The 72,089-nt window shown below is 36.3% G+C and overlaps 1 protein-coding gene and 1 pseudogene across 1 annotated transcript; one reads left to right on the top strand and one right to left on the bottom strand.

Moving 5' to 3' along the window:
- Positions 1–27,918: 27,918 nt before the first annotated feature.
- On the top strand, positions 27,919–31,053 carry LOC142525979 (membrane protein of ER body-like protein). The gene is made up of 8 exons (XM_075630259.1): positions 27,919–28,074; positions 28,324–28,800; positions 28,906–29,040; positions 29,106–29,231; positions 29,365–29,805; positions 30,115–30,366; positions 30,446–30,507; positions 30,595–31,053. The coding sequence occupies exons 1-8, from the start codon at positions 27,942–27,944 to the stop codon at positions 31,036–31,038; spliced, it is 2,070 nt and encodes a 689-aa protein (XP_075486374.1). The 5' UTR covers positions 27,919–27,941; the 3' UTR covers positions 31,039–31,053.
- Positions 31,054–31,275: 222 nt separating this feature from the next.
- Positions 31,276–34,342, bottom strand: LOC142527496 (aluminum-activated malate transporter 4-like; annotated as a pseudogene).
- Between the last annotated feature and the right edge of the window lie 37,747 nt (positions 34,343–72,089).

Below are 72,089 nucleotides of genomic sequence, written 5' to 3'. Positions count from 1 at the left end.
CAATTTACCCAATTTTATTCTTCTTACAGTCTAAGTCCAACTCATATCTTATATTTTTCATCATCAATCTTTCAAAATAGAGATCAATGATCTCTATTTCAAAAACCTTCTACAACTCATATCCTCTAGATATTACAAAATACTTTATTTCTCTATTATTTTTTCATTTTCAAACACACACATATATAATTAAATAATTTCATAATGTATTATCTAACTGAACTTAATTAATTCGATAAATATAAAATACTTAAACGTGTATTCAACTTGATTTATTTAAAATAATACATTTATTTTGTCATCAAATTGTAAACAAGAGACAACTTTAGATAAATAATCATTCAACATTAAAATTAATTAAATATTCGAAATATAAAATATAAAATGGATCAAAAAATTAAATAAAAATACAAAAAGACCATTTTGCAATGTTTCTGGATGACATTTTGATAATTATTTCTCTCCTCTATTTCATCATCTAGATGAACAGTGATCTTTTATTTATGGAGGATGACTGTAGTATCCTACAAAATGAAGGATGCAATTAAAAGAGAGTTGGAGATGTTTACCTCGTCTATAAAGAAAGAATCCTCCATTATGAGTGAATTTGCTTATATTTAAGAAGGAGAGACTTGGAAAAGAAACAGAAAACTAGTTTCTTCATCCGAGAGGTTGCGTGAATTGTGAGGTATCTATCTTTTATCAGGTAAAAACTTGTGTGAGACGGTATTTTGTGAGACAGATATCTTATTTGGGTCATCCATGAAAAATATTACTTTATACTAAAAATATTACTTTTTATTGTGAATATCGGTAAAATTGATCTGTCTCATAGATAAAGATTCGTGAGACGGTCTCACAAAAGATCTACTCATTATATTATACTTGTCCTTTCTATTTTCATATAATTTTTATATAAATAAATAATATAATATAAAATATGAAAAATGTCATATCAAATTGTAATAGTGTTTTTAATGTTGCGTTTGGTAGGTTGGATGATGTTGGGAAAAAGTAATCATATCTTATAACACGTATCAAATACTGTTATTTATTTACATTGATCAAATCATTAATTATGCATTTCACATCAATCAAATCATTAATTATTTGTCTTACATAAATCACATCATTAATATAAAATCGCAATATAATCCTCGATATAATTTTTTTATTATACTCTTTATCTATTTTATTATTATTTTTTAAAAAAGTTAAAAAAGTCATTTTACTGTTTTATCTCAAATTTAATAAATCAAATCAAACACATTGTTATTATCAAATACTATTCCACATCCCACTCAAACTTTTTATTAATCACATCTTTTATCAATCATATCATATGATCATGTGTACCAAACTGACCACTATGTTTTTATAAGTTATACAAAGATGGTAAAAGTAATAATTTGGATAATGCAACTGTCGAAAAAATAAAAATATATAATATTTAAAATAATAAAAGAGAGACGAGTGTGAAATAAATAAAATTGGGGAAAAGGTTGAAGGAAAAAAAAAATTATTTTGTGGAAATAACAAATGGATACATCTGATAAATAAACACATGCACTTTTATGGTTTTGGACTGTTTTTATTTAAGAGAAATTAAGTTTTTTGTTCAGTAATCTTTTATATTCTAAGTTTTGGTCTTTTAAATTTTTAAAGTTTTATTTTTGGTCCACTAATTTTGATAATTTTTTTGGATTTTAAGTCATATTTAAGAAGAATGTTGATTTAAAAAACAAAACAAAACAAAACAGTGACACCGGAAAGAATATAACTGTGTAAGTTGTGCCATTTAAGGAAAAGGAATTAGATTTTGCCTTCATAAACAAGTTGCATGCCTTGCTAATATATATCTTGTAAGATGAGGCAATCATGAGATAAGGCCATCGTGAAAGCAGACCTATCCAAACAGTTGAATATACGTATAAATACAAAAAGACAAAACACTTGTAGTATTTCGTGGAAAATATACTGATCTGGAAATCAATATTATATATATTTAGAATATGAAATAAATCTCCTTACTCGTAGAATATGATTTTACAAACTGGCTTTGTTCATAGAATCTGCTAATAAAGAAAATGCTTTTCTGAAACTTATTCATTGTTATCTCGAAAACACATATTAATCCTGCTCAAATTGATTTTTGTTTTTACACTTCGATCAAACTTGAAGAGCTGCATACATGAACAGTTCAAAAAAATCAACCAGTATGTATGAAACAATATTAAATATTGTCCCTGTCGCTTAGAAAATGTAATGTAATGAACAAGTTGAAAATCGTAAAGTTTGATGGAGAAGTGTACACCTCCCACTTGGGCTCGATCCGGTCCAAATATTTCTGTCTCATGCATGCAAAATCTAATAAATAAACATTCAAAAAATGCGTGCGTCTAGCTAGCTACCACATGCTGTCCATCCATTCGAAACAAAATCAAAGTTTATCCAATATTAATGTTTCTCTCAGAAAAATCGGAGTGAGGTTCAGAAAGATTATGCTCTCTTAAAAATATGATACGAATCGAGGCTGGCGAAACAAGGAAGTCACCATACACAGACGAAGCTACTTACTTTCTTTCTAGCTATTGCTGTGTGTGAATTCTCAAGAGTGCATCTCACATTTTTGTAATCGGTGAAGGATGCATGCAGTATGGTTTATTTCTTCAGAGTAGTAATAAATTTTTAAAAAGCTTATATCCCTGTAGTTAAATATTATATCAAGCAAGTGAAGAGAAGCTTAATTATAATTTGTCCTTTATTATTACACTCGAAATTAAATTATTGTGTCATTTTCAATTGGTGTTTGCGCCTGCTAAATCAATTAAAATTATTGTTGAAGTGTAGACATGGAATTAAGTTTCTCACGATAAATTGAATTAATTTGTAATCTTGGGAAATCAAAGGATGTCAATAACCTTCTAGAATTGCATATGAAAGGATGGTCAAAGCTAGAAGAATGAAGAGTTAATCTTGGGAATGGTCGTCATTCTAATAGTGTTGTTTAAGTCTAAGTGTCTTTGTTTAATTATAAATTGGCTCTCATGTACGTGAAATGTAGAAGAAGAGAAGTAAGAAAAACAACAACAAAATATAGGAGTGTGCTGTAGCTACTCTCAAAATTCAGTCAATAAAATTCTTTTTACGCTTCCGAACCCAACAAATTTGGCATCAGAGCCAGGTTCACCTCTGAGTCCAGCACTTGGGCACGTTACTCTTGGAACCTTTCTGAAAACTTCAGCCTTCTTTGTCTTCTTCTCATCCTTGGTTTTATTGATTTCTTCCTTAATTTCACGTAAAGCAGCTTCACGTGCAACCAACCATATTTTTTGGTGGAGACCTTGCTTACGAGAAGCATCTGAATCTCTCAAAAAGGCATAATGACATCCAGTTTATTTGCTTACTCTCCAAGTCAGGTTCCTATTTTTGAAGGAGTACATTATGCTTTTTGGAGCAGCCAAATGGAGACTTTCTTCATCTCCTTGGATCTTTGGGATGTGATTGATGATGAAGAACTCGAAGAAGAACCAAGCAAAGACGATGAAGGATACTCAAAATTTCAAAAAGAATATAAAAAGAGAGATGCATTGGCGCTGCGTTATATTCAACAAGGAGTAGGGAAAACTATTTTTTCTCGTCTTTTTAATATAAAAAAAGCTAAAGAAGCTTGGGAGATATTGAAGCAAGAATTTCAAGGCACGGAGAAGACAATTGCATTACAGCTCCAATCCTTGTGGAAGGATTTTGATAATTTAAAAATGGAGGAAAGAGAGACGGTACAAGATTTTTCTTCACGGGTTTCGAATATTGTCAACCAAATAAAAAGTAATGGAGACAAGATTGAAGATAAAAGGGTAGTTGAAAAAATTCTTCGAAGTCTTCCTCCTAAGTTCGATCATGCCGCTGCCGCGATCGAAGAATCAAAGGACTTGTCAAAAATGACTATGTATGAATTGACAGGTTCACTTTTTGCACATGAGCAAAGAATTAACCGTTTAAGTACTCCATCACTGGATCAAGCCTTCCAATCTAAGCAAGCAGCAGTAGCAGATTCAAGAAATCATGGAGATTCTAAAATTGGAGGCTCAAAATATAAGAAAGAAAAATTTGGGAAGTGGAAGAAAAATGAGAAGCAAAACAATTGGAAAGTCAAGGCACCACAACAATACGGTAACTCTCAATCTTGCATTATTTGCAAAAAACCAAATCATGAGTCAAAGGATTGCTATTTTAAATGCAAGATATGCAAAATTCCTAACCATTCACAGAGGGATTGTTGGTTTCAAAATAAGGAGAAAAAAGAAGATGCAGTGAATTTTTCAAAGGAAATTCATGAGATTCTGTTTTATTCTCAAAATAGTGACAATGAGTCAAAACATCAGTGGTATTTGGATAGCGGTGCAAGTAATCACATGACAGGAAATAAAGATATGTTTGTAGAGCTCAACTTAAACCTCAGCTCAAGCATCATTCTTGGTGATGGAACCTATAGGAATGCTGAAGGAAAAGGAACTGTTGTTGTCCAGACTTCCGTAGGTAACAAAAAACTCATTACCGATGTTTTATTTGTTCCGAGTCTTTCATACAATCTCTTAAGCATTGGACAACTTATACAAAAGGATTTTTCAGTCCATTTTGACGATGGAAGGTGCAGAATTTTTGATAAAAAGAAAAATATTATTGTCGCGAATGTTGAGATGAAGAACAAAACTTTTCCTGTCATGCTGCCACTAAACAATGATTTTGCACTTAAGGTCGAGAATGCAGATTTGTCTAATCTGTGGCATTTGCGATATGGTCATCTAAATCGACGGGGTCTTCAATTGCTCAAAGAGAAGAATATGGTGATCGGACTTCCTAATATTCAAATGATGGATAACGTCTGTGAAGGTTGTGTTTATGGTAAGATGCATAAGCTTCCATTTCCACAAGCTTCATGGGGAGCAAAATCACCACTTGAACTTGTACATTCAGATATTTGTGGGCCAATGCAGACTCCTACTCCAGGAAACAAGAGATATTTTATTATCTTTGTGGATGATTTCACGAGAATGATGTGGATTTATTTCCTCAGTCAAAAATCGGAAGCATTCTCTGTTTTTCTGCAATTTAAAGCTCTTGTTGAAAGACAAAGTGGGTATCTTATGAAGAGTTTGAGGACTGATCGGGGAGGAGAATTTCTCTACAATCCTTTCATGGAATATTGTAAAGTTAATGGCATTAAAAGGCAGTTGACAGTTAGCAGATGTCCTCAACAAAATGGGGTAGCCGAGAGAAAGAATCGCACGATTGTGGAGATGGCAAGAAGCATGCTAAAAGGCAAAGGAGTTCCAAATCTATATTGGGCTGAAGCTGTACACACAGCTATTTATATTCTCAATCGATCTCCAACCAAAGCTGTCAGAAATAAAACACCGTTTGAAGCTTGGTACAAGAAAAAGCCTGGAGTTGATCATTTCAGAATATTTGGCAGCATCTCTTATGCACTTATACCATCCCAAGATCGCGAGAAATTTGATGAGAAAGGCCAGAAACTTGTGTTCATTGGCTACAGCGATGAATCCAAGGGATATCGTTTGCTAAATCCATCAACAAACAAAATTTTTGTATCTCGAGATATTGTTTTTGATGAGAAAGCTACTTGGGATTGGAAAGAGAAAGAAACTGTAGACATGGCATCACATCAATTTGATAATCCAGTAACTTCTCAAATTGGTACATCTCAAGCTCCTACACTAGAATTTTCCACAAATCAAGAATCTGATTCAGAAAGCCCTCCAAGAAAGACCAGACTACTAAGTGACATCTACGATTCATTTGAGCTTGGATTGTTCTCGTGTGAACCCCAATCTTTTGAAGAAGCATCAAAAGATAAGTGTTGGACAAAATCAATGGAAGAAGAATTGTCCACAATTGAGAAAAACCAAACGTGGGAGCTTGTTGACTTGCCTAGAGGAAAAAAGATCATTGGTTTAAAATGGGTCTACAAAATAAAATACAATGAGGATGGATCGATTCAAAAATACAAGTCTCAGCTGGTTGCAAAAGGATATTCTCAACAACCAGGAGTTGATTTCACAGAAACATTTGCTCCAGTTGCAAGAATGGAGACAATTCGTACTGTTTTATCCATAGCAGCACAGTTGGAAGTAAATGTTTTCCAACTTGATGTAAAATCAGCATTCTTAAATGGAGAGATTCAAGAAGAAGTGTATGTTGAGCAACCTGAGGGTTTTGAGATCAAAGGTAAAGAAAACAAGGTATTTCGACTCAAGAAAGCATTATATGGGTTGAGGCAAGCACCCCGAGCATGGAATAGCAAAATCAATAGCTATTTCATCAAAAACGGCTTCAACCGAAGCACAAGTGAATCATCTCTATATGTGAAGAGTGTTGAAAAGGATTTCTTGGTTGTATGTCTCTATGTTGATGATGTCATCTACTTTGGAACCAATAAAGTCATGGTGGAAGAATTCAAAAATAAAATGATGAAAGATTTTGAGATGACTGACTTGGGACTCATGAAATACTTTCTTGGAATTCAAGTCAAGCAGAGTCCAGGAAGAATTTTTCTATCTCAAGAAAGATACATTGAGGATCTTCTAAAAAAATTCAACATGAGCAAATGCAAGCCTGTCTCCACTCCTATGGCATTGAATGATAAATTTCAGGTTAATGATGATGGTGAAAAGGTTGATTCCACTCTCTATAGGAAATTGATTGGCTCTTTGATCTATCTCAACACAAGGCCGGATATCACGCATTCGGTAAGCTTGCTTTCCAGATTTTTGAATGAACCTAGTAAGATTCATTGGGCAGCAGCAAAAAGAATCTTAAGGTACCTCATGGGTACAAAGAATCATGGAATTGAGTTTAAGAAGGAAAATAGTTGTAAGCTCATCGGGTTCACAGACAGTGATTGGGCAGGATCGGTGGATGACCGAAGAAGCACATCTGGATATATTTTTTGTCTAGGATCAAATGTGATATCATGGAGTTCAAGAAAACAAAAATCTGTAGCATTATCTTCGGCAGAAGCAGAATATATAGCTGCCACAGATGCAGCATGTGAAGCAGTTTGGCTCAGGAGAATTTTGAAAGATTTGAAATTTGAGCAAGACGAGGCAACAATAATTCATTGTGACAATATGTCAGCAATTGCAATGACGAAGAATCCAGTCTTTCATGCACGATCCAAGCATATCGAACTACGACATCACTATATAAGAGATTTGGTTAATCAAGGAGAAATATGCATGGAGTTTGTCAAGACAGATGATCAGCCAGCAGACATTATGACAAAAGCTATCACTATCGACAAGTTCGACAAATTCAAGAAGCAACTCAAGATTACAAATTAAGAGGGGGTGATAAATTGAATTAATTTGTAATCTTGGGAAATCAAAGGATGTCAATAACCTTCTAGAATTGCATATGAAAGGATGGTCAAAGCTTGAAGAATGAAGAGTTAATCTTGGGAATGATCGTCATTCTAATAGTGTTGTTTAAGTCTAAGTGTCTTTGTTTAATTATAAATTGGCTCTCATGTACGTGAAATGTAGAAGAAGAGAAGTAAGAAAAACAACAACAAAATATAGGAGTGTGCTGTAGCTACTCTCAAAATTCAGTCAATAAAATTCTTTTTACGCTTCCGAACCCAACATCTCATGCCAACTGTGAATACCCCACTTTCCGTCCATTATCATGAGTTCATAATCTGGTGCAACTTGCAAGTTTCCAGTTTTAAATGTCAAATTTCCAAATTTATTTATTTTCATAACGAAAGAGTTAACTCGATCTGTAGTTTATATAACATGCCTATACCACATGAATTCTCGTGTTGCATTTAATAAACAGCGTAAACTAATATTTCTCTTGTTTTCTGGAACATTTGCACGCAACGTTTCTTTTCCATTATCATTACAGGCAGTCTCTTCATATTAATTGTGTGTGGAGTGGAGATGGAAAACGAAGCGCAGAGACGGGAGCTAGAGAAGTTGGAGCAAGTTGAAGAAGAGGAGGATGTTAGAGATTTTCACAAAAATCATGTTTTCACGATATATAAACATGATATATTATATGCGGAAGCGAATCGAGAATTACCTCCGGCCATTGAAAATTTTGATTTCTTTGATTTTCTTCTCGGTTGATGCCTACAAAGCACTCCACCCTCTCAATAGATGATGTATTATTCTTATGAGGTGTGTATGCATAGGGACCTCAATCGCTCTATTTATAGGCGTTTCTCATACCATCGATGAGTGTATCGGGAGCCGAGATTCAGAAAGAGAATCGTGTATGCATCTAAATTTTCTTGGCCGTCGCCAATATCAATTTGTACATGCTACTTCTTTTAATATGTGTCACGTTTTTCTTACATTCTCCCACTTGACACATATATCTCATTTATCATAGGAGAAAATAAAATACATGAATCATGGCGATAGGTTATCTTAAAACGAATATTATCTTCCATGTATTACAATGCATTATGTCTCTCAAATTTGTATAACTTAATTTGTAAAGCCCCAGATTCGACGACTGTCTTTACTGTATCAAGACGAGTCTTTCCAGCGTGCTTATGTCCTCACTCACACGCACCCTGGGAAACTTCCCAGGAGGTCACCCATCCCAAAATTTTCCCAAGTCAAGCACGCTTAACTTTGGAGTTCTTATGTGATGAGCTACCGAAAAAAGGATGCACCTTCGTGATATGAGTAGTACAAATCAAATCTTTTAAGCCCTCTTCAACTATACAGTCTATTACATTGAACACTCTCGGAATCTCTCTCATTCCGGTATGAGATCGGTTCATTCATGTTTCCTCCACCTAGAAGCCTGCCAGGAGCCGCTCATTGTCCATGCAACTGATGGCACCGGCGATCACCCCCGCCCTCTTCGGCCCCGGGCCTCACATGCCCACCAGCTTCCGCTTGGTTCGTCCCCGAACCACACCGTACTAAGAGAGGTCGGCTCTGATACCAACTGTAAAGCCCCAAATTCGACGACTGTCCTCACTGTATCAAGACGAGTCTTTCCAGCGTACTTATGTCCTCACTCACTCGCACCCTGGGAAACTTCCCAGGAGGTCACCCATCCCAAAATTTTCCCAAGTCAAGCACGCTTAACTTTGGAGTTCTTATGTGATGAGCTACCGAAAAGAAGATGCGCCTTCGTGATATGAGTAGTACAAATAAAATCTTTTAAGCCCTCTTCAACTGTACAGTCCATTACATTGAACAGTCTCGGAATACCTCTCATTCCGGTATGGGATCGGTTCATTCATGTTCCCTCCACCTAGAAGGCTGCCAGGAGCCGCTCATTGTCCGTGCAACTGATGGCACCGGCAATCACCCCCGCCCTCTTCGGCCCCGGGCCTCACATGAGAAACAACATATACATGCCTGGAATTTGTTTTGAAGAAAAACAAAGCAATACGACAATACGACGCGACGGAGCCGAGTTGGATTTCTTCTTCTCGTTTCTGCTGTTGTTCACGATTTCAGCTGCTATTTTCTGATGTATTTTCGAGCATATGAGTGTAGGAAAGGTAAGGGATGAAGGTGAATGATATAGGAGATGTTAAGTGAGTCTTGAATTGCATTTAGTTAGGAGTTACAAGTGGGAACTTGAAATGTTTCTTCACCCTTGCCATAGTTGTTCTTATTTATTCATTCTTGCTGCTATTCACGATCTCATTAGCTTATTTTTGATATTTTCCAAAGGAGAGAGTGTGGATTTGCTAGATAATGAATATGAGTGTTATTAGGGGTGTTAAAGGTGCATTAAGGTGGGAGGTTACAAGTGAAGAAATTTTGAATGGGTTTTGAAATGATCTTTCTTCCCTACTGTCGAAGCTTCTTTCCTTTCTATTCCTACTGCCCGTTGGTTTGTTAGGTAATGGTTTGATTAGAAATAAGGTGTATTATAGTATTTAAATTTACTAATAGCTTTTTGAATTAAAGGTGAGTAATGGTATTCATTTTAAAGGCCATTGAGGTGACTAGAATGAATTTACTACTCTTTTGAATTGTCTTAACCAATTTTATTACTCATTTGCATGGTATATTATTATTTAAACTTTGTATTTTAAATTCTTAAGATTTTAACTACTCATTATATATTTTAGTGAATTAACACATTAAGTTAAATTAAACTCTTGCATGACTTTGCATGGATTCAACTTTAAGTATTTAAGTACTATGTTTAATTTCTTGAATATATTATACCTAGATTAATTCATCCTCAATTGTTTACACATTTTACTTAAACTTTAATTAAATATTGAACCTAATAGAATTTATTTACTAATTTGACTCCCATTAATTTAATAAATCCTAAAACATTCTTTTTCTTCAAATTAAATTATTAAATTTAGGAATATTTTTCTTATTATTAATCTTATTTCTAATTTCCAACTCCGGTCCGACTTCGCGTATTTATCCTGAAAAGATAAACTAACATCTACTTTTAAAATAAATAATCATGACTTAAAATTATAAAAATGAATTAACACTTCATATTTTCATAAAATTCATTTTTTTAGCGTATTCCGTAGCATTGCCTTCTGGAGAGGAGATGACAGCTACTAATGTGATCCGAGATATAGACCTTGAACTATATGGTAATCTTGTGTATGCGGATCTTATCGTTCTGCCGATGCCAGAATTTGATATCATTCTAGGGATGGACTGGCTACTGAGGAACCGAGTTTTGATTGATTTCCAGCAAAGATCTGTTCTCGTCCGACCGCCTGGGATGGAACAATTCTTATTCGAGCCAGACAGGTATTTTAATTTACCGCGTATGATATCTTGTGTCCAGGCTAGGAAGCTCATTCATAGAAGGTGCCGAGCATTTTTAGCTACTCTTGTATCTGTTCCCGAGACGCCCAAACAGTCAGCATCCGATGTTCCTATTCTCCGGGATTTTCTAGAAGTTTTTCCAGACGACGTCTTTGGCTTACCACCTGTGAGAGAAGTGGAATTTTCTATTGAGCTTATGCCCGGTACTACGCCGATCTCCAAAGCACCATACCGATTAGCACCGACAGAGATGGCAGAACTCAAGAAACAGATTCAGGAACTTCTTGACAAGGAGTTCATTCGCCTGAGCTTTTCTCCATGGGGCGCACCGGTCTTGTTTGTTAAGAAAAAGGATGGTTCGATGAGGCTCTGCATTGATTACCGGGATTTGAACAGAGTTACAGTGAAGAACAAATACCCACTACCGAGGATTGAAGATTTATTTGATCAGTTGCAGGGAGCTTCCGTATTCTCTAAGATTGATCTGCGTTCTGTGTATCATCAGTTACGGGTGAAAGACGCCGATGTTCTCAAGACTGCTTTCAGGACTCGTTATGGACACTTCGAGTTCCTTGTGATGCCGTTCGGTTTGACGAATGCGCCAACGATCTTCATGGATCTCATGAATCGCGTATTTCAGCCGTATCTTGATCAGTTTGTAATAGTATTCATAGACGACATTCTCGTCTACTCAAAGAATCGAGAGGATCACAGCAGACATCTGACCACAGTATTGCAGACCCTACAAAAGCACAAGTTATTTGCAAAGTTCATCAAGTGCGAGTTCTGGTTAGAGAAGGTGGCGTTCTTAGGCCACGTCGTTTCTAGCAGCGGTATTGAGGTAGACCCGGCGAAAGTTGCAGCAGTCAGAGATTGGGTTGTGCCGCAAAATGCATCAGAGATCCGTAGTTTCCTTGGGCTAGCAGGATACTATCGGAAGTTTATTCGGGGATTCTCTTCCATTGCAGTTCCACTCACATCATTGACGAAGAAGAATGTTAAGTATGTGTGGAGCGAGGAATGTCAGAAGAGCTTCGATACATTGAAGCAAGCTCCTATTTCAGCGCCAGTATTGGCCATGACTTCAGGACCCGGAGATTTTGTTCTGTATACTGATGCTTCGAAACTCGGGTTAGGCACAGTATTGATGCAGCATGGGAAGGTGATAGCATATGCTTCTCGTCAGTTGAAGACTCGTGAGAAGAATTATCCTACCCATGATCTAGAGTTGGCAGCCGTAGTATTTGCATTGAAGATTTGGAGGCATTATTTGTACGGAGAGAAGTGTCAGATCTTCACCGACCACAAAAGTCTCAAATACTTCTTTACACAGAAAGAGTTGAATATGCGGCAGAGGCGTTGGTTGGAGCTAGTAAAGGACTACGACTGTGACATTAGCTATCATCCTGGCAAAGCTAATGTAGTTGCAGACGCGTTGAGCAGGAAAGTCGCAGGGATGGCTCATTTGGTGGTTTCGAGATCTCTTCAGTTTGAGATGCAGAGGTTTGATTTAGAGACATATCCTCGAGGTAGAGTTCCTCATCTATCTACTTTGATGATTCAGTCTTCTCTCTTAGACCGTATTCGCAGTGGGCAGTTAGCAGATGAGCAATTGGCTAAGTGGAGACAGAGAGATGAAGCCAAGGGCAGTATCTTGTACACAGTTAGAGACGGTATTGTCAGATATCGGGACAGAATGTGGGTTCCGAGCAGCGATTCTATTCGAGAGGATATCTTATCTGAGGCCCATATGTCGTCGTACTCTATTCAGCCTGGGAGTACGAAGATGTACAAAGACCTGCAGTTATTATATTGGTGGCCAGGGATGAAGAGGGATATCAGACGATTTGTATCCGAGTGTCTGACGTGTCAGCTAGTGAAAGCGGAACATCAGAGACCAGCGGGTATGCTCAAGCCTATTCCTATTCCCGAGTGAAAGTGGGAGAATGTCACCATGGACTTCGTTGTCGGTCTGCCAAAGTCAGTCAGAGGGTCGAATGCTATATGGGTGATTGTTGATCGTCTTATGAAGTCAGCTCATTTCTTGCCTATTAAGACGACTTTCTCCATGATCCAGTATGCAGAGTTATATATCCGGGAGATCGTCAGACTTCATGGTATTCCCGTTTCTATAGTGTCTGAGATCCTAGATTCACTTCATCATTTTGGAAGAGTCTACATTCAGCTATGAGTACAAAGTTGTTGTTTAGCACAGCTTTTCATCCACAGACAGATGGTCAGTCCGAGAGAGTTATCCAGATTTTGGAGGATCTTCTCCGTGCATGTGTTCTTGATTTCTCCGGGAGTTGGGAATCAAAGTTGCCATTGGTGGAGTTTACCTATAACAACAGTTTTCAGTCGTCTATAGGGATGGCTCCATACGAAGCACTGTACGGTCGTAAGTGTAGATCTCCTATTCATTGGGATGAAGTAGGGGAGAGATCAGAGTTGGGTCCGGAGATTGTGCAGCAGGCCGCCAATGTAGTAGTCATGATCCGTGACAGGATGAGGACTGTTCAGAGTAGACAGAAGAGTTATGCGGATCAAAGGAGGAGAGATCTAGAATTTGCTGTTGGTGACCATGTTTTCGTGAAGATAGCACCGATGAAAGGTGTCATGTGGTTCGGGAAGAAAGGAAAGCTCAGTCCGAGATTCATTGGACCATTTGAGATTCTCGACAGAGTTGGGACATTAGCATATCGTGTTGCTCTTCCGCCGAATCTGGCCGGAGTACACAACGTGTTCCACGTCTCTATGTTGAGAAAGTATATGGCGAATCCATCGCATGTCTTGAATTTTGAGCCGTTGCAGCTCACTCCGAACTTTTCTTATGAGGAAAGATCAGTGCAAATTTTAGACAGGCAGGAGAAAAAGCTTCGGAACAAAATGGTCAAACTAGTGAAAGTCAAATGGCTCAATCATTCGGAAGAGGAAGCTACGTGTAACGCCCCAGATTTGACGACTGTCCTCACTGTACCAAGACGAGTCTTTCCAGCGTGCTTATGTCCTCACTCACACGCACCCTGGGAAACTTCCCAGGAGGTCAACCATCTCAAAATTGCCCCAAGTCAAGCACGATTAACTTTGGAGTTCTTATTTGATGAGCTACCGAAAAGAAGATGCACCTTCGTGATTTGAGCAGTACCAATCAAATCTTTTAAGCCCTCTTCAACTGTACAGTCCATTACATTGAACAGTCTCGGAATCTCTCTCATTCCCGTGTGGGTCGGTTCATTCATGTTCCCTCTACCTAGAAGCCTGCCAGGAGCCGCTCATTGTCCATGCAACTGATGGCACCGGCGATCACCCCACGCCCTCGTCGGCCCCGGGCCTCACATGCCCACCAGCTTCCGCTTGGTTCGTCCCCGAACCACACCGTACTAAGAGAGGTCGGCTCTGATACCAACTGTAAAGGCCCTAAAACTCCTCGCTTGAAATTTGCGGAAAATTAAAAATTTTCTTTTTAAAAGAACTTAAATGGCCTCATTCATAAAATCAACTGATAAATCCAGTTCAAAGTTTAAAATATCGCAGCGGAAGAAAATAAAGTTTGCCAAAAATCACAATTTAAAAATATCCAACGACTGATAAAATGTTTGCGGAATAAAATAACAACTGCTGCACTGAGGTCCTCGGGTGCCACTACTGCCGACCCAAGCTAGCTCACTGGTCCCCGCCCTCGGCCCTAGCCTCATCAGTACCTACAACAATTAAGTCTAGTGAGCCTAAAGACTCAGCATGCATATATCGCAGGTAACGAGTAAAATCTGAAGTAAAATATGCATGGGATAAAATATCATGTCATGAGGCATGCTGAAAATAATCTGTACTGAGCAATTATAATACGTGCATAACTGAACTGATAATCACAGTAAAAATGTTTGCTCCTTGGAGCCCTGTACTGAAATAACTGGTAAATTTTTTCTGTTGAGATTATGGTCTACGCCTGTGGCCCCTGCACTAAGCTGAACTGATCGGTAACTGGCTACCGGGGAGTCTGAAACTGAACTGAGCTGGCCGGTCACTGGCGACCGGGTGGTACCAAACTGAACTGAGCGGTCACTGGCGACCGTATAAAATAATACTCCCACATAGTGAATGAACCACAAACCATATCGCATAAATCTCAAAAATAATCATTTTCTATTTAATGCACGTAAAATAATTAACTGGCATAATGAAAATTCCTGTATATTTTACCAACTGGATTGGATTGGATCGTCCCTAGGCTCGCTGCAACCTAACTGTGCAATGAAAGATATGCAATAGCTTAAACTTGACCAACTATGCAATTTAGTTCAAAAGATGCGACTATGACGCCTAATGCCTTCGTATTTAATCATGACTCCGAGCCAACTTGAACCGACACTGAACCGACGTATAGTCATGATTAAAATACGCTGAAAATCATAAAATAATGCTCCTAAAACGATAGGGTCGAAATCTAGGTGAAATGGAGGCCAAAACATGAAACGCTCTTTCGAGAGTCAATTTGGCACATCGCACCGTAAATTCTCGTACGACCTCAAACATGATCCGAATCACAAACGGTCAAAAACATGACCTTCCCAACTCAAAGGGGCACTGTCCAGTCCAAGGCCATAGGCTAAAAGCCGACCGAGGACTCGAACGAGCCTCTGAACCGACACAGCAACTTGCTGTAATTTCCAGCAGCTGCGCAACTACAAGACTTGCGTTGGTTTCGAGACTATCGGCCATTAGGGGCGTGAACCACCAACCAGAGACTCTTACCAACATCCCAAGGAATGATTTGAACCATGGCTAAGGGCAAAAGACCAGCCACAATTCGCACCACACCAGAAACGAGACCACACACCTAGCCGAGAAGGAAATCCTGCGCGCGTAGGGAGTTTGGCTTCGCTTGTTGTCTCGTGTCGTTCCAGTGGCCATTTCATTGACCATGGCACGATCTAGACATCTAGGGGCAAGGTGTAAACCGTGGCTAAGGGCCCTAGGCCAACCAAGATTCACCCCACGCCGCAACAAAACGAACACACTTGCTGTCAAAAACTGAAGGCCGAGAGGGGAGGGGGTTGTTCTTGCTTCGTTGGTTGTCTCGCGTCGTTCCAGTGGCCATTCGATCGACCATGGCACGATCTAGACATCCCGTGGTATGGTATGAACAGTGGCTAAGGGCCATAGGCCAACCAAGATCCATCCCAATCCACCAAAAACTCGAAACTCAACTCACACAACATCCAGAATTTTGAAGACCGATGGGGCTGCTCTTGCGTTTTGATTTAAAAACCGACCTTGTCGTGGACCAAGCCTCAAAAGGGTGACTTGGTCACGTCTTAAACATCACAAGGAGATGTTCTAACCCTGGCTATAGCCCCTAGGGCAGCCAAGATCGGGAACGTCCCCTTTTTGACAGCAAACACCAAAAATTCGAACATAAGCGACGCAAAAGAAAAGCTGCTGTCATTCTGAATTTCCAGCAAGCATGGGGCTGGTTTGAATGGACCAACATGGTCCTAATGCATCATAATACATGTATATAAGTCGCCCTGGGAGCCTGGAGTCGAGCCAATCACCTGAATACACACAAACAAGCAAAACCGTGAACTGCACAAGGAGGAACCGAAAATTCTGCACTTGCATTTTTTTTTTGAAAACTCTTGATATACTTCGGTTTTGCTATGAAATGATGATCATGTAACGTTAAAAATATGCTAATAGGACTTGATTGAGGTTTAGAAAAAGTATAGACATGCCTTGGATTTTCGTTTGAAAGAAACGAACGAAATAACGACGACGCGACGCGGAGGAGACGGAGTTGCTTCTCTTGTTTTCTTTCTAGTTTTTCCTCCTTGTTTTTACCCTAGGCTCTCACGGTTTTCAGTGCTGAAGGAGGCTGGAATTTTCGAGATTAAGGAGTGGGAGGGAGTCTAGGAAATTAAATGGGAAGATACAAGATAAAAGGGAAGGAAAATATTCTTTCTATCTACTAGTTTGAGTGATAAGAAAATAGAATGATATCAAAGATTTTCTTGGGGATACTAGAGGTGAATATGGGCGGTTATAAGGCCTAGGTGCAAAGGGAGAATTGGTTTAATTAAATCTTGCTAGTGATTTAAAAGATGAGGAGGATAAATCTATTTAGAAAAGTTAAGGGGATAAATAAACAATGAGTTGCAAGGAAATCATAATTAAATCTTTTAAAAAAAAACATGGCCGATTTCTCATCAATCAAATGGGATGGATTATTGCTTAGTCATCAATTAGATGTGGGTAAAAAAAATGGTGAGGAATTCATCTCCAAAAATAGATAAGGAGGGGATCAATGAATTGAGTTGTTACAAATCTTTTTAAAATAAATAAGAGGGCCGAAAATTACAATAGAAGGGAGGGAAAATATTTCTTGACTATTGTATTTTAACTCTTTAGTGTTTTATCTACTCATTAAATATTTAAAAGAATTAAGGATTTAATTATTGAACTCTATTTACTACTCATCTCAACTTATTCAAATAATTCCTTAAACCTTCTTTCACCATAAATTTACTCATTATTTATCTTAAATAAGTTTTTGAAATGTTTTCTTACTAGTAAATTTTATCTCTTTACTCCAACTCCGGTCCGACCTCACCGAATTGACTGAAAAGAATAAAACTCTAAACTACTGGGTAAAATAATTAACTTCAAGGAAAACACTTAAATACTCATGCAATGAAGTCAATTAAATTTAAAACACTAGAATTATGAATGGCTTATACGTAGTCTAATTACGGGTTCTACACTACGTGGGAATCCGAACCAGAGATGAAGAGTCGATATCCCGAGTTATTCGGTAAGTTTTAATTTCGGGGACGAAATTCCTTTAAGGGGAATAGAGTTGTAGAACCCGAAAATCAGATTACGTATAAGCCATGCATAATTTCTATTAATTAAATAAAAAAATGAATTTTATGAAAATATGAAGTGTTAATTCATTTTTATAATTTTAAGTCATGATTATTTATTTTAAAAGTAGATGTTAGTTTATCTTTTCAGGATAAATACGCGAAGTCGGACCGGAGTTGGAAATTAGAAATAAGATTAATAATAAGAAAAATATTCCTCAATTTAATAATTTAATTTGAAGAAAAAGAATGTTTTAGGATTTATTAAATTAATGGGAGTCAAATTAGTAAATAAATTCTATTAGGTTCAATATTTAATTAAAGTTTAAGTGAAATGTGTAAACAATTGAGGATGAATTAATCTAGGTATAATATATTCAAAAAATTAAACATAGTAATTAAATACTTAAAGTTTAATCCATGCAAAGTCATGCAAGAGTTTAATTTAACTTAATGTGTTAATTCACTAAAATATATAATGAGTATTTAAAATCTTAAGAATTTAAAATACAAAGTTTAAATAATAATATACCATGCAAATGAGTAATAAAATTGGTTAAGACAATTCAAAAGAGTAGTAAATTCATTCTAGTCACCTCAATGGCCTTTAAAATGAATACCATTACTCACCTTTAATTCAAAAAGCTATTGGTAAATTTAAATACTATAATACACCTTATTTCTAATCAAACCATTACCTAACAAACCAACGGGCAGTAGGAATAGAAAGGAAAGAAGCTTCGACAGTAGGGAAGAAAGATCATTTCAAAACCCATTCAAAATTTCTTCACTTGTAACCTTCCACCTTAATGCACCTTTAACACCCCTAATAACACTCATATTCATTATCTAGCAAATCCACAATCTCTCCTTTGGAAAATATCAGAAATAAGCTAATGAGATCGTGAATAGCAGCAAGAATGAATAAATAAGAACAGCTATGGCAAGGGTGAAGAAACATTTCAAGTTCCCACTTGTAACTCCTAACTAAATGCAATTCAAGACTCACTTAACATCTCCTATATCATTCACCTTCATCCCTTACCTTTCCTACACTCATATGCTCGAAAATACATCAGAAAATAGCAGCTGAAATCGTGAACAACAGCAGAAACGAGAAGAAGAAATCCAACTCGACTCCGTCGCGTCGTATTGTCGTATTGATTTGTTTTTCTTCAAAACAAATTCCAGGCATGTATATGTTGTTTCTTTGCTCTTCAATCAAGTTCTATAGATATTTTAAAACATTATATGTTCAAGATTTAAGAGGCAAAACGAATTTTTGACAGCAACATTTCTGAAAAAAAACTGCACAACTTTCTCGGCATTGGCTTATGTTCTGTTTGAGTTGTTTTCTTGTGGATTTCAGGAGGTTGCTCGGTCCGAGGCACTCATGGCTGCATTTAGGCATGAATTATAGTGTGTTAGGGTGTTATTTGTCCATTGGTTTCAGTCCATACACTCCAAATAAAAGCATGACAGCAAGATTTACAAGACACTACAGAATTGACTCACGATTTTGTTGTTGGTTGCCTGGGGGGTGTGTTCGAAACCTGGCTGTCCTAGGGGCTGTAGCCACGGTTAGAACCCTTCTTTATTATGTCTAGGACGTGACCAAGGTGTCCTCCCCAAGCTTGGTTCACGGATCCTTCAGAGTTTTTCATAAACATGTCAAGTGTCCATCGGTTTAAAAAATTTCTGATTTGGTATGAGTATTTTTTTGGTTTCTTGAGTGTTGTTTGGATTATGGTTGGCTTCTAGCCAATAGCCATGGTTCATACAAGACTCCATCATTTCTCGATCGAGCCATGGTCGATCAAATGGCCCTTGGAACGAGACAAGACAGTAAAACATGTCAACATAAAACACTACACTGCAAGGGGGTATTCTCGGCTGATTTGTTGTGGTGGTTCTAGGTGTTTGCTTGGGTTATGGTTGGCTTTTAGCCCTTAGCCATGGTCCAAGCCATGCCTTAGGATGTTGGTAAGAGTCCTTGGGTGGTGGTTCAAGCCCATAGTCATAAAATTCAGGAATTACACTACAAAAGACACAAACTGTTACTACTGAAATTTGACAGCATCTATGGTTTCGGTTTTTGGGGTGGTTTGAGTTCTTGGTTGGCTTTTAGCCCACGGCCTTGGACTGGACAATACCTCAATGAGTTAGGAAGGTCATGTTTTTGGCCGTTCGTGATTTGGTCGAGTTTAGAGATCATACGAGAATTTACGGTGAAAGGTGCCAAAATGACTATCGAAAGAGCGTTTTATGTTTTTGGATTCCTTTCACCTATTTTCGTGTTTTCCAGTTCTTATGCATATTTTTCAGTATGTTTAGGGTATTTTTAATCATGGTTAAACGTAAGTTTAATGTTGGTTCGGGTTGATACGAAGCCATGATAAAAAATCAAGTTGTTGGTCCTAATTGTCTCGTTCTTGGTTTAGTTGTCAAGTTTAATTCAAGATAATATTATTTGCATGTGTCACATATTAGAACTAAGTCGCAGCAAGCCTGGGAGTGATCCAACTCATCCGGTAAAAATAAGATTATAATTATATTACGTGCATAAAATATAAAATGTTTATTTTTGAGATATATGCTATATGTCTTGTGGCCACCTTATGCTTATGGGTTTGGAAGTCGGTAGGCGCAACCGAGGACCTCTCCACCATGTGACTTACGACCGGTTTACAATTATGTATGTGTACGGACATCCAGTCCAAGGGTTGTGATTGATCTCTACCGCCCAGTATACTGTGGTTTAGTCTGATCAGTCGCTCACGTTATGTTATGGGCAACTAGCTTAGAAACAGTATCTCTACAGAAAATTATAATATGTTATGACAGAGTTCTATGGAGCAAAGCTTTTACGTATGATTTTCAGATATGCACGTAGTTATAATTATTCATGATACGATTTTCACCGTACGCCTTACGATACTTTATTTTTAAGTTGCATGCGATTTTACGATATATTTATTTGTTATTCACGATATATATATGTCGAGTCTTTAGACTCACTAGACTTGATTGTTGTAGGTATTGATGAGGCCGAGACCGCGGGCGGGGACCAGTGAGCGATCTTGGGACAGCAGTAGTAAACCCGAGAACCCCATGTTTTAGTTTATGCACTTTTTATGTTAAACTCAGTTTTTAATACGTTGGATTATTTTTAAAATTGTTGTTTGAAAACAATTTTTACTTCCGCTGTTATTTTAAAGTTAAACTTTAATTACATGTTTATTTTATAATTGTGGCAAGTTAATTATTTATTTAGAAAATTTTTAATAATTCCGCAAAATTATGAATACGAAATACAGGCCTTTACATAATGAATAAACCCATTGTTTATTCGAGGTCCAACTTTATTGATATTTCTCAAATCAATGAATGTGTACACAACAAATATGAGAAAATATCACATCATAGTTTCATTAAATTTGTTCTTACAACAAAATTACATAAAGGAACCAAGTCCTATTCTTTCTGTATGATCCTTAAATTTCATTGATGGCATGCCCTTAGTCAAAGGATCCGCAATCATCAATTCAGTGCTAATGTGCTCAATAAGTAACTTCTTATCTTTAACACGTTCTCGTATGGCTAAATACTTAATGTCGATGTGATTGCTTCGACTACCACTTTTGTTATTTGTAGCCATAAAAACAGCAGCTGAATTGTCACAATATATTCTTAATGGCCTAGATATAGAATCCATAATTCTAAGCCCTGAAATGAAACTCTTCAACCATACATCATGTGAGGTTGCCTCAAAACAAGCTACGAACTCAGCTTCCATAGTGGAAGTAGCAGTCAATGTATGCTTTGCACTTCTCCAAGATACAGCTCCACCAGCTAGCATGAAAATATATCCTGAAGTGGATTTTTGAGTCAATGCAGCCAGCGTAGTCTGAATCAGAGTAACCAATTACTTCCAAATTCTCAGTTCGTCTGAACATAAGCATATAATCTTTGGTCCCTTGAAGGTACCTCATTACTTTCTTTGCAGCTTTCCAATGGTCTAAACCTGGATTACTCTGATATCTTCTCAACATCCCAACAACAAATGCAATGTCAGGTCTAGTGCAAACCTGAGCATACATCAAGCTTCCGACAGCAGAAGCATAAGGAATGTTTTTCATTTTTTCCCGCTCTAAATCATTCTTTGGGCATTGGCTCAAATTGAATTTATCGCCTTTCACAACGGGAGCTATACTTGGTGAACAATCTTTCATCCGATATCTCTCTAAAACTTTGTTTATATAGGTTTTTTGAGACAGACCTGAATTATGTCTCTATGTATCTTAATGTCAATGACATAAGATGCATCGCCCATATCCTTCATATCAAAGTTTTTAGAGAGAAATTGTTTCACCTCATATAACAAACCCTTATCATTGGTTGCAAATAATATATCATCTACATATAGAATAAGAAAACAAATCTTGCTCCCACTGACCTTCTGATATATACATTGATCCATGGGGTTCTCAACGAATCCGAATGAAGAGATAACATCATGAAATTTTAAATACCATTGACGGGAAGCTTGTTTCAATCCATATATAGATTTCTTAAGCTTACAAACCAATTGCTCACCATTACCAGAGAAGAATCCTTCAAGTTGTTTCATATAAACCTCTTCCTCTAGTTTTCCATTGAGAAAAACCGTTTTCACATCCATTTGTTGTAAATCTAAGTCAAAATATGCAACTAAGGCTAGAATGATACGAAGAGAATCTTTCTTAGATACATGAGAAAAAGTCTCCTTATAATCGATTCCTTCCTGCTGAGTGAATCCTTTAGCAACGAGTCTTGTTTTATACCTTTCAATGTTGCCTAATGAGTCTTTCTTTGTTTTGAAGACCCATTTACATCCAATGGCTTTTACACCATTAGGCAACTGAACAAGATCCCAGACTCCATTAACTGCCATAAAATTCATCTCTTCTTTCATAGCATTAAACCATAGTTTTGACTCATTACAACTTATGGCTTGTGAAAACGTTTCAGGATCATTTTCGGCTCCGATGTTAAAATCCGATTCTTGTAAATACACAACATAATCACTAGATATTGCTGATCTCTTTATTCTAGTAGATCTCCTAAGGTTGTTTGGTTGATCAACAATTTCTTGTTGTTCTTCATTAACAACTTGATCTACTGGATTTTCATCAGCGATTTGTGGAACTTCAATAACTGGTTGTCTAACACTCATTTGGTCTTGAGGGGTGTGAATAACGACCAATCTGTCATTTGAATAAGATGGTTGTACATTAATGTGATCATTCTAAAAAATTATGTCATTTGAATGATTACTCCCACTAATCAAATCATTCTCAAGAAATTTTGCATTTCTTGATTCCACAATTCTAGTGTTGTGAGATGGACAATAGAATCTGTACCCTTTGAATTTTTCGGCATACCCAATGAAATATCCACTTATAGTTCTTGGGTCCAGTTTCTTTTCATGTGGGTTGTAAACTCTTATTTTTGAAGAACAACCCCAAACGCGTATATGTTGCAAACTCGGTTTCCAACCTTTAAATAACTCAAATGACGTCTTTGGGACAGCCTTAGTTGGAACTCGATTTAATATATACACAGCTGTCTTAAGAGCTTCAGTCCACAAGGATTTAGGAAGTTTGGAGCTACTAAACATGCTCCTCACCATGTCCAATAATGTTCGGTTTCTCCTCTCAGCTACACCATTTTGGTCCGGAGAACCAGGCATAGTATATTGGGCAACAATCCCATGTTCCTGGAGAAACTTCGCAAACGGACCAGGTGCCTGTCCATTCTCAGTGTATCTACCATAATATTCTCCACCTCTATCAGTTCTCACGATCTTAATATGTTTTCCACATCGCTTCTCCACTTAAGCCTTAAAAACCTTAAAGGCTTCAAGTGCTTCGTTTTTGTTATGAAGCATGTAGATATACATGTATCGTGAGTAATCATCAATGAAAGAGATGAAGTATTTCGGACTTTGCATGTCCATATCTGGACAACAAATATCTGAATGTATGATTTCTAATATTTCTGTACTCCTCTTGGCACTTTTTTTTTAGACTTATTGGTCTGCTTTCCCTTAATGTAGTCCACACAAGTCTCAAAATCAGTAAAATCTAAAGTACTAAGTACTCTATCATTCACTAATCTTTTAATTCTTTCTTTGGAGATATGTCTCAATCTCCTGTGCCACAATATAGAAGAATCTTCATTTATAACACATCTTTTAATACCTCCTTGAACATGCATAGTGGTGTTATTATTTCGTAAAGAAATAGAGAAAAGACCATCAACCATTGTACCATTTCCAATAAGATTTGATTTATAAAACAAATTTATTGATTTATCCAAAAACTGAAAGGAATAACCAAAAGGTACAAGTTTTGATACTGAAATTAAATTTCTAGAAAAACTAGGAACATAAAAGGTCTTTTCCAATTTTAAAATATAACCACTATTTAACACTAGGCAGCAAGTCTCAATAGCCTCCACATTCGAAGACATCTTGTTTCCTAAATAGATGCTTCACTCATTTTCTATTGGCTTCCTTAGGTTTTGCATACCCTGCAAGGTATTTGTAACATGGATTGTAGAACCAGAATCAATCCACCATGTGTTATAAATCATATCAACCATATTAGATTCATAACAAACAAATGAAGTAGGAATACCTTTCTTTTCAAGCCAATCCTTAAATTTATTGCAATCCTTCTTAATGTGATGTCAGGTTGGGGTGGGATTATTCCTTTCCCTTTTCCCTTGACTTTGGCTTGCTTCTTATACTTTTCTTGTGTAGTCATAAATACATTATCACTCGTTTCCATCAACAACCTTCCTTCCTCTTGAACACACATGGTCATTAATTCATTAATCGACCATTTATCCTTATGTGTATTGTAGGAAATTTTGAAGGGTCCATATTGTTGTGGAAGAGTGCATAAAATGTAGTGCACAAGAAAAGTCTCAGACATTTCCACTTCAAGTGTCTTGAGCCGAGCCGCTATGTCCCGTATTTTCATGATGTGCTCTCGCATACTTCTCACACTGGTGAGCCTTAATGAAGAGAATTCCATAATTAGGGTAGTGCCCTATCTGAAGACTGAAACTGTTCATCAATAGCTTTCAGTAATTCTTTGACATTATTATGCCGGTCGACAGAACCACGCATGCCAGCAGAGATTTTGGTCTTTATGAACATTACGCATATTCGATTAGATCGCTCCCATTTTTCATAGAGATCAACATCATCCGGAATGCTGTTTTCAATAATAGCAGATGGTTCATCTTTCCTTATAGCATAATCAATATCCATCCACCCTAATTGAAGAATAATTCTTTCTTTCCATATTTTATAGTTGTCGCCCTTTAGTTCGAGAATGTCACATTTCATATCAGAAAAACTCGCAGATTGCATAACTGCACAAAATATCACATGCTTAAAACTTTGAGACAATATCATATTTTACCAATGTAATTCATGTTTTAAAAATCTAATGACATAAAATTTGTCTGTGAGCTAAAATTTTAATTCAATAAGATTTTTCTGTAACTTTATGATAAAACTATCAAAATATATTTTCCTTAACTCCTGTGGGTAAATTAAGAAAAATATAATTTGATATTTTAATCTAATTAGTTATATAAATATAATAAAAATCCCTGTGTGGTAAATTTTATTATGTTTATATAATTAATTACAATTGATGTCCATTATGTGATCCAAATCCACTTAATGCATAATTTTTTATAATTAAGGATGATGTGGCTATTCCTCAATTATTTAAAATTATACGGTTCACTGGACAAAATTTTGGCTTTACTTTAATACTTTATATAATAATTATTTCGCAATCAACACTTTCCAAGAGTGCTCCCAGGAAAGATAGGTAGTGCTAAGGCCCTTTAAATACCTAACTCTTAGACAGAGCAACGTTTCTCAGGGAGACCAATGGCTAGTCAAGACAGTTTAAACTGATCTATGAAGAACTACCTCAGATCATGTTTTCTCACATCACCTTATAATTATTATTCAACTTAATTATCCACATTTATGTGAATCTTTATAAGCCAAATTTTTTTTTATTTATTTAATAACTTTATATTCACATTTTTACTTAATATGAACAAATACGTTCCCCGTCAGTTTTTCTCTTCAATCAGAGTAGTGATAAAGTGAAGATCACATTTACATTAAAATGTGAGCTCCTCATCAGTTTTTCTCTTTTATCAGAGTAGTGATAAAGTGACGATTATTTGTTCATTTGTGAATATCTGAAATATTTTATTTTAAATATTATATTCACATCTTACTTGATATGTTCATTTTAAATTATAAACAACTCAATATAATTTAATATTAACATAATGTGAATATTGATTTACCAAAATATTTTTCAATACAATTTGCATTTAAAAACCTTAAAAAATAAATGCAAACATAATATTAAATTTTCATGTACACATCAAACACTTATCCTTAATATTTGACATTATATCTAACATGCAAAAAATAATTTCTAAACATGTATTGAAAATTGTACTGAATTTGGAAATATTAAATATAATTCCAAATCATTTATTATAATAATAATAAATAAAATAATAATAGTAATAAAACTTATTTTATTTATTTATTATTATTATATTTAAAATAATAATAATAAACAAATAATGCAATCTCCTTTCCATTAATGATTGGCAGGCTATTTCACGTGATTGTCTAAAATGCATTTAGACAATTGCTTTAATTGTAATGTAAAGCTTTGAAAAATTTCAACCACAGATTCTTTCACATGGGCCATGCAAATTATATTTATATTAAGTTTACTTATCATAAGGAATTCAAGTATTACTTCGTCTTCTTCAAGATTTCTTCATTTGCAGAAAAAACCAGTAGCACTTCACCGAAAATATTTCGCTCCAAAAAAAAATCTTAATTTTTAATATTCAAGGAAGAAATTCAAACTCCGATCGAGAACACAATTCTAAAGTAAGTTATTTTATCCGATCTTCAAACTTCTTACGTAAATTCCAGAAGCAAAATTTTCAAGGTAGAGGTATCACTGCTCTGATACCAAATGTTAGATATTTTTCACAAAAATCATGTTTTCACGATATATAAACATGATATATAATATGTGGAAGCAGATCGAGAATTACCTCCGGCCATTGAAAATTTTGATTTCTTTGATTTTTTTCTCGGTTGATGCCTTCTAAGCACCCCACCCTCTCAATAGATGATGTATATTTCTTATGAGGTGTGTATGCATAGGGACCTCAATCGCTCTATTTATAGGCGTTTCTCATACCATCGATGAGTGTATCGGGAGCCGAGATTCAGAAGGAGAATCGTGTACGCATCTAAATTTTCTTGGCCGTCGCCAATATCAATTTGTACACGCTACTTCTTTTAATATGTGTCACGTTTTTCTTACAGAGGAAACTTCTCTTCTTCGAGTAGGAAAATCAAAAACTGAGAAAAATGACAGCAAAGTCACCGAAACTTCTACTATTATTCCTGCAATGAATGATAAAATAATTTCTGTGAGTGAAGGACAAGCAATTCAGAGTCAACTCTCACCGCGAATGAAGCTCACAAAGAAGAACCTGATGGGGTTTTTGAAAACGAAGCGGAGAACCTTGTTTTCTTTGACAAAGTTGAAGATATAATATGTATGGCAGTACTGTATAGTTGGTGCTTTTGCTTCTCTCTTGTATTCTTCACCCTTTTTATTGGTTTCTGAGTCTTTGTTTATTTAAGATTAGTATAATATTCTTTACTTAACACAATCTCCATGCTCCTTTTAACACTAGCTGTTGTAAAATAAAAGGCCCATAGCTCTTCATGTTGTACTTGTTCCCCCATCTATATCTCTTCTTATCCTGTGTTTCATACAGTCAACATTTTTTATTTTGCGAATTTTGCATGTTCATGATCAATCTCTATTTTATCATATACAAAGAGATAACAATAGAATGTATCGCAGTTTCATTCTTGGATGCTAGACGCCTTAATTTGCTCATTTGAATTCACATCAAGTATAAAAATTTCTGTTCAAAAAATGGCAAAAGATTTGATATCACGCAAACATTTGGTTAGTTTAGGGGATAATGCTGAGAAGAGTGTAGTTAGTTCCAGTTTAAACACACCTTGTTAGTTGTGAGATCAATCAGGACCCAGCCATATCATTTCTACTTGGCTGATAAATTCTTGAAACTCTGGTAACTAGTGAGTGGTAATAAATAATGATAGTTCCTAAAAATGTTTCTGAGGGATTATGGAAGTGTCGAATCTGCAGTTGGACATATCAGAATGGAAGTGTCTGTATTGACCACATTCAGAATCATAATGGGCAATTACATGCATGACAAAATTTTAAAATTTATAACTGAGGGTCAGTAGATTATAGATATTAATTCAAAAAATGGGTTGTATATGATACTGCTGTTTTTAGAAGTAGGTTATATATGATACTTGGACTATGCAGAACTAGTAATTCTTTGTGTTCTTGAAGGGAGAATCTAAGAAATTTGGAAGAATAGTATATGAATCCAAGGTTAAGTCTACACTTTTAGACTTAACTGCCAACTTTAGTTTATTAAGTAAGGTTAAAAAGATCTTACTTGAAAACATGTGAGTTCAGGTGTTGGGCATGGAAAGATGGAGGTATCATCTCATAGTTATAAGGCTTCTGAAGAGATTGATAGTGCAGATATTGATCTGATAAACGAGGAAACAGAATATGACGTCGAAGCAGTGTTACAAACACGAAACACCCATGGTTATAAGGCTTCTGAAGAGATTGAAAGTGCAGATATTGATCTGATAAACGAGGAAACAGAATATGACGTCGAAACGGTAATACAAAAACAAAACACGCATGATCTATACTGTCCTAACTGCAATTCTTGCATCACAGGAAGGGTTATTCTTCGCAAAAGAAAACGCGGCAAAATTCAAATTTCGGTTAAGCGTAACAAAACAGAAAAACCACCAGTTCAGGAATCTGATGATCAAGTTCATCCTCACCATATTGTTGGTGCAGAAGAAGATGTCAGTCGTGACTCAGGGCCCGATTTATTCAGATGTTTCTCATGCTTCAGCTTTTTCATTCCAACTGGTACCGATTCGTGCATTGCTAATGAGTTTTATAGGATAAACAGAAAAATCTACATGTTAATTATGTAGTTAGCATATTCAATTCAAAACAATTTTACCTATTCAGGAAATGGGTTCAAGTTCTGGAAATTTGGGGACCAGAGTAGGAAAGAAAATGTCCGGGATGAACAAGTACCACGTAAAAAGAGCTGGCTTTCCTCCGTATTTGCACCACACAACCAGGACACAACAATTGAGCAAGGTAACTAGTTTACTTGGCTCATTCCATTGTCCTCTATGTATATCATATAACTGATTAAGGCACAGTACGGTACGGTACAGATGTTCCTCGTGCTTCTGGTTCACTTTTAGGGACTGCAGAAAACGATGGCACTTTGGAACGTGAAGATAAGATCTCATTGTCTCCAAGGCATGAACATTCCACAAATGGATTTTCCTGAACCACAGAAAATAACGGAGAAGATAGGTATGGTAATCAGCTTTAACTTTTTTCCCATTAAAAGTCTAATAGGACGAGACCGTTGAATTCATGGTTTTGATGAATGCCACCAAATTTTATTTTCAGATGTTAAAATGGAACGGCATGAAGTAGTCGCTGGTTATCATTCGAAAGAACCAATAATAAGTAATGACCCGTTTGAAGTAGTCGCTGGCTATCACTTGAAAGAACCAATAAGAAGCAAGGAGCAGCTTGCAGTATTCGCTGGTTATCATTTGAAAGAACCAATAAGAGGCAATGAAGAGGTTGAAGTAGTCCCTGGCTATCACTTGAAAGAACCAGTCATAAGCAAAGATGTCCAAGTCACTCATGGCAGTGATCTACTGGTAACAACACTTATAGTAGACGAAAATGAAATTGTTAATGAAGAACCTGCACAAGATGCTATCTCCGTTTCAAGAAAAGGTGGATCAAATCTGGTGATCTTCTCAAACGATGGATCTACTAATATTGAGAAATCTGAGGGAGGCCAAATACTCATTCAGACAGCTCAGAAGGGAAGCACGGGTACGTAGAAGGTTTTCACCTTGAATCTTTCATAGCTATAGTCCTCACAAGGTAATCATTCTGTCCTTTAAACTGAGAGGCCAAGTATATCCAACTGAAATGTCACAAGAAGTTACTACAAAGACCAAATTAGACAGTATTTTATCCATTAAAGATGCCTCCACGGTAAATGTTGGTAGTATCTTATCCAATCTCAAAGCAACCATATGGCATCCTTTAACATTTTCTAATTTTTATCATGTAAAAAGCAACCATAAGTCTTCCTTTAACATTTCTTTTCTATTTTTTATCGTGTGATTTTTTATGCAGGGGAGGATACTGTAATAACTATAGACTCATATCCAGCCACTGAAATAATTCAAGGCATAGTCATTCCAGCGGAAACAGCCATTCCAACACAACCTACCACTCAGACTGGTATACCAGCGCAAGAACGAACAGACGATGTTAGAAGAAATTCTAAAATAGAAGTTATTAAGAGCATAGTTTATGGTGGATTGGCGGAGTTGATTACCAGCCTAAGTGTTGTGTCATCTGCAGCTGCAGGTGATGCCACCACATGTAAGCATCATATAACATTCTTATTGCAATAAAGTGCTAGATCTATGGCTTTGTATAAACTTCTTCTCTTGAATCACAGTGAATATTCTAGCTCTCGGAATGGCCAATCTGATAGGAGGATTCTTCGTCATTTGTCACAATGTAAGGACACTAACCCTTTTGAAACAAGAATCATCATCTACATGCAAACGCAAATAAGAAAATAAGTTGATGATACTAAAATTGCAGCTTTGGGAACTAAGATGTGAGCAAACAGACCGAAGAACCAGTCAAAGTGATCTATATCAAGAACTCCTAAGCCAAAGGCGGAATTTCAAACTTCATGCAATAGTTTGCGTTCTATCATACCTCATATTTGGCTTAACGCCTATCGTAGTGTATGGTTTTTCATTCCGGCAAAGTGAAGAAAGAGAACTAAAACTTGTGGTGGTAGGAGCAGTCTCTCTCGTGTGCATTAGCGCTCTATCTATTGGAAAGGCCTATGTGTGTAAACCGCCTAAGGCTTACGTAAAAACAGTCGTAAATTTTGTTATATTGGGATTCATGGCCTCGGGAATTTCATATGCTGCCGGTGTGCTTGTGAAAAGATTTTTGGAGAGGATTGGTCTGTTCCAATCAACTTCAGTTTCTGATATGATTTTTAATCGAGACTCAACATGGGCTTCTTATTGACCTCTTCGTCCATAACTCACGCCTGGATCCCATTGCTTTTGCTGATCTGATTTCTGCAGTGAGTGTTTGATTTATGTTTCATGAGTTCTCCATTTTCAAATTCCGAAACTGTGAGATTTTGCGTTCAAATGGTTTCCTTGCTACATTTTTCTTTGTGAAACCCAACGACAAACTTGAACCATTTATCAGCTGTCTGATAAACAAGTTAGATCTCTGGAGTAATATCAACGAGATAGCAAGTTACATAATGAAAATGTGAGTGCTAAATGTATTGGCTGTCTGATAAACAAATACATACATCTATGGAGTCATGAAGGTTGATAAAAGTATAAAGTGATACAAACATGTGCCAACCACCTAACAAGCTTGAAACTTTTAAAAATATGAATATGAAAATTCAAATTTTAAAAAATAAATAAGCAATAGAAAAACATAAATCAAATTCTAGATAATTTATTGGCACAGTTCGTTTGCCTATTTCGCAGCACAGGTGGTGAGGTTTTTACGTTTTCGTGTCTGAAAAACCATCTAGCCCCATTTCTGCTCCACTTATTGGTTCCTCTTTACATCCTCGACCTTCGAAGGCCCAAAGAACTTAAGCATACATGCATATATATCATTTCATCAGTACAAATACACTGTCAAAAGTAAGGTAAAACCAATCATACCCCACCACATCGTAGTTCAAGAAAGAGTAAACAGCATTAATCCTTGCTGCCTATCCGTTTGAGCTGCCAGGCCCAGAAGCCAACACTTTTTGTTCCACTTGACTCAACAGGCTCCCTGAATTTAGCCTTCTCGCTGAGTTCCTCAAGTGAATTCACGATATTCTGAAGTCTCGCAACAAACTCAATCAACAAAGAAGTAAATGTTGCAAGTGACAATGCACTAGCGCTTTCATATGTCCTCACCTCTCTCTCATTGGGAATGGAATCGTTAATAAGTGAGAGACGTGATGGCCACATTTTTTGCTGTCTAAGCACATTTTCTCCAGAACCCCATTGTGAAACAGATACAACACTAGCGTTTGGATTATGTGGATCAAAATTTCGCATTGACAGAGTCGATTTAAGATTCACCGAGGGAATTCATTACAAATGGCCTTTTATCGTTATCCTTGATTTCTTGGAGTTGTTCAGGATCTGAGAATTTTCCTGGCCGTTTTCCACTTTCCCAACTCTCTGCATTTACCAAAAGGTACGACTTTTGGTCGAACATCATCTGCAAATCCTCTGCCGAATCATGAACCTCCAAGAGTATGTCTTGTGGGCTAAGTTTTTCCATTTTCTCTACTTTTTCACCCAGCAGTCGCAACACATTAGCTCCTTCAGTCCCAACTTTCTAAATCCCATCCTTAAAAACTAGTCTTAGTTCTGTCGATAACTTTAATGAAATAGTTTAAATATGAGGAAGGAATCCATAAGCCAGTGATATCCTTTTTGGAACATTTTTTGGCTCCACGCAAAAATTAGAAAAGAAGTCACGAACCGCTGCAGAATTCAAAGTAATCTCAAGTAGAATATTTTCAAGGCTCGCATAATATGATTTAACGATTAATTTTGGATAATAACAAAGCTTTTGCAGCCTTAATCTCAGGTTTGCTTAACAGTGCACAGAGCTAAAGATAATGGGATTAGGAGACAAATCTAACCTCAAGCGACACCATGAAAGAATGCACATAGCTAAATTACCTGTATTTCTGAAAGTATACACCCATGCATCGCCATCACCATGAATGCAGAATGCCTCAAAGCCCCGCTGACTTTAACATATTCATTCCAAGGATAATTGAACATTCTGTAATGGCCATGAGGTGGTTCCCATACAGCAAAATTTAACTGAAAATGAAACGAAGATGCTAAAAAAACAGATCATATTTTCTCTACTGAGCATAAAGTGTGCATACTAATCAAGAAGCATACCAAAGACTCCTCTTGGCTAGTCGACTCAACCGCAGCTCTATATCCACTATACAGAGGATCATCCGACGCCTGGTACACCAGAATTTTTGAAGGTATTCTACTGTATTCAATAGACTGCAAGTACATGTTGACACAGCCTAGACATACAACATGCAATGTAAAGTTCAAGAATAGAAATTTCACAAACAAACATCAATTATTAATACACATGAAATTGGTACTCGTTTAACTAAAACTTAACCTTCCAGTGAAGTAGCAACACTCCTGAAATTCTTTACGACAAGCTTATGCAAAAACTCCCCAGACCAAATGATGTAAATACATATATTTACAAGCAAACATATACCAGCCCCAATAGCAATAAGCAGCAATCTCGAGACAGCTGTTTCAACAAATTTTGAAGATCCTGATCCCAATACCATACAATATGTCAACAAGAACACCCGAAAACCATATTGGTACTGCTTCATTGCTGGATGCAACTTCAAGTAGCTAGCGAGAAAATCTAGAACACGGAAAAGCATAAACACCCGTTAATGCCACTGTCCATGTTTCAAGAGAACAAAATCACATCAATCAATTAAAACAGACCTGCAACAAAAATCCCAATTACAATAATCACTTCTTGAAGCTGTCCATCCATCTCAGACAAATGTCCAATCCCAAGAGCCAGTGCTCCAGCAGACAAGGTCCCCAGTGCCGGTTTAAACCTTTACTTAGTGTAGCTCCTATATAAAAGCAGCCCATCAACTACGTAAATTTCTATAAACAATTGATCAATATACAAAAAAATCTACAAACTAGAAAATAAATGGCAAACGATTCATGAGGTAAAAATAATCAAACTACAATAGATGAACTATTTCAATAGCAATGAAACAATGAAATAACATGTTACCTAATGCTGAATTAACCCACAATAATAACGCTAAGGATAAAGAGTTAAGGCACAAACAAAAAAGAACAAGTCAAAAGCAAAACTCAGTGAACCAAACGCAATGAAGAAGAGCAACTTACAAACAAAAAATTTAAAACGAAGCAAATATTCAAGACCTCCCAGATATTTAAAAATCTCCAGCTCAGACGAAACATATTCAGAATCTAGGGAATAAAGCTACCTAAGCCGCCACATCAACATTAAGCATCAGTTGTAGCCAAGAAAAGGAAAATTCAGAACTTACCTATGCTAAATTCAAACACAACAACAACAGTAAGAATAGCCCAGATGTAGTGTCGGCTAATAAAATTACTGGGCTTCTTAAAAAACACAAGAAACGACACCAGAGACAAAGCGATGCTCATTTTAGCGGCAAACGCCACTTTTCTCGGGTCGGATCTTCCCATTTCACATGAACCAAGTGCCAATTTGCTTAACATCGCTCCACAACTAGGAAAACTTTTGACCCATGAGACGAAAAATCCGGAGCAAACAGCCCTCATCTCTGACGCAAGAACTACCAAATCCAACGTCAGAGTAGATTTCCCGCGAAATCAATCTCTCTTCTTTGCTTCTCTCTACAAAACCTTGCCTTGGTGATCCATAATTTGCAGCCATCAGCTGATAGTTTTACAAAAACATGAACAAACAGAAGTAGCCGTGCAAGAAATTGGGTTTTGAGCTAATTTTTTTATAAACAGAGATACGGTGCAGGTTTGGTTTTAAGGAAAAATTAAGTATATGTATGCTTTTATCAAGTGATGAATGTGATGACACGTTTTTGAAAGATAAGAGTTGGTTGTAACTAATACAATGACATGCTGACATGTAAGGCTAGGGCTCAGTGGATAGGTAATGTTGTCGCTGATGTCCTCGTTGCCGGTTACTTCAATTGCACGTAGATGGAACCATCGACTTGACATGATGATACGAAAGTCACAGCTAATGAACGAAATTCAAATTAAGAGAATGAACATGTATATGTTGATATGATGATATGTACTATGATTATGATTATGCTTGACAAGTTTTTAATTATGCAAACTACTTTTCACGATCATAAAATATATATTGATTACGATATTTTTCATTGATGCATGATATGTATATGTATTTGTTATCACGATACAGGTGTGTTGAGTGTTTAGACTCTCTAGGTGTGAATGATGCAGGTGAGCATGTCGATCAAGAGACTGGAGGTGCCAAATTCTGAGTAGGCAGGGCTGGCTGTGCGCACACGACCCGAGGACCAAACTTTTCCACACATCATGATTTTATGAGTTTTGAGTAGATATGATCAGTTGAGTAATTTGTTATGTTGATGATTTTCAGGTTTTACTTGTTTTATGTTGTTCACTCATGGTTGATGGCCGTGTTGGCAAATTTTTTTATTTCATTTGTCACTTGACTACGATTATTAAAAAAAAAGTGTATTTTTCAGTAGTCCTGCATGCATGGACAATTCTAATATTTTTGGAAAATAAGCTTGTAAAAAAATTTTGCAACTTTTTAAAACAGTAGACGTCACAGCTTTAGTTACAAATATGCCTTCTGTTGTAAATCTACTAGTAAATTACACGTCTTACCAAAATGGTAGTCTACATGGTGTAGTGTCTATAGATATTTTGAATGTAGTCTGATGAGTGCATAGAGCACCATCCCACCTCATAGACCAATCATTCCTATTTATGCTCACTCACTTTTCCAATATTCGTTTGATTAGGGATGGTATGGAGTAGAAAATTTGCGAGTGACACCATATTTTATAAATAGTATTTTAAAAATTTTGTTGCAAAAATTGGTGTCACCATCACTAATGATTGTTCGTGATGCACCAAATCGATTAAAAATATTTTTCTTCAAAAATTTCAGTACCACCTGAGCATCATTAGTGACACAAACCTCCGCTTCTACCCTTTAGACACATAATCAACCACAACCAAAATGTATTTTTTTTAAAAGAAGTGGTAAATAGTCCCATTAAATCCACACCCTATGCAACAAAAACCTCAAATTCAATGATATTATTTAATAATATCTTATGACTATTAGAGACGTTATTTGTGCCCTAGCTTCTAACACACGTAAGAACATAAGCACGATCATCCTTAAAAATAATGGCAATAAAAGTCATATTCAAGTATCATTACTGTTGTTCTTGTTGGTCCAAAATGACCACATATCTCACAATCATGGTAGTAATTTAGAATTTTCCCATATCTTCCACTTTTTTCTTGTTGGTCCAAAATGACCACATACCTCACAATCATGGTAGTGGTTCAGAATTTGCCCATATCTTCTACTGGAACACATTTCATTATTATGAAATCTGCACAGATCTTAGACAAAAAAGGTTCCTCCCAAAAATAATATTTCATGTCAGAAAAGAATTTATTTCGTTGGCGAAATGACAGATTCAGATGAGGTGTGCCAATCACAAGGAAATTTTCAAAATTCGCATACACTGGATAGTTTGTCAGCACAAATAACTATTTATCAGGAAACTAGTCATCGATGTCAGTATCTAGGCAGTCACTACTGATATATTCAAGTCTAGACAAGTGATATACCACAACATTCTCTACACCCTTTTTATCTTTAATTTCTAGGTCAAATTCTTGCAGTCATGGTTCGTCGGAACGATTGCGGTGCTTGGAACGACAACTACTGTTCCAGTTCCAATGTTATGTCGCGGAACGATTGTGGAACAGTTGTATAAAAAAATTAATAAATTCAAAAAATTAATAAAAAAATTTAAATATAAATTACATTATACTAAAACATAAAATACATGAAGTTATTACAAATTAATATATCAATAAAAATCTATTTTACAATAATAACACAATAAGAAATACACACTAAAAATTATAAATTACCAAAGCTAATATCATGAGGAGTGACGCGGATGAGCAAAATCATTGTTATATTCTCCATGAGTATCCCGTTGATTAAATTGATTTCGAACATTTGGATATTGATTTAATTGTCCATATGGATATTGATTAGATTGAGATGACGAAAGATCATTAGAATCAGATGATTGATTTCGTAATATGTTTCGTCACGATGATTATAGTAGCTGAATCCACGATACCCACTAGAACTATTAGCTGTACTTGAAGATCTATACACCACGCCATATAGATGATGAAGATTCATGGTATCTATCACCAATCTATTGAGACGACCCATAATCAAATCCATGATGTATAATTCCTTGTTACAAGATGTTGAAAAATCAAATGATCTATCAAAAGAATCGTGTCTAGAATTATAATTACACTGATATCCATATCCACCTGATTGATATCCAGTCAGATCATACCCAACATTTTGAGAGTCCCAATTTTAACTCATCGATTTATAATTATCTCTCATTTAAATTTGTCGATTTCCCCCAATCCAAGACATCTTATATATTCTTCAATACCCATGTATGGTTGAGAAGAATAAGCTGAATGTTCTTCATCACTGGCACTAGAGAATTCCGATAAATTTTCCGAGAAACAACATTGTTCCTCAATTCCAGGACGGTAACCATGATCATTATCTTGTGTTGCATAATAATTTTCATCTCCTTTTTCCCATGTCATACCTGTGATATGTTGGTCATCCTGATGACTTTGATCATTTGTTGTATCTTGTAATTTGTGATATTTTCCACGTACTTGTTGATTATTTCCATCATCTGTAACATAACTATCACCACTCTTATTATTATCTTCACTATCTTCATTATCATCTCTCGATATAACCTTTTTCCCTTTCAATTTTAATGACGTTTGGGCCTGTTTCTTATGTTTTCCACAACTCTGAACACTATTGGTTGCGTTGGTTTCTTTAGCATCTATATTTTGAATTCCTTCATCTATCCATGACAAATCATTATCTTGTAAAACAGGCTGTTCATTATCCCTTATCCATTCTCTTAAGATATCATCATGAAAAATGTGGTTGAGGTCTATAAGGCTGTAATAATCGTCATCTTTTTTTCCACACATCAAGTTTCGTACCCTGAGCCGATGTCATAATGAACATAAACTAATTTGTGAAGCTTCTCTGCAACGAAACGATTACGAAGCTTTGTGTGTATGAAAGACCATGTACTCCAATTTCTCTCACACCTAGAAGACGAGCATGTTTGGCTTAAAACTTTTCATGCAATTTTTTTAAGGTGTGTAGCATCATCACCATAGTCATTCCAACATTCAGCTAATACAAATAACATAAAGATATATATTTTTAAATTTACAATTTATAATAAAATATAAATTCAAATAAAAAACAATAAACCTAGGAGACTTTTTTTCACTGCCAATTTTGCGAGTGATGGTCCAAATTCATCTATCTGCTCCATGAACAATTTAATCGACAAGAAAAATATGAAAAATTTATTATGAATTATATATGACATATAGAAGGAAAAATTATATGTATATGTATGTATACATATATATGTATATACATCACTAATCGCCGAAGCTTAGTACTCTAGTCTGGTTGAAGTCTCTTGATTGCAACCTTCATTCCTTGTCTGACCTCGTCATTATAAACACAAGTTCCAGAATACTGAAGTTGTGACGTAATGTACTTCTAAACTAATTTAAAATTTGCGGAAAAGTAAAAATTTTCCTAGATATGAAATAAACCTTCAAATTTCGATTAAAATAAACTGTTCATCCAAAATATTTGCAATAAAAAGTTCACAAATAAAGTTTGCTAAAAATACTTGTTCAAACAACGTGAAGAAATCTCATAAAAGTCGGAGTATTAAAATCGTCATGCATAAAATCTTAAAAATATTGGTGGTCCTCGGGTTGAGCCTCCTGCGTAGTCCAAGCCGGCTCATTGGTCCCCACCCCTCGTCTCCTCATACTCGTCCTCACCTGCATCGATCAAGTCTAGTGAGTCTAAAGACTCAACATGTATAAACTGAAAGTGGATCGGTTACGGTGTCCGGATATGCAATGGAAGTTTCAAAACAAAATTTTTACAATAAAAACCGAGCACCCCTACATATATTGTGTAGCAAATAACATAAAATACAAAAATGACATTCATAGTGTGTTTAGAATTTTATCTATCAATCACAAAGGATTGATGATGGCTTCAACTAAGTTGTTGAACAACTTAGCTCTTCAATGGGTAGACAAATCTACAAGCCTCCTTTGAGCACTCCTTGCTCAAAAATTAAACCCACCACCAACTAGGAAGATCCCTTCTAATTTTACACAAGAAAAATTAGATGATTTTCTTTGAGAAGGATAAGCTTTCCCCAACAATTGAAGAAGCAAATTCAAGGGAAAATTATTTTAAAAATTTCGGCCAACCTAGGTGCCAAGGAGAGAATGGAAGGCTTTTTCTTGATTGTGTAAAAAGTTAAAGTGTAAAGTTGCAAGTGCATGTGCATGTCATGCCATTAACTCAAAATTTTCCTCCAACCCTTCACCTTCCAAGCATGCAATTTTATTTGGGTTTTAACAATTACAAAGCCCATTGACTTTAATTTAAATGTCTCAAACAAATTTGAGACTAATTAAACCTTGCTTGAACTTACTCAAGCCCACTAGTTGAATAATTGTTTCTAATTGGGCTCTACAAGGCCCAATGTTATTCATTTAATTCAACACTTGAATTAATTTAATTATTTGGATTTTACTAGGTCCACTAGTGTTTAATTAATTCAACACTTAGATTAATTTAATTTAGTCCATAATAATGTTTATGAAAATCAAAATTTTCAAATACATTATTTATTTGATCAATTTTTAATTTAGGAACACTTCCACAAATTTAAAGTCACATTCCCCATAATCCTCTTATAAAAGTCATACTTCTATTTTTGTTTGCGCTTATAAACTCCTTTATAAGCCGTTCAATACATTGAACTATTTTTGTTCTCAACGGGATCTAGAAAGCTAGTACTTGTGTGGCCCTCGATGATTCAATGATACAACTAGCTGTGGGATCACATCTCAATGTGATTCGGGACTAAACATGTCCTTATATGAGCATACCACAAATGCTCCATTCTTACTTATCAACTCCTTGATAATAAGAACGTCAGAACTCAAGTCTGATAGTACCCAACCAATCATGTTAAACGCCAAGCATCATCGCTTACATGATTCCCTATGTAACAAATGATAGTGCCTGCAAGGATCAATCTATTATGGTTAGCATACGGTACGGTCCCTTCATCTCATATATCCCGACCGATTCGACAACTATTGGTATATCGAGAGCTGTCAAAGAATCGATACTATGTGTCATGTCGTAGTCGCATCGATGGTGTAATCTATGAAACCCCTTTCATAATTATCACCAACACTCTGATCAGAGATTTCAAACTACATACACATGAGATCGCATAGGATATCAATACCCGAAGGTAAGTGGTGAATCCCCGACTGCAATGCATCGACTCCTATATGTTTCGACAAAACACCCAACCTTGCCACCTGATGACCCCATGATAGTCAGTAAACAAGTCAAAGTGCAATGCTAGCATATAGAGTCTCAATGTTGTCCCAGGTCGTAAGGACTAATGATGTACAACCATAAACTAGGACGTTTCCACTCGATAAGTGAGAACCACTTGGAAAATCCTTTATGGAGGGTTGTTCAGTGCTCTCTACAAGGAGCACATATCTGCATGCTCGGACATCACAATGTCCCCTACCAATGAAACATGATACTCACATAGCAGATACTAGTCTCAAACTCTAGCGGCCTTTATCCTTCTTAACGGCGGCTAAATTGACTAGGAACTGTTTGGAATATATAGTATTGCAAATATGAGTTTTATGATACTCATCATATGAGCATCTCATATTCCTTCTACTATTTATATATTCAAGAACTTTATCTATGCAACAAGCATGTGTATACAGATAAATATGTGCCAAAACAATAATTTCAAATATTATTAAAATAAAGATTGTTTATACATATAGTTTCAATGTGAACCCTCGGCCAACACTTGGCTCAACGGCCACCTAATCTAACAATCTCTCACTTGTACTAGAGCCAACTACCCATATGCTTCAAACCCATCGATTCGCGATGCTTCTCGAACAAAGGTCCAAGTAAAGGCTTAGTTAGTGGATCAGCAACATTATCTGCAGAGCCGACTTTGTCAATCGACACTTCTCCTCTTTCCACAATCTCTCGGAGGATGTGGTACTTTCTCAACACATGTTTGGATTTCTGATGAGACCTTGGCTCCTTCGCCTGAGCACTGGCTCCCGTGTTGTCACAAAACACCAGGACTGGAGCAACTCGATTAGGAATGACGCTCAACTCTTGGACGAAATTCCTTAACCAAACAGCCTCATTTGCTGCAGCAGATCCAGCAATATATTCGGCCTCAGTGGTGGAATCCGCAGTACTGTCTTGCTTGGAACACTTCCAACAGACAACAACACCATTGAGCATGAATACTAACCCAGAGGTTGACTTTGAGTCATCGATATCTCTATGGAAGCTAGAGTCGGCATAGCCTTCCAATTTCAGTTCTCCACCCCCATAGACCAAGAACAACTTATTGGTCATTCTCAAATACTTGAGGATGTCTTTCACAACTTTTCAATGTGGAAGATCAGGGTTTGATTGATATCTACTCACTACACTTATTGCATAAGCCACATCAGGACGTGTAGATATCATCTCATACATGATACTACCAACTGCGGATGCATACGGAATGCGTGTCATCGCCGCTATCTCTATATCAGTCTTGGGAGACATAAACTTGGATAGGGACACGCCATGACACATTGTTAGATGTCCTCTCGGACTCATCCATCGAGAACCGCTTAACGATGGTATCAATGTCACTGGGTGAGACCAAGCAATCTTCTCGATCTATCTCTACATATGTGTATTCCCAATACAAAAAATGCTTCACCCAAGTCCTGCATCGAGAACTTACTCGCTGATCATATTTTAGTTGATTGCAACATCCTTACATCATTCCCAATGAGTAGAATGTCATCAACATAAAGCACCAGGAATGTCACATCACTCCCATTGACCTTCTTATACATACAGGGTTCCTCAGGATTCTTATTAAAACCAAACTATTTGATTATACTATCAAATCTGAGGTTCCAACTCCTAGATGCCTGCTTTAGACCATAAATAGATCTCTGAAGTTTGTACACCATATGCTCTTCCGACAGATGTAAACCCTTCAGGTTGAGACATGTAAATATCTTCCTTAATATCCCCATTAAGAAAGGATGTCTTGACATCCATCTGCCATATCTCATAGTCATACCATGCAGCTATAACCAACAATATCCTTATAGACTTGAACATTGCAACTGGAGAAAATGTTTCCTCAAAGTGAACTCCTTGTCTTTGAGTATATCCTTTTGCAACCAATCGTGCCTTGAAGGTCAATACCTTCCCATCCGCCCCAAGTTTTATCTTGTAAATCCATTTACACCCTATAGGAACAGTTCCCTAAGGTGGATCCACAAGATTCAACACTTGCTTCGAATGCATGGAATTCATCTCAAATTCCATTGCTTCAAGCCATTTGGATGAATCGGCAACAGATAACGCTTCATTGAAGGTTAATGGATCACATCCATGGTTAGGCTCATCATGGCCCTCTTCAAGAAGCAGACCATACCTTATAGGTGGTTTCTAGACTCTCTCGGATCTTCTAGGAGCTTGTCTCCTCTCTTGGCTCTTTGGGTGTGGGTTCTTCAATTGTGGGTGTCTCTTGAACCTCTTCGAGTTCTATCATCTCCCTTTTCTATCCAATAGAAATTCATTTTCCAAAAAAGGTTGCATTCCTAGAAACAAACACCTTTGTTTCTTGGGGATGATAGAAATAATATACAACTGAATTCTTTGGATATCCCACAAAGTAACATAAAATGGATCGACTATCCAATTTATCTCTCACTGTCTGCTTCACATAAGCAGGGCATCCCCATATTCTAAGATAAGAATATTTGAGAGGCTTACCCGTCCATATCTCATATGGTGTCTTATCAGCTGCCTTTGAATGGACATTGTTCAACAACAGTGCTGCTGTCTCAAGTGAATATCCCCAAAAGGATGACGGCAACTCTGTGAACCCCATCATAGACCGAACCATGTCCATCAAAGTCCCGTTACGATGCTCCAAAACACCATTCAACTGCGGTGTAGCAGGCGGAGTCCACTGCGAGAAAATCCCATTCTCCCTAAGATACTCTTGGAACTCGACAATCAAGTACTCACCACCTCGATCCGATCGAAGTGACTTGATGCTTCGTCCCAACTGTTTCTCTACTTCACTTCTGAATTCTTTGAACCTTTCAAAGGCTTCATATTTATATTTCATCAAATACACATACCTATACCTCGAAAAGTTATCGGTAAAGGTGATGAAGTAGGCATGTCCATGCTTAGTGGTGATGCTAAGCGGACCGCACATATAGGTATGGATCAAATCCAATACCCTTTTGGCCTGTTCCACATGGCCCTTAAAGGAAATTTTGGTCATATTTCCTTTCAGACAGGATTCACAAGTCATGAGAGAATTAATATCAGGCATATCAAGCATGACTACTCCCATGATCTTGTTCATTCTTCTTAGGGAAATATGTCATAATCGAGCATACCATAATTGTGTCGAATTTAGAGTATCTTGTTTTCATTTGTTTGTTGTTGTTATTGTTTGGACATTGTGTAGAGGAATATCTTTCAATTTTAAGTTATATGGATCGTTTTGCAAGTTCTCCAATACCAATTAAATATTCATTCTTGTAAATGTTGCAAATACACTTGCTAAATAAACAAGAATATCCATCTTTATCAAGTATATAAATGAAAACAATGTTTATAACCAAATCAGGTACAAACAAAACATCTCTTAAAATTAACTTAAAATCATTGTTCAAAATCAAGTTAACATCTCCAATAGCCTTGGCAGCAACTCTTGCCCCATTTCCCATCCTCAAGAAGGTCTCACATTCCCTCAGCCTTCTACTTCTTCCCATCACCTGCAAATCATTACTGAGATGTGAGTCACAGCCGGTATCCAATACCCAAGAAGTATAGTTAATTGAAGTGTTTAATTCAATATAGAACATATCGTTCCCAGAACCCTTCTGGGCAAGATATTCTTTGCAGTTATGCCTCCAATGTCCAGGCTTCGTGCAGTGATGACATTCATCAGCAGTCTTGTCAGCCTTAACTGGTGTAGCTGCCACAACGGGATTCGGAGCTTGCCTCTTCAAGGGCACATTCTTTTTGGGGCGTTGGAAAGAACGCTTCTTTACCTTCCTATATGAACCAGTCTTCGTACCAGATGAAAAACCCACATAAAGAACCAGCTTCTCTTTCTTGATGGTGGACTCAAACGTAACAACCATGTTCGCCAACTCCTCAAGGGTAGGCTCTAGCTTGTTCATGTTGAAATTCACCACAAAAGGATCAAATGAGCTAGGCAGTGACAAAAGCAACACGTCGGTAGTCAACTCCGAAGGCAACGTAAGATCCATGCCAACGAGCTTGTCCACAAGCCCAATCATCTTTAGGCCATGCTTATGGACCGATGCACCATCTCGCATGCGTAAAGTGATCAGCTCCTTGACAGTAGCATGCCTAAGAGGTCGAGTCTGCTCACCAAAGAGCTCCTTGAGATTCAAATGAATGTCAGCAGCATTCTTTGCATCCTCAAAACGCCTCTGCAGCTCATAATTCATAGAAGCCTACATATAACACTTAGCTCGCAAGTCATGGTCACACCAATCCTTGATGCGACTTTGATTTTGCACTCCCAAGAGTAGGTTGTCCACAAGTAGTATAATTCAGTGTGTCCGATATCGTATCAACAGGGAAGTTAAGGTAATTACAAGTCCACTACAATGTCTTTTTGTTTTGTTTTTATTTTTTTCTTTTAATGGTTTGAATATTTAATTGGTAATTTTTAATTTTTCAAATTTTAATTTAAGTAGTTGAGATTAAAATATCCACTCTTGGTATTTTATTAAAGTTAACATTAATGAATATTGTGAAATCCACTTAATAAAATGGTTCCAATATATTAAATAATCATATTTATATTATGTTATATATTATTATCTTATAAGTATATATACCAAAACTTATAAATGTTGTTAAATATTTATTGTGCTATATATATATATTTGTAAACACTAAATCAAAGTTTTCACTTTAAATGATTGGTAAAACCAAACTAACATTTAAATGGTACAAAGAAATTAATATTATGATATATTGATATATAATAAATCAAGGCATCCACTTTAAATGGTTGGTAAAACTAAACAAACATTTAAATAGTACCAAGAAATTAATGTTATGATATATTCATATATAATAAATCAAGGCATCCACTTTAAATGTTTGGTAATACCAAACAAACATTTAAATGGTTCCAAGAATTTAGTGTAACATATAGAAACAATAAACCAAAACTCCCACTTATAAGTAAAATATAATAATGCTTAAAGAAATAAATATAACATAAACAATAAATAATTATTAAATAATAAAAAACATAGATTCTTACCTTTTAATAAACTTATTATCTTGCCAAGAGTTTCACATTTTCATCTCAACTTTGGGAAGTTAGCTACTCATTATTCAAAGTGTAAAACTTTGAATATGAAGTTAACATGCTAATTATATTTAAATAAAAAAATAAAAGAAAAACAAAGAGAGAAATATTATGAACTCAAAGGTTTGTTCATAAAATGAATGATATCTCAATATATTACAATTCACCCCTATTTATAGCCAAATTTGGGGAGACAACCACAAATAAAATATTATTTTTTTACACATAAGTCTTCGTTGGTGTTCCAAGAAATTATGTCATCATACACATCACTTTTGAAAATCTTCCTTTTATGATAGGTTGATTGGTTGAGATGTGTTTAGAAGGGTGGTTGAATAATAACTCATGATTTTAGAATCTTTTCGAATGAAGTGTCAGTTTTGTGACAAATTGAAACTAGGAATCTTGTCAGTTAATGACAATCAGTTTAATTGATAACAGTTGCGGAAATAAACTGACTGAAAGATAGAATAAATAACTGAAGTAAGAACACACAAAGATTTATGGATGTTCGGAGATTTTAATTACTTCTACGTCACCCCTACAATCACAAGGATATGATATCCACTAAAAGACTTTGATCGATACAAAACTTGTAAATACCCACTTCAGTTTGGACTTAACACTGTCAAAACTGAAACTCTGAGTTTACAAAATATCTCACAGTTCTTCAACTGAACTTAGCACAACTGATCTAGTTAAAGATCAAATAAACAACAAAATAGTTTGTGTTTATAAGCTCGAAAAGTAGCCTCAAATGCTACAAATAAATCTGATAAGTGTGAGCTTTTTGATTATTGAGTAATAGCGATAATTTCAGCAGGTTAACAGCAAGCTTAAGAGAATAGATAGATCGATTGTTTCCTCAACTGCTCTTCTCACATATTTATAGGCTTCTCTTCAACGGTAACATTAAATATAATTTGAATCTTTATACCCGTTGATTGCCACGTCAATATTCCTTTGACATTCGTACACTGTAAGCTCTGAAATGTGGCGTTCCACTATGAGTTACTCGGTTTAATGTCCTTTTCGAGAAGTGATGACATGTACAGCTGAATGATCAGCTGATAAGCAATCGCTGGTAAGCTCACAACTAAATATATCCACTGATCAGTCAGTTTTCTTCGTAAGTTCAGTTCAGCTGGTTTCAGTTGCCTTTGATAAACTGCGCATTAATCTTCAGTTAGGCAACTGTCAGTTGAATTATATAGTTCAGTTACTTCAAGCTACTTGATCAATTAGTCCAATAAATTAAACAATTATTTTTTCAAACAACCGAAATTAAGTTTCCAACAATTTCCCCCTTTTTGGTGTTTGACAAAACTTGTAAATTATGAACTGATCAACTGAACTCAAAATTATTCTTCGAATTTTTTGTAGGTAAAATAATTCTTCTATTGTACAGATTGGTACATAGAAAGAAAATTAGAAACTAATCTATGTACAGATTCGTACAAAGAATAAAAGAATAGCAGATTTCCTGCCATAGTCTTCAACCAATAACTGAAGTCAGTTGATCTTCATTTCTTCTTCTTTCCTTTGTCTTTTTTAACTCTTCTATCTCTCTAATTTCCCGCTTTTTTTCAAGCACATCAACTTTCTTGGATAAAATTCGAACATCTGCTGCGAGAAATAAAACTTGAATTTGTTTTTGTTCCGTAAATTTGAAGTAAGCGTAAGGAGAAGAACTGAATTGGAGCGAGTATAGTACTGATGTAAGTGACTCTTCAAATTATTGGACATGTGTCGGTCCAGGAAAATTTGAATTAAAAACGTGTGTACGTGTGGTAAAAACGTGTGTAGAGTATTTATGGATTAGGTGGGTCCATGTTCCAAAATACTATTCGTTGAAAGACAACAATTAATGCTTCGACAAACAGTCACATCATTTAATATAGAATATTATTCGATTTATTAGTTAACTTATCGGAGAAGATCGGTTAGATCAGGAGCTGAATGACCACTTGAAAACTTAGTCAGTTCAGTTCAAGACCAACTGACTATTCTCTTCTCAGTTAACTTTTTCAAATCGATATTCCCCCTCAATAAATGCATATAATTAAAAGAAAGGGTAAGAAAAATTCAGTCTGAGCAAGTCAAAAGACGTTTCAATTGACTTGAGTCTCTTCATCTTCTTCAATATTAAATGTAACATGTCTATAAGTAAGATAAAAAAATGTTAGATAATAACAGTTCAATATGTCTAGTTCAAGCAATTCAGATGCCTGCAGCAGAACTCATAATTTAGCTACACCAAGGACACTTCCTCATTTGGAAAATCTGATGAAAACCATTGAAGAATACGTTTGGATTAAAGTCATGTCTTCATGGTTTAAGGTGCAAGATCTCCAGAACATGCATCGAAATGGTTTGAATCCTACTGACTCACAGAGAGCAACATCAAGAAAGTACAAAAAATGGTTTGCCGTCGATCATATTACCGAGCTTGCTTCTGATCAAGTTCTGCTACATGTGATGCTGTGGAAAGAATGGCATCAGCTAGAGAAGATCTACAGTTCAGAATCCTTCACAAGGATTCGAATCCATGAATTGAATAACTGGATTTCCGAATGACAAGATTCTGTAGACACTGAATTGTGTCGTGTAACATGGTTTCGATTTTATTCGTAATGAAATCTTGTTTTGTATCATTGATGTTGTCTCTTTACTTTCTGCAAAACTTAACTTTCATCAGTTGATAAATAGTTAACGAACTGAATACAATTACTGATAAATGTCCAACTGACATCAGTTGACAAGCATTTAAATAATAATAAATGACAAACTGAATGAACAACAATTGACAAAGCAACAATAAAACTGATATAATTAAGATAAATCAATTAAACCAAGTATATTGCGAAAGTGAGAAAACTTAGTCTCTGGCAATGGTTTGGTGAAGATGTCAGCAGCTTGTTGTTCAGTTGACACATATTCCAGTCTGATAGCTTTCTTCAGAGCATGATCTTTGATGAAGTGATGTCTGACATCAATGTGCTTGGTCCTTGACTGAAGAACTGGATTGTAAGTTATTGCAATCATGCTTGTATTATCACAAAATATGGGAGATTCTTTAGCATCAACTCCATAATTTTTCAGTTGTTGCGGAATCAAGAGCAGTTGGGCACAACAGCTTCTAGCAACAAGGTATTCTGCTTCAGTTGTGGAAGTAGCTATGGATGTTTGCTTCTTGTTGAACCATGAGATCAGTTTGTCTCCTAGAAACTGACAAGATCCACTGGTGCTTTTACGATCTAGCTTACATCCTGCATAATCTGCATCTGAATATCCAACGAAATTGAAAGAAGAGTCTTTAGCCTACCATAATCCCACATTTTGAGTGCCTTTTAGATATTTTAAAATTCTTTTGGCAACTGAAAAATGCGATTGCTTAGGATTTGCTTGAAATCTAGCACACATGCAAACAACAAATACAATATCAGGACGACTAGCAGTTAGGTACAATAATGAACCTATTAAATCTCTGTAGAGTGTCGTCTCAACTGATATTCCCCCTTGATCATTGTCCAGTTTGACTGATGAACTCATGGGAGTACTTGCAGCTGAACATGTTTCCATGCCAAATTTCTTGAGCAATTCCTTTGTGTATTTGGTCTGACTGATAAAAATTCCAGTGTCTAGTTGCTTCACTTGTAGTCCGAGAAAAAATGTCAGTTCACCCATCATACTAATCTCAAATTTGTCTGCATTAACTTGGCAAATTTCTCACATAATTTGAGGTTAGTTGACCCAAATATAATATGATCAACATATATTTGCACAAGTAAAATGAGATCATTCTTAGAAATTTTGAACAAGGTCTTGTCAACTGATCCAACAGTAAAATCATGATCAGTTAAGATTTTGAAAGTGTCTCATACCAAGCTCTTGGAGCTTGTTTAAGACCATATAAACCTTTGTTGAAATGATAGACATGATCAGGAAAAGAGTGATTGATAAATCCTTGTGGTTGTTCAACATAAACTTCTTCTTGCAACTGACCATTTAGAAATGCACTTCTTACATCCATTTTGCAGACTTTAAAGTTCTTGAATGATGCATAGGCAAGGAACATTCTGATTGCTTCCAGTCTTGCAACTGGTGCATACGTTTCATCATAGTCAATTCCTTCTTCCTGCCTATATCCTTGTGCTACAGGTCTTACTTTGTTGCGTGCAACTGAACCATCTTCGTTCAGTTAATTTCTGAATACCCATTTCGTACCTATAATTGTTTTACAAACTGGTCTTGGAACTAAGTTCCAGACATTGTTATGTGTAAACTGATTTAGCTCCTCTTGCATTGCATTTATCCAGTTAGGATCAGCAAGAGCTTCTTCTGTTTTCTTTGGTTCCAGTCGTGGGACGAAAGCAGAATGAATGAACAAATTAAGCATTTGATTTCTTGTTCTCACCGGGTCAGATGGATTACCTATCACCAATTCTGGAGGATGTGATTTCTTCCATCTGAGCTCAGTGTTTGTTGCTTCCATATCAGCAACTGCTTATGTTGGAAACGAATGTTTTCAGTTTCAGTTGGAGCTGTATCAGTTGGTAACTGAATATCATCTGTTTGCTTCACCAACTGATTATCAGGAGCAGTTTCCTTTTCAACTGATTGATCTAGTATTTCTGGTTCAGGTGTTTGAAGGATATTTCTATTGATATGATTTTCTTCTTCATTATCATCCTCCAAACTGATCTCTGTAAAACGATCAACTAGCTCAACTGGATCAGTTGGCTTATCAGTTAGCACAGTTTCATCAAAAATAACATGAATAGATTCTTCAACATTTAAAGAGCTTTTATTAAAAACTCTATATGCTTTGCTAACTGAAGAATATCCAAAAAATATTCCCTCCGCAGATTTAGCATCAAAGTTTTTTAAATGATTTTTATCATTATCAAGAATAAAACATCTGCAGCCAAATATTTTGAAATAAGAAACCAAACTTTTTCTTCTATGCCAAATCTCATATGGTGTTTTCACATGATTCTTATTAATCATTGATCTGTTCTGAGAGTAACATGGAGTGTTTACTGCTTCAGCCCAAAACCTTTGAGAAATACCAGAATCAGCAAGCATTGTTCTAGCTGCTTCTTTAAGGGTCCGATTTCTTCTCTCATCGACACCATTTTGCTAAGGTGTTCTAGCTGCTGAGAGATCATGCTTGATTCCAGTATTTTCTAAAATAGTTGAAAGATTTTGATTGATGAATTTAGTCCCTCTGTCATACCTTATTCGATCAATCCCAACTGATTTTTCATTTAATAGTCTTTTGAAGAGCTTAATCAGTTGTGCAGCAGTTTAGTCTTTGGATTTGAGAAAAATAACCCAAGTAAATCTTGAAAAATCATCCACAACTACTAAGGTGTATTTCATTCTCCGTAAACTCATGACTGGTATTGGATCAAAAAGATACATATGCAACAGTTCTAAAAATCGGGAATATGATTTACAACCTCTGTTTTTGAATGAAGATCTTACTTGTTTACCAAACTGACATGCTGAACAAACTTTATCTTTTGAAAAATCTATTTTGGGCAAACCAGTTACAAGATTATGGTTACTCAGATAGGCAATAGATTTAAAGTTTAAGTGGTTCAACCTCTTACGCCACAACCATTTTTTATAAGACTTGGAAGCAATGAAACAAACTGGTGCATAAAGTTGTTCAGTCCAACTGACTTTGTAAGTGTTTTCACAACGATTTTCAGTTAGGATGACCTCATCAGTTGAGTCTCTAACTGAACAAGTGTGCCTGTCATACTGAACTGAGAAATTATTTTCGCATAACTGACTGATGCTTATCAAGTTATACTTCAAATTCTCAACTAGCAAAACATCTTTAATTGTAAAGTTACCATGAATAAGCTTACCCTTACCCACAATTTTACACTTTGGAGTTGTCTCTAAAACTGATGTTTGGTCCCGTATATTTGATCAGATGAGATAGAAAATTTGCATCTCATGTCATATGCCGCGAACAGCCACTGTCTAGATACCAAGTTGATTCTTTGCTTGTTCCTATTACCTGCAATCACATACAGTATATAATTTTGGTACCCATATTCATTTGGGTCCTAAACTGATTAGTCCTTTAGGAACCCAGACTTGAATCAGTCTAACTGACTTCCCAGTTGCTATGTTCCAAATGGTTTTTCTCGAATTCTTGGAAATATGTGTGTGATGTGAGGATGAAATAGTATGATTTGTATCCTTTTTAAACTGAGTATTCTTTTGATATCATTTCTAAACTTGTTTACAGTTGTAGTAATTGTAATAGCCATTCCTTGAGTACTGATTTTTGTGAATGAATCGTTTAGGTGACCAGTTTCTTGAATCAGTTGAACTCTCAGAGCTATATCCAATTCAATACCGTTTGCCTTGGTTCTTACTTTCAGTTAATTGCACAGCTGATTTACTTGGTTCTGAGAATTTATTTACCATGGTTGGTTTTACAAAGGTAATGTACTTTCCTTTATTTTCATTCAACCTTGGCTGTGTATTACTTGCAGAATTTTCATTATGACTGTTAAAGTCTAAACCAGTTTTATCAGAAACTGATTTTTATGAATTCTGCATTTCAGTCAATGCAACTGAAGACTTGTTCCAAGCTTGAATCAGTTCAGTATGTTTTGAAATTTTTGTTTTTAACTGACATATCAAAGCTTGATTTTCAATCATTTCAGCATTTTGCAATGCAATCTCCCTTTTTAGACTCAACAGGTCAACTGACTCATCAGTTTCTGTGGGGCCCTTAGCTCCTAATCGTTATTACAATGCACTTTGATTAGGGTTAACTAATTACAGCGGAAAACGAGTTTAAAATTTCTTTACAATGAGCCCAAAATATTTCTTATATAATTTAAATACTAAAAATAGTATTTCATCTCACATCATAAACATGCCCACACGAACTCAAAACCATTCATATACAAACAACTCATATCCTCGGGACATGCCCCGGTATATAAATACATATACATATATACTGAGAACAAAACATAAAACTCAACTCAGACTGTTACTCCCTCCAGAAGTACCCTCTCCAGTCTCGTGATAACCTGGAGTACCTGCCATTGTTCACACACCAAGACAACAACAGCCCCCCTTGGGGGTGAGCAAAGCTGCGTATGGAACAACCATCATATATATACCACAAGTATCTAAACAATGATATATGGTATGCAATGCATGTATGTCGTGGAGGTATCAGGTCAAATGCCCATCCACTGAGCACATGTCAGAATCAAACGAATCGCTATCAAATCAATGCTCGAGCTGGCACACCGGCCTCAGTAAGGGATACTCGTATGATAGCGTCGACAAAGCGCCATCAAATCCCAAATCTCATATCCAATCATCGGGGCCACAAATGTCTATGTTTTTAAGGGTCATATAATACCAAACATAGCATTGTGTTCACAAACCCCAGAATCCAATCAAATCATATCAGGGTATCCAAGGATCATAGCTCAACGTGCATGTCATGTATCGATGTATGCATCAAACGATGTGTGTTAACAAAACATTTATTTTATACATCGATATCTCAATCTCAATGTCATGTATGCCACATCAATCAACAAATAAGGCATATAGACATGTATTCTCATTCCAATCAATCAAATCAATCCGACATATATCATATAATACAGATACCTGTCGTATGTTACCCGGTCGCAACATACCTCAATTCTTCGTTTTCCGTCGATGTAGCCTGAAGATATCAATATAAAATTCTATCTACATCAATAACACATTTATTTCAATCAATAACATCATTCAAAATCATCAATATAATTTTCAAATATCTTTTGAAACTTTGAAAATTCATATCAAATCGAAATCATAACATAATTCAATTCCGACTTCGAATACGTGTTTCTTGTCGGTTATTCTACCGCATATATTTATCATAATTAATAATAACTGATAAATATTTATTCAATCTCAATCCAACGATTAAAATTCTCTAATTATAATAAATTGGGAAAAATTCAAAACAACATCACTATAATCATCTCTTCCTCGTTAAAATCATACACTATTCAACAATCTTCAATTTCTGTATGATTTAACAATCTATCGGATTTATTCCTAAAATCGACGAATTTCAAACTTCATCAAAAATATAAAATTTATACCTCAAATCGAAGACCTCGTGTCAACGATTCTAGATCTGAAGTCGGTTCATCGATTGGATAAACCGATAAGTCGCACGATCGAAAAAAAATCAAAAACCTATTTTCTCTTTCTCTGCAAACGTGAGTCACTGGACACTGGTGGAATTCTCATCAATTGACTCACGTTTATACATATATATATTTTTATTTTTTTTATTTTTATTTTTTTTAATATTATATATAATATATACTATTTAAAATTTTAACGTCGGTATATCCCTTTGGATCAGTCAAACGATCCAATTTTCCAAAACTCAAAACATGAAACTTCTCTATCTTTGAGTTTTCTACGTTATATCCAAATCTCAAATCATTTGGGCTAATATTCGGACAATTATGTTAAAATCCATAACATAATTACCATTTTGCCCTTAAAATTAAGTTATTATTTTTCAACTTATTTACGAAAATGCCATCAAAATAAATTGAATATTTTTCAACTTATTTACCAAAATGTCATCAAAGTTATTTTAGTCTCGGGGTCTCACATTTCTCCCCCTCTTAAAAGATTTCGTCCTCGAAATCTCAAAAATCTCTATAAACATAACATTGGCAAACATATATATGTCACCAGTTATAGTACATATCAAAACTAAAATCAGTAAATGGATCATTATACATTGAATACAATGGAACAAGTGGAATAACATCAAACAAGTGCGGATATGATTCTCGCATCTTGCTTTCCAATTCCCACGTTGACTCCTCCACCCCATGTCGTGTCCATTGCACTCGAACTAGCGGAATCGTTTTATTACGCAATATCTTTTCCTTTCGATCCATAATGCGAACAGGTTGTTCAACATAGGAAAGAAAAGGGTCAAGTTCAATCTCATCGGGTGCAAGTACATGCGATGGATCTGATTCATATTTCCTCAGCATAGAAACATGAAATACATCATGAATGACAGATAGAGCTGGTGGCAATGCCAATCGATAAGCAAGATCCCCAACTCGATCAAGGATCTCGTATGGACCAACATATCGAGGAGATAATTTCCCTCGCATGCCAAATCGAACCGTGCCTTTAAAGGGAGATATTTTCAAGAACACTTTGTCACCTTTCTGGAATTCCAAGGGTCGTCTTCGTTTATTCGCATAACTCGTTTGACGGTCCTGAGCAGCTTTCATCCGCTGCCGAATTAACTGAACCTTATCATTCATTTCCTGTATCATTTCAGGTCTAGTCAATTGAATCTCACCAATCTCATCCCAGAATAACGGTGATCTACATCGTCTCCAATATAGAGCTTCAAACGGTGCCATACCAATACTCGTTTGAAAGCTATTATTATAAGAAAATTCAACCAATGGTAAGGCATCTTGCCATCCCATTCTGAAATCCATCACAATCGCATGTAACATATCCTCTAATGTATAAATCGTACGCTCAGTCTGGCCATCAGGTTGAGGATGATAAGCAGTACTCATAGCCAAACGCGTACCCATCGCTTCTTGAAAACTACCCCAGAATTTAGAAGCAAACCTGGGATCACATTCATATACAATTGAAACTGGCACACCGTGCAGTCTCACCAAATTCTCAATGTATAAACGGGCCATTCTCTTATAAGGATAAGTCCGTTCATACGGAATAAAATGTGCAGATTTCGTAAGCCGATCAATAACAACCCAAATAGCATCACAGCCCTTGGGCGAACGAGGTAAATGAGTCACAAAATCCATAGCAATATGTTCCCAATTCCATTTCGGGATTTCGAGACTATGGAGTAAACCTCCAGGTTTCATTCTATCGGCTTTCACTTGCTGGCAGACAAGACATTTTGAAATAAATTCAGCAATGTCCTTCTTCAAACGTCTCCACCAGAATTGAGGTCTCAATGTCAAATACATCTTTCAACCTCCAGGGTGAATACTGTATTTGCTACAATGTGCTTCACGAAGAAGGGCAGATTTCAAATCAGAATCATCAGGGACTACCAGCCGACCATTAAGTCGTAAAGAACCATCAGAAGAAATCTGGAATCCAGGCTGATGTCCTGCAGATACAAGTTCTATCGACTTTTGGATCTGAGCATCGCTTCGTTGGGCCTTTCGAATCTTCGATATCAAGTTCGGCTCAATTTGCAATGCTGAGACAGTGACAGAATTCCAATTCGAATGAAAAGTCAACCAGAAGTACAAATATCCTCGTGTACTTTGGCGACATTGACAGAAGCTAACACAGAATCATGCACCTTACGGCTAAGGGCATCCGCAGTAACATTCACCGATCCAGGGTGATACTGAATCTCACAAACAAAATCCTTTAGGAGATCCATCCACATGCGTTGCCTCATATTCAAATCAGATTGAGAAAAGAGATATTTCAGACTTTTATGGTCCGAATAGATAACAAACTTTTCTCCGTACAAGTAATGGCGCCAAATCTTCAATGCAAACACAATGACGGCCAATTCGAGATCATGAACCGGATAACGAGTTTCATGAGATTTCAATTGACGAGACGCGTAAGCAACCACTTTGCCATGTTGCATCAGAACACAGCCCAAACCTTTACCAGACGCATCTGTACATACCACAAATCCTCCGGTACCTGAGGGAATAGTAAGAACAGGTGCTGTGGTCAATCTCGTCTTCAATTCAAGAAAACTAGCTTCACATTCATCTGACCAAATGAATCTCTGATTCTTCTGTGTCAGTTGAGTAATAGGTTTAGCTATTTTCGAAAATCCCTCGATAAAACGTCGATAATATCCCGCTAAACCCATGAAGCTACGGATCTCAGGAACATTCGTCGGTCTCGGCCAATTCAATATAGCTTCGACCTTCGTAGGATCAACAGATATGCCATGTCTCGAAATGACGTGGCACAAAAATACTACCTTGCCATCCAGAATTCACATTTGGACAATTTAGCATACAAATTACTAGTACGAAGAGTTTGAAGTACCAGTCTCAAATGTTCAGTATGCTCCTTTTTCGATTTCGAATATACCAGAATATCATCAATAAAGACGATAACGAATCGGGCAAGATAATATCGAAAGACACGATTCATTAAGTCCATAAAAACAGCAGGAGCATTCGTGAGACCAAAAGGCATAACCAAGAATTCATAGTGGCCATACCTCGTACGAAAAGCAGTTTTGGGCACATCTTCGTCTCGAACTCGTACTTGATGATACCCAGAACGAAGATCAATCTTCGAGTATACAGAAGTACCCTGAAGCTGATCAAATAAGTCATCAATACGGGGAAGTGGGTACTTGTTTTTCACAGTAGCCCGATTCAGTTGCCTATAGTCGATACACATTTGCATCGTACCATCTTTCTTTCGAACAAATAAAACTGGAGCTCCCCAAGGTGATACACTCGGTCGAATATATCCCTTATCGAGAAGATCCTGTAATTGTTCTTTCAGTTCTTTCAATTCAAGAGGTGCCATGCGATAAGGAGCTTTAGAAATAGGCGCAGTTCCCGGTACAAGATCAATACTAAACTCAACTTCTCGATGAGGAGGAAAATCAGGAATCTCATCGGGAAATACATCCGGGAATTCTTTCGCAACATGAATCTCAAATAAAGAAGACTCCTTCTTCGAAATATCAATAGCGTAGATAAGATAACCCTCATCTCCGCTAGTCAAAAGTCGAGACATTTCCAAGGAAGATACCAATGGAATTTTGGCTTGGGAACCCTTGCCATAAAAATTCCACTTGGGTCCATCAATCGATCGAAATCGAACTACTCCATGACCGCAATCCACAGTAGCTAGATTCATCATCAAGATATCCATGCCAATAATACAATCAAAGTCGTGCATTGGGAGGACAATCAAATTCAGAAATACCACATTATCCTCATATATCAATACACAATTATGCACAACTTTCTCAGACAAAATAATCTTCCCTGCTGGCGTGGCTATCGACAAAGTATCATACAACGGGGTACACTCAATATCGTGAGATGCAAAAAATGCATGAGATATGAATGAATGAGATGCTCCTCTATCAAATAAAGCACGTGCAGGATAATCGCAAAGCGTGCAAATACCTACAATCACGCCTCCAGGAGCTTCTCTCGCCTGATCCTCAGTCATGGCATACACTCTCACTTGAGGAGGAACTTGGGCACTCTGACCACCCGGTCCTCGATATCGTGGGACACTCGACTGCTAAAAAGATGGAACAGGAACAGCAGGTCTCATCATAGTACTAGGGCCACCTCTAAATCCTGGCTGGGGATGAGCAGAAGTTGTACCCATGTTCGGACATACTCGAGAGAAATGGCCTTCCTGCCCACACTGATAACAAGTACCAAACATACCTCGACAATGCTCGATAGTATGTTTACCTCCACAATGACTACAGTAGGGAGCAATCACAGGACTCCCTCACTGTGATCCACTCGAACTCGAAGAAAACGAAGAAATAGAGCCAGTCTTCTTGAACTTCTTACCCCTCGGCCGCAAAGTAGGCTGCTGAGCTGACACCGGAGGTGGAGGAGTAGCGTAGCTGGTAGGAAATCCAGAAACAACATAAGTATATAAAGCAGGATATAATCCATTTACAAACCTGTTATATTTTGCCCTCGCATTCCCAGCTACGTGAGGTGCATACTTCAACAGAGTAGAAAATTTTGAAGCATACTCCGCAACAGACATCGTTCCCTGCTGCAGATTATTAAATTCATTCTCCTGAGCAGTATAATAAGAAAGAGGAGAGTACTGCTTCAAAAACTGAGCCTTGAAAACATCCCATGTGACTTCAATCCCGGCCTCTTTCAATCCAATCTCAGCGGCTTCCCACCAAGATTTAGCTCGGTCCTTCAACTGATAGAGAGCAAGTTTCAGTCTCTGAGCCTTGGAATACTCAACAATATTAAACAAATGCTCAATATCCTTCAACCAGACCTCTGCTCTTTCAGCACTCTCAATGCCAAAGAACCTCGGTGGTTTCAAATCCTGGAATCGAGCCATCACTACATCCATGGACAATCCTTCAAATTGCCCAACTATTCTCTCAGTACTGCTACTTGCAGATTCATTTGTGTGATCCATCTACAAATCAAAAGATGAATATCACAAATCAATAACAATTTCATAATCTCATCATCTCATATCATCAAGCTCGTCAGATACTTACTTGAATCAAATCAAGTAGGAGCAAGTAATACAAATAAATCAAACACATACGCACAATTCATTTGTTCCTATTCAAGTGTACACAAGACTCAATCGAGCATTCCCAGCTATGCTCTGATACCACTCTGTGTGGGGCCCTTAGCTCCTAATCGTTATTACAATGCACTTTGATTAGAGTTAACTAATTACAGCGGAAAACGAGTTTAAAATTTCTTTACAATGAGCCCAAAATATTTATTATATAATTTAAATACTAAAAATAGTATTTCATCTCACATCATAAACATGCCCACACGAACTCAAAACCAATCATATGCAAACAACTCATATCCTCAGGACATACCCCGGTATATAAATACATATACATATATACTGATAACAAAACATAAAACTCAACTCAGACTGTGACTCCCTCCAGAAGTACCCTCTTCGGTCTCCTGATAACCTAGAGTACCTGCCATTGTCCACACACCAAGACAACAACAGCCCCCCTTGGGGGTGAGCAAAGCTGCGTATGGAACAACCATCATATATATACCACAAGTATCTAAACAATGATATATGGTATGCAATGCATGTATGTCTTGGAGGTATCAGGTCAAATGCCCATCCACTGAGCACATGTCAGAATCAAATGAATCGCTATCAAATCAATGCTCGAGCTGGCACACCGGCCTCAGTAAGGGATACTCGTATGATAGCGTCGACAAAGCGCCATCAAATCCCAAATCTCATATCCAATCATCGGGGCCACAAATGTCTATGTTTTTAAGGGTCATATAATACCAAACATAGCATTGTGTTCACAAACCCCAGAATCCGATCAAATCATATCAGGGTATCCAAGAATCATAGCTCAACGTGCATGTCATGTATCGATGTATGCATCAAACGATGTGTGTTAACAAAACATTTATTTTATACATCGATATCTCAATCTCAATGTCATGTATGCCACATCAATCAACAAATAAGGCATATAGACATGTATTCTCATTCCAATCAATCAAATCAATCCGACATTTATCATATAATACAGATACCTGTCGTATGTTACCCGGTCGCAACATACCTCAATTCTTCGTTTTCCGTCGATGTAGCCTGAAGATATCAATATAAAATTCTATCTACATCAATAACACATTTATTTCAATCAATAACATCATTCAAAATCATCAATATAATTTTCAAATATCTTTTGAAACTTTGAAAATTCATATCAAATCGAAATCATAACATAATTCAATTCCGACTTCGAATAAGAATTTCTTGTCGGTTATTCTACCGCATGTATTTATCATAATTAATAATAACTGACAAATATTTCTTCAATCTCAATCCAACGATTAAAATTCCCTAATTATAATAAATTGAGAAAATTCAAAACAACATCACTATAATCATCTATTCCTCGTTAAAATCATACACTATTCAACAATCTTCAATTTCTGTATGATTTAACAATTTATCGGATTTATTCCAAAAATCGACGAATTTCAAACTTCACCAAAAATATAAAATTTATACCGCAAATCAAAGACCTCGTGTCAACGATTCTAGATTTGAAGTCGATTCGTCGATTGGATAAACCAATAAATCGCACGATCGAAAAGAAATCAAAAACCTATTTTCTCTTTCTCTGCAAACGTGAGTCGCTGGACACTGGTGGAATTCTCATCGACTCACGTTTGTATATATATATTTTTATTTTTTTTATTTTTATTTTTTTAATATTTATTAATAAAATAATATAATATATTATAATATATACTCTTTAAAATTTTAACGTCGGTATATCACTTTGGATTAGTCAAACGATCCAATTTTTCAAAACTCAAAACATGAAACTTCTCTATCTTTGAGTTTTCTACGTTATATCCAAATCTCAAATCATTTGGGCTAATATTCGGACAATTATGTTAAAATCCATAACATATTTATTATTTTACCCTTAAAATTAATTCATTATTTTTCAACTTATTTACGAAAATGCCATCAAAATAAATTGAATATTTTTCAACTTATTTACCAAAATGTCATCAAAGCTATTTTAGTCTCGGGGTCTCACAGTTTCTGTTTTGTTGTCATTGGGATCAGTTTGCTCAGTTCTAACCTTCTCAAATGATCGAGCAAGTTTGTGATACTCATTTATCATGTCATGCCATGTGGTAATGAGTTCCTAACGAGTGAAATCAGTAGAGCTGAAGTCAAATACCTGTTCACTTGCCGACTCCAGTTCAGCATCATCTGCCATTAAGCACTTGACTTCCTCTTCATCTTCACTTGAACTGATTGGGCTTTCTGGTTCTGACTCTTCACTGTCAGTTTCTGCCCACTTAGATTTGCTTTTTTCTGCCAAAAGCACTTCATGTTTCTTTTTGTATGATTTCTTGTCATCCTTGGTCCTTCTTCTGTGTTCATAGGGCTCCTTTCCCTTTTCAGTTATTCCTCGACTGTCTTACTTTGGCTTAGGACAGTCTGCTATGAAATGACCAGATTTGTGACAGTTGTAGCAAATATAGGATTCTTCTTTGGACTGATTTTTCTGATATTGCTTCTGGAAGTTTCCTTGATTCATCCTCATTAACCTTCCAAATTTCTTGACAAACAATGACAGTCAATTGAACAGCTGGTTTAATTGGCTCTGAGAATTCATTTACCATGGTTGATTTTACAGAGGTAATGTACTTTCCTTTGTTTTCATTAAATCTTGGTTGTGTATCACTTGCAGAATTTTCATTATGACTGTTAAAGCCTAAACCAGTTTTATCAGCAACTGATTTTTGTGAATTCTGCATTTCAGTCAATGCAACTGAAGACTTGTTCCAAGCTTGAATCAGTTCAGTATGTTTTGAAATTTCTGTTTTTAACTGACATATCAAAGCTTGATTTTCCATCATTTCAGCTTTTTGCAATGCAATCTCCTTTTTTAGACTCAAAAGTTCAATTGACTCATCAGTTTCTGTTTTGTTGTCATTGGGATCCGTTTGCTCGGTTCTAACCTTCTCAAATGATCGAGCAAGTTTGTGTTACTCATTTATCATGTCATGCAATGTGGTAATGAGTTCCTCACGAGTGAAATCAATAGAGCTGAAGTCAAATACCTTTTCACTTGCTAACTCCAGTTCAGCATTATCTGCCATTAAGCACTTGACTTCCTCTTCATCTTCACTTGAACTGATTGGGCTTTCTGGTTCTGACTCGTCATTGTAAGTTTCACTTAGATTTGCTTTCTACAGCCAAAAGCACTTCATGTTTCTTTTTGTATGATTTCTTGTCATCCATGGTCCTTCTTCTGTGCTCATAGGGCTTCTTTCCCTTTTCAGTTGATCATCGACTGTCCTTCTTTGGCTTAGAACAGTCTGCTATGAAATGACTAGATTTGCCACAATTGTAGCAAACATATGATTCTTTTTTGGACTGATTTTTCTGATATTGCTTCTGGAAGTTTCCTTGATTCCTCCTCATAAACCTTCCAAATTTCTTGACAAACAATGACATTCAAATGAACAGCTGGTTTACTTGGTTCTGGGAATTCATTTACCATGGTTGATTTTACACAGGTATTGTACTTTCCTTTGTTTTCATTAAACCTTGGCTATGTATCACTTGCAGAATTTTCATTATGACTGTTCCAGTTTTATCAGCAACTGATTTTTGTGAATTCTGCATTTCAGTCAATGCAACTGAAGACTTGTTCCGAATTTGAATCAGTTCAGTATGTTTTGAAATTTCTATTTTTAACTGACATATCAAAGCTTGATTTTCAATCATTTCAGGTTTTTCCTAAGCAATCTCCTTTTTTAGATTCAACAGTTCAACTGACTCATCAGTTTCTGTTTTGTTGTCATTGAGATCAGTTTGCTCAGTTCTAACCTTCTCAAATGATCGAGCAAGTTTGTGATACTCATTTACCATGTCATGCAATGTGGTAATGAGTTCCTCACGAGTGAAATCAGTAAAGCTGAAGTCAAATACCTGTTCACTTGTTGACTCCAGTTCAGCATTATCTGCCACTAAGCACTTGACTTCCTCTTCATCTTCACTTGAACTGATTGGGCTTTCTGGTTCTGACTCCTCACTGTCAATTTCTGCCCACTTAGATTTGCTTTCTTCAGCCAAAAGCTTTTCATGTTTCTTTTTGTATGATTTTTTGTCATCCTTGGTCCTTTTTCTGTGCTCATAGGGCTTCTTTCCCTTTTCAGTTGATCCTCGACTGTCCTTCTTTGGCTTAGGACAGTCTGCTATGAAATGACCATATTTGCCATAGTTGTAGCAAACATAGGATTCTTCTTTGGACTGATTTTTCTTATATTGCTTCTGGAAGTTTCCTTGATTCATCCTCATAAACCTTCCAAATTTCTTGACAAACAATGACATAGCATCATTGCTCAGTTGATCAGCAAATTTGTCAACTGAACCAGTTAGTTCCAGTCTGACAGCAGCTAAAGCAGTTGTGGCAGCTGGTGTAGAAGGTTCTCCTTCTCTGGTTTGTAGTTCAAACTCGTAAGCCTTTAGATCAGCAAACAAGTCATGAATTTCGACCTTGTTAAGATTCTTTGACTCTTTCATTGCCATGGTCTTGACATCCCATTCAACTCATTGATAATACCACTGATCCTCTCATCATATTCGTGCATGGGTTCTTCAGCCTTCATCTTGATGTTGTCAAATTTCTGAATAGCAACTGATAGCTTGTTCTCTTTTGTTTGCTCGTTTCCTTCACACAGCTGGATCAGTTTCTCCCATATCTCTTTGCCAGTTTTGCACATCTTGATTTTTTGACTTTATACAGCGTTTTGTATAAGATATCCTTAGCCACATTGTCGAGGTTGGCTTTCCTCTCATCCTCAGTTGTCCATTCCTCTTTGGGCTTTTCTATGCGATGAGACGCCCCATCAGTAATGGCAACTGCTGTATTTACTTTTAGGATCTTCATGGGACCTTCAGTAATGACATACCACATGTCGTCATCTTGTGTAGCTAAATGAGCCTGCATTCTGATTTTCCAATCGTCAAAATCTTCTCTGGAAAACATCGGTATTTTATTGAATGAAGACATGTTGATCAGTTTTGTGAATAAGAGTATTCTGAGACAAGATTCAACTTCTCCGATACCACTTATTATGATCGGTTGATTGGTTGAGAAAGGGAGGTTGAATAAACACTCACGATTTTAGAATCTTTTCGAATGAAGTGTCAGTTTTGTGACAAACTGAAATTAGAAATCTTGTCAGTCAATGACAATCAGTTTAACTGATAACAGTTGCGGAAATAAACTGGCTGAAAGATAGAATAAATAACTGAAGTAATAACACACAAAAATTTATGGATGATCAGAGATTTTAATTACTCCTATGTCACCCCTTCTATCACAAGGATATGATATGCACTAAAAAACTTTGATCGATACAAAACTTGTGTAGACCCACTTCAGTTTGGACTTAACACTGCCAAAAGTGAAACTCTTAGTTTGCAAAATATCTCACAGTTCTTCGACTGAACTTAGCACAACTGATCTAGTTAAAGATCAAATAAACAACAAAACAGTTTGTGCTTATAAGCTCGAAAAATAGCCTCAAATGCTATAAATAAATCTTATAAGTGTGAGTTTTTTGACTCTTGAGTAATACCGATAATTTCAGCAGGGTAACAGCAAGCTTAAGAGAATAGATAGATTGATTTTTTCCTCAACTGCTCTTCTCACCTATTTATAGGCTTCTCTTCAACGGTAACATTAAATATAATTTGAATCTTTATACCCGTTGATTGCCACATCAATATTCCTCTGACATTCGTACTCTATAAGCTCTGAAATGCGGCATTCCACTATGAGTTGCAGTATGCTTTGTACTGTTGTCGGTTGAATGTCATTTTCGACAACTGATGACGTGTACAGCTGAATGATAAGCTAATAAGCAATCGCTGGTAAGCTCCCAACTGAATATATCAACTGATCAGTTTCCAACTGATTAGTCAGTTGTCTTCGTAAGTTCAGTTTAGCTGGTTTCAGTTGCCTTCGATAAACTGCGCATTAATCTTCAGTTAGGCAACTGTCAGTTGATTTATATAATTCAGTTACTTCAAGCTACTTGATCAGTTAGTCCAATAAATTAAACACTTAGTTTGTCAAACAACCGAAATTAAGTTTCCAACACTTCCCATCCAAATTTTCTTTTCCACATAAAACAAAACATGTAGATATTTGAGTTTTTTGAATTGTGGTTTTTTTTTTTAACCATTTGACTAAGTAATTTGAGAGATATGGTCTAAATGCTAGAGCATGGTAAAACTGCCACTCCTTTGGTAACTTTTTTTGTTGGTTAATTTGATTCCAATTGTGAGAAGATTTTTATCTCATGCTTTTCACAATATTGTAAATATTATCATCAACTTTCTACAGGTCCAAGAATCATTTTAATCTCATTTGCAACACCAATGTTATTCTTGTTTTATCGAACCTGTAAAAATAGTAAAACTTATAATTACACAACAACTTATTTTGTATACACTTTATTATAAAACATATAATATTTAAACATTTAATAAAACTAAAACTATAAATTTATATTATAAAACATTTAATTAATCTACAATTTTTATGTTTATCACACCCCCTAATCACCTTATTGCTAGTCCCTAGCAATTTAATCGTTAATAGCAATACAAAACATATTGATCAATTTAAATAGAAATGTAATCGGAACTATCCTAGTGTTTAAATTAAATTTGAAAACTGTAAAAGTTATATCAAGATCATCATAATTATAATTTATGAAATAATCTAAGCTGATCAATTCAAAGCTTATTTTCAGGTAATTAAATGTACATGACCTTCAGAAATTCCTATTAAGAGTCTCAACTCCATATCCTCTTAGGTTAATAAATGTTTCGATTCATGGAAACGATTTCTTTCATGGAGTTGGAATACAGATAAATGCTCAGGAAAATGATTTACAGAATGCAGACAGACAAAGGAGCCAAATTAATCAAAAGGTAGGAAATCCATCGATTCAAAATCTAGTTATTCTTATTATATATATATTTTTTCCTGATCTTTTTTTCCATAACATCACGAAATCAGACCAAGTTTATCCTTCTTGACCACATGTTTATTTAATTTTTACAATATATTTCTCTCTTTCAATTTTTTTTCTTTTTTTTATGAGAGATAAATGGGTCGTAGCATATAACTTTAAAATTACATAGATCTTCAACATTTTTACTTTTTTTTCTTTTATATTTTTTTCTTCAGGAAATATCATTTTTTCTTTTTCAAAATAAGAACTCAAGATCTAAACAATAGATAGCCTCTCCCATTATCAATAAAAGCTCGCAAGCTGTTTTCTCAATCCTCTCCACTCACTCACAAAATATGTGTGAGTTAAAAAATTTTAGCCACTCTCATCAGGTATATCTTGGGCCATATATTTTAATAACTGATTTTTATCATAATGGTTAATCACTCAAAAATATTCCATAAATCATATTTTTATAGTGATCAGAATATTAAAATTGACTTTTTTTTCAAATAAAAATTTAAACATCCTTAGATAGATTAATACATTTTCCAATTTAAAACCTTTCAAATATTTAATGTATGATATTTTTGCAAAAATTACTAAGATACAACAATAAACATGATTTTTTTAAAAAATAATATTTTTTAAATATATATATATTTTTAAATAAATTTTTTTTTAAGGTTGTTCTCCCCCCAATCAGAATATAACATTGTCCCTAATGTCAAAATAACTATTAATAAAGAGTACATAATGAAAGAGATATCACCTGAAATTTTATTGAAGATAACAATCTGAAACAAACGCAAACCAATCCACGATTTTTGAATCAATGACCCAACTTTCTTTTCTTACTGCTTGATTGCGACCAATTGATCTTTGTTATCAATGGATCAGGCTTATGAACAAAAGCTTCTAAATTATCAATTAATTGGTCGGCAGTCAAAGCAGAGATGAGCATCCGTCGGGAATTTTCTGAAATGAAATTTTGTTCCATAGCTTTATCAAGAAATGTCAACAAACTGTCATAATAATTATTGATATTTAACAAGCCCACAGGTTTATTATGGATATTAAGTTGCGCCCAAGAAACAGTGTGAAAAATTTCTTCTAATGTACCAAAACCCCCTGGTAGTGCGATAAAAGCATCAGAATTTTCAATCATTTTGGTGATTCTTTCATACATAGAAGAAACTTTTAATTCCTCCCCAACCGTAACACCTGTAATATTTCTTTTAGCAAAGGCTATAGGAATAATATCCAAAACCTAACTACCTCCAAGATGAGCAGATGTTGAAACAGATCTCATTAACCTGATATTACTTCCCCCATTTACCAAGTGATTTTTTCTCTCAGCTATTATCTTTCCAAGATTATTCGCTGCTTTTACAAAGACTTTATTTTTTCAAGGACTCGATCCACAAAATACACAAATATTTTTCAATGTTTGTGCAGAGGATCCAGCCATGTTTTTACTTTCTTTTTGGTAATTTTCCTCTGTTTTTACGTCCAGAAACGGCTTCAACGCCTTCTATGAGTCGAGAATATGCTTCTCATCCAATTTTCTTATAAATTGGCAAATAGGGTCTTTTTTAGTCGGATTCCCAAGACTATTAAGATGACGCTCATCTTGGAATTATTTCCATAAACGGAGAAGTTCAATATACACGTGTCCACTAGAATGCGTCTCAAGAGTCAATAAGATATTATCTAAAGACTCCTTACTCAGCCCATTCTTAATGAAACCAATTTCATCTTCTCTGTTATTGGAAACACATCCCAAAGATCTGCATTGTTTGTTACAAGTCCATCTTGCACACTTATGACAAATCCCTAACCTTTTGGCCCTTCATTTTTCGCATAAGTTTTGAAGTACTTTATTTTGAACAACTTTAAAATTTGCGAAAATAAAAATTTTCTTAAATAAGAAAACAATCTTCAAATTGCGATAACACTAAACCGTTCATCCAAAATATTTGCAACAAAAGATTACTAATAAATTTTGCTAAAAATACTTGTTTAAACATCGTAAACAAAAAACGTGAAGTCAGAATATTTGAACATGCATAAAGTCTTAAAACATGGGCGGTTCCTCGGGTTTAGCCTCCTGCTCAGTCCAAGCCGGCTCATTGGTCCCCACCCCTCTTCTCCTCAAAGTCATCCTCACCTGCATCGATCAAGTATAGTGAGTCTAAAGACTCAACACGTATAAACTGGATATAACAAGTAATACGTAATAAAACCACATGCATCTTTAAAGTAGAGCGTACATACTTGAAACTTGAACATAATAACATAATCATAGACGTGCCATCAATGTAAAATTTTTCATAAACGTACTTGCATCATACATACTTGAACATGCATAAACTTCATAATTTTGCATATAGATATGTTTCAAAGCAAGTGACCCATACGTAAATGTGCCTGATCAGACTAAACAACAGTACTGGACTGACAGGGAAAATTCACTACCACATACATGAGATCCTCGGTTATGCTTTACCGGGTGGATTGGTCCTTGGTCATATTTTACTGCTTTCCAATCCTGATCTAAACCCGATAATGCTTTACTGGGGTGGAGAGGTCCTCAGTCACGTTCACTGACTTCCAAACCCGTTCATAAATGGTCACAAGACATTTAGCATACCTCAAAAATAAAGCATTTTTTTCTTGCACGTCGAACATACTTACTTGGCATTGAGGGATTCGTTGGGTCTCGCTCGGGGCCACTGCTGAACATACTAACATGAGCTCAAACACTTATCTTTCATAACTTAGACGTATTAGTCATGCTCACACCCAAAAATGACAAATTTTCTTGTGACATTCTCATTCTCTCGGGACTTGACCTCGTTTAATCATCGTACTAAATCATGACATCCAACCCCAAAACAATCCCTACATTTTTCTCAAACATGGAAGACATGGACCCCGTGTAGACATGTGGGTCGGGGTCCGTGTAGACTCTGCAACTTAACTTACGGAATTAACAAGGGCACGGACCCCGTGTCAGGGTCCGGCTAGGGGTCCGTGTAGACTCTAGAAACTTCACCTACGGGAATAACAAAGGCATGGACCACGTGTCAGGGTCCGACAAAGGGTCCGACACGGGGTCCGACTAAGGGTCCGTGTAGGCTCTGAAAATCTGAACCAACGGGAATCACTACACTTATTTCTTAATCCTACTAGCTCAATCATACGGACCGTGAACCAATACCTCGAGACCCATCCTAGGATGCTATGGCAATGATTCAAACTCCCATGACGCCTCAAAACGACGACACAAATCATAGACACAATCTAAATCGTGAACACGACATTTTGACACCAAATGTTTCTTACGATTTCTAATGCAATCAAGTGCCTATCGACACGAAACAAATCACCAAAAAGCATCCCAACATCATACTCACAATACTTAAACGCAGCAACGATCACCCAATGGTTCCAAACGAAGCCTGCAACAAATAGCTTCTTTTGAGTTTTGAGATCCAAAAATCCTTTCTAAAGCGATCCAACCATTATTTGCTCAAACTTTGCACAACATACATGAATATTTACACATAGAAAACATAAGAACATTTAATATAATAAGATCGATGCAGAAATAAAGGTTATACATGTCTTTTGATATTTAAAACTCACGATACGGCGATACCGAAGCGGAACGAGTGCGAGGGTTGAACCGGATCGATTGTGGCTCGCTTTTCTTGAAAAAAACTCACGAAAATTGCTGGAAAAATGAAGGGGAAGGGGGGGCGGCTTCTGATAACCTTAAGAACCCCAAACTTTGCTCTCAAAGAAATGAAAGGAAAGGTGTGTGAATTGTGTGTGCTGATGGTGTGGTAACGTGTGTGTGCGTGAGTTAGTGTAGGGGAAATAGCTTAATTAAATAATTAATTGCCTAATCGGGGGATGATCATGCATGGGTAAATAATTAATAATAAAATAAAACTAATCTAATGCTAACTTTTCTAACACCTCTAATTTTAAAATAAAATGCACACGTGACACATCTTGAAAAGTTTTAAAATCCTAAAGTCACTAAATAAATAAATTAGGCTTTAAAATGCTAAAAACTAAATAAATCATTTAAAATGCCTCAATCCTAACTTAAAATAAAATACCATATTTTAAAATTGCCAATATCATCGTCGGTCTCTTTCCTCGATCCCGCATCGAATATTCGCCTGAAACATGAAACTCAAGAAAATATTTTAACGTGCATCACATAAAAATAAATAATTAAATAATGCAATTAAATAAATCATGCATCTATAAAAATCATTTTAAACTTAATTAAATAATTTAACAATTTAAATAAATACATGGGTTTTACGTGTACTGAATTTGGGATCTACAATTCTTCCCCCACTTAAATAAATTTTGTCCTCGAAATTAAGTCTTACCAAACAAATTCGGATAGCGGTTCCTCGTATCTGCTTCGGTCTCCCAAGTGGCCTTCTCCCTTGCTTGGTTCAGCCACCTGACTTTGACCAACTTGGTCACTTTGTTCCGAAGTCTTCGCTCCTTTCTGTCTAAGATTTGGACAGGTCTTTCCACATACGACAGATCTGGAGCCTACTCCAATGGCTCAAAGCTCAAAACATGCGAAGGATTGGCTAGGTACTTCCTCAGCATCGAGACGTGGAACACGTTGTGTACCTTAGCTAGATTCGGCGGTAGGGCTACAGGATAAGCTAGAGTCCCAACTCTGTCAAGAATCTCGAACAGTCCAATAAATCTCGGACTAAGCTTGACTCTCTTCCCAAACCTCATGACACCCTTCATAGGTGCTATCTTTACAAAAACGTCATCTCCTACGGAAAACTCAAGATCTCTTCTCCTCTTGTCAGCATAACTCTTTTGACGACTCTGTGCGGTCTTCATCATGTCTCGGATCTTGACCACCACATCTGCAGTCTGTTGAACAATCTCTGGACCGAATTCTGATCTCTCACTGACTTCATCTCGATGAATCAGCGATCTGTACTTCCTTCCATACAGTGCCTCGTAGGGATCCATATATATAGACGATTGGAAACTGTTGTTGTAGGTAAACTCCACTAGAGGTAGCTTCGATTCCCAATTCCCGTGGAAATCGATCACACAAGCTCTCAACAAATCCTCCAAAATCTGGATCACTCGCTCAGATTGGCCATCTGTCTGCGGGTGAAATGCTGTACTGAATAGCAACTTCGTCTCCATGGCTGCATGTAAACTCTTCCAAAAGGACGATGTGAATCTCGGGTCCCAGTCGGACACAATAGTGACTGGAATCCCGTGCAATCGAACTATCTTCCTAACATAGAGCTTCGCATACTGCGTCATGGAGAAAGTCATCTTCACTGGCAAGAAGTGTGCCGACTTAGTAAGTCGATCCACTACAACCCAAATAGCATTGGATCTTCTGACTGACCTCGGCAAACCAACAACGAAGTCCATGGTGATATTCTCCCACTTCTACTCGGGGATAGGGAGTGGCTTAAGCATTCCTGCTGGCCTCTGATGCTCTGCCTTCACTTGTTGACAAGTGAGACATTCAGACACAAATCGGCGGATGTCTCGCTTAATACCTGGCCACAAATTCAAGGTCTGCAAATCCTTGTACATCTTAGTACCTCCTGGATGGATGGAATACAAAGATGTATGTGCCTATGTCAGAATATCCTCTCTGATCGAATCAACACTAGCCACCCACATCCTTCCTCTGTACTTCACAATACCATCAGACACAGTGTAGAGTACACTGCCCTTGGCTTCATCCTTCAGTCTCCATTTTTGTAACTGCTCGTCTGAAGACTGACCTCTATGGATCCGGTCTAGCAAGGAACACTGGACTGTCAGATTAGACAGCTTAGTGGCTCTGTCCTTAGGATAAACTTCTAACCCAAATATCTGAATCTCTGACTGAAGAGATCTTTGCACTGACAACTGTGCTACGACTGCTATTTTCCTGCTCAAGGCATTTGCCACAACATTAGCTTTCCCCGGGTGGTAACGATCAATAATAAATACCCACTTCCAAGGATCGATGACTTGTTTGATTAGTTGCAGGGAGCTATAGTATTCTCTAAGATAAATCTTCGATCAGGGTATCATCAGCTGAAGGTAAAAGATGCAGATGTTCATAAGACAGCCTGCAGGACCAGATATGGGCATTACGAGTTCTTGGTGATGCCGTTTGGACTGACGAATGCTACAACGATATTTATGGACCTCATGAATCGAGTATTTCAGCCCTACCTGGATCAGTTTGTCATAGTATTCATTGA

The sequence above is a fragment of the Primulina tabacum genome, chromosome 15 (genome assembly GCF_025594145.1).
Source record: "Primulina tabacum isolate GXHZ01 chromosome 15, ASM2559414v2, whole genome shotgun sequence".
Lineage (NCBI taxonomy): Eukaryota > Viridiplantae > Streptophyta > Magnoliopsida > Lamiales > Gesneriaceae > Primulina > Primulina tabacum.
Note: the sequence above shows the minus strand (reverse complement) of the source record. Positions and strands in the feature narration are given on the sequence as shown.

What these genes read in the sequence shown, in the direction of transcription:
- LOC142525979 (XM_075630259.1), top strand. Translation starts at nt 27,942, where the DNA reads ATGTTTCTGAGGGATTATGGAAGTGTCGAATCTGCAGTTGGACATATC. An exon ending in CAGCTTTTTCATTCCAACTG is followed by an intron (nt 28,801 to 28,905) that starts GTACCGATTCGT and finishes TTACCTATTCAG; the next exon opens with GAAATGGGTTCAAGTTCTGG. An exon ending in TGAACATTCCACAAATGGAT is followed by an intron (nt 29,232 to 29,364) that starts TTTCCTGAACCA and finishes TTTTATTTTCAG; the next exon opens with ATGTTAAAATGGAACGGCAT.